This window comes from Spermophilus citellus (genome assembly GCF_964194105.1).
Source record: "Spermophilus citellus genome assembly, contig: SCAFFOLD_36, whole genome shotgun sequence".
NCBI lineage: Eukaryota > Metazoa > Chordata > Mammalia > Rodentia > Sciuridae > Spermophilus > Spermophilus citellus.
This window is the reverse complement of record NW_027673039.1, coordinates 1,251,269-1,322,920: the sequence shown is the minus strand read 5'-3', so window position 1 is coordinate 1,322,920 and position 71,652 is coordinate 1,251,269. Positions and strand designations below refer to the sequence as shown.

Genomic DNA, 71,652 nt, shown 5'->3' with positions numbered 1-71,652 from the left:
TTTGAAGGGAGGGGAGGCACCTTCAAGTGTCCTGTCTGCTTTACAGTATTTGTTCAAGCAAACAAGTTGCAGCAGCATATTTGCTCTGCCCATGGACAAGAAGACAAGGTCTATGACTGTACACAATGTCCACAGAAGTTTTTCATCCAAACAGAGCTGCAGCTTAGTGTCATCCAGAAAATGCTTTGAGATGTCAGCCCAAGCCCATGCAAACTGTTAAACATCAAAAGAAAATGCATCAGTGTCTCTAATCACATGATGACCCAACACAGCAGTTAGTGAAAGTATAGTCTCTCAAGGAGAATTACTTTTGTGGCACAAAAAGGGAACATGTTTTACTCTTTGCAAGAAACTTTCATTGTTAATGTAAATTATTCAGAACATTGTATTTTACCATAACACTTGTATTATCAAAACTGTTGGATGTTCATGTGTTTGAACTTTTGAGCACCTGATAGACTCCTTGTATATAAAGTGTTGCACATGTATTATGTCGTCTGATACTAAAGTGGTCTTATAAAGACAAGTGGACCTGGGCCCTATTCAGGAAAGATTAAAAAAAAAGTGAACAAGATGGCTTAAGAGAAAGTATTTTTAAGAAAGACAGATTAAAAACAACTGTTACACATGGGACTATGGTTAGACTTCCTTTTATATACAGTTAAGCCTAGAATTTCTCTTTTGGTATATCAACAGTTAAAATCCAAGACTATTCTTTATTGCTGAAGATTCTTGCAAACCATGAAGAGATGTTCTCACAGAACAGAACCCCAAGCTGGATACGGCCCGTATATATATTTGTAAGCCTTGCGATGTGACAGGTAGCATCACTATATATGCAATAGTTGTTATGTAGACTGTCAAAATAATTTTTTTCCTGGATACATTTGAAGCTTTGAGTGTTCAAGGTTTTCCTTAATGATTCACACAGCCAAATTCTTAAATCAGTTGAACTAACCTGTATGTTACTGTTATTAATGCTTACTCTGTGGTCTGAACCTGGAGATTACTGGATTGTTTTCCAAGAGGAAATAAATTCAGTTTACCATTAAAAAATTACAAATTAGACTTCATATCTCCCAACTTCTTTTCAGTAGAGCCTCTAGACATTTTCCTAGCCATTCCTTTCCTCAGAATCATTCTCAAATCAGGATCACTGTGTTCCTGATTTTTTCAATCAAGTTTAGATTATGAATATTCCTTTATCACTCATTATCTGTGAAAATATTGTTTTCAATGGTTGCAAACAACCATTTTAAAATAGTCATACTTTGTCCCTTCTTCATTTATTTGGACAATTAAATTGTTTCTATTTCTTTGTGATCAGAAACAAACCTGGAAAGATTTTCTGTGAGCATCTGCCCAGCACTCACAGTATGGTCAGCAGCTATGGGGGCAGGCTCTTCAACCACCCTGCCATGTGACCACTGCTCAACACCTGCCAAGGAGGCCTATGAGCCTGCCCTTCCTTTTGCAAACTTGGTTTTGACAGATGAGCAGATAAAAGTGGTATCAGAAGACTGTTTACATTCTCTTGACTTCCTGGGGGCGCTGAGCATGTGAGCAAAATTTTCTAGATGCCCACACAATTATGCTATATGTAGCTGGCTTATAATTTCTACCCACTTTTTTTGAAGAGAGAGTGAGAGAGGAGAGAGAGAGAGAGAGAGAGAGAGAGAGAGAGAGAGAGAGAGAGAGAGAGAATTTTTAATATTTATTTTTTAGTTTTCGGTGGACACAACATCTTTGTTGGTATGTGGTGCTGAGGATCGAACCCGGGCCGCATGCTTGCCAGGTGAGCACGCTACCGCTTGAGCCACATCCCCAGCCCCTTCTACCCACTTTTAAACTCAGGGTAAATTCTGCTCTTTTCTAAAAACACTTCTCTAACCTTCCATTATGTGGGCTAGAGTATGTTCTCACACATTTGTCATCTTCTTTTTCTGTGCTATGTTTGACTACTGGACAGCTGAGTTTCCATCTTGGGCTGGGCTGCAGCTCTATTGACAATACTAGTCTATGGTGCCTGAGACTCTTGGTTTTCTCCCCAGATTCATAAACAAAAAGTATCAACCTTTCCACTGAATTTCATTTATTATTCTTTTCTTAAGAGCTCAGTTACATATTTACCTTAATGTTGTCAAGAGAAAATCAACAATTTAGAGGGTGCTACAAGGAACATGGAGAGCTTCTCAAGATAGCAGAAATGTCCCATTCAAGGAGGCCTTGGGGAGTATAGAGGGTTGGCCCTGTGTTCTAAGTAGCTTGGAGGATGTTCTCAGCCTAGTGTCTTTTGTGGCCTCATTATGTTCCCCACAGCAGCACCAGCTCTTGGAACCTGAGTTCCCATATTTGTCCCCAGTCCATACTGTGGTCCAATTTCCACATTTGACCTTGAGTGGATACCTACTTTCAGCTCCTCCCAGGTGGACACTGTCATGGTAAAGAACATGAAATCCCTCAAGTAGCACTGAAACAACTCATGCTGCTGATCTCCAGTAAACTGGGCAAGAAAAATGCCCAGGGAAGTTTACTGGGAGATTAACACTAACTTCTCTGACCATCCTGCATGGAGGAAGCCAGAGTGACTTGAGACCTGTGAAGCCACAGCTGAAAGAAGCTCACTTCTTTGGAAGGGGAGCCCCAGGCTAGTGCAGCACCCTAGGGTGACTCAGAGACAAAATGCTATTGGCTGCCTTATGGGAATAGAGAATGGTGGATGTATAGACTAGGGGACACAAAAAGGAAGACAGGATCAACATTCAATTTAGGTCACAAAAGCCACACTCACCCAAAAGGAAAAAAAATTCTAAGGTAGCCTGAGTTTTGTGCTATACTTGTGCTATACTATATATATATGGGTTTCCAGGGAATCAGGACTGAGTGGGCTGCTCTTTAGGGCTGGGATCAGAGACTACACCAAGCAGAGAGATTTACCTACCAGCAGATGGGGAGTTGCTTCCTAGCTGCATATTTTGCTGAAAAAGCAGGGCCAGGAAGGGCATACCCCAGGTGAAGAAACATCCTCTCAGCAGGAAACACACTGCTTCACTTTGGTTTAGGACAAGTGGCAGAATGAAGACCCAGGAAAGTAAGTTTACTTTGAACATACTGGTTCTCTAAGGAAATGTTGATAAGATGATATCACATGTATGTGAAAGATGACTTCCAAAACATATCACTGCCACTAGCTTTTCTGGAATGACTATGTCTAAACCTCACCCCTAGAATATGATAGCAGAGCACACACTGTCTAGCTTGTGTGACTCAGGAGGGACCAACAGCTCAGTGTGGAAGAAGGGGACATGCTCTTTTCATTGCTAGCATTTTCTGAGAAAGTTTAAATGGGGTGTTTACTGGGTGTGAGCCTCAGGATGTGAATTGTCAACTTGGAGCAGATAGCAATCTCTGTCCCTGCTGGAATATGCTCCAGTCCCCAGCCTGCTGGACAGTGTGACACCAGAAATCACCTCATAGTCTCCCTTCATGGTGTAACATAAAGGCTTCTGACCTAGTGGAGATTATCACTTCTTTATTGGAAATTTCAAAATGAAGGCAGGACATGGTTTGAGCTCATTCACAGCAAAGTGTAATATCTACAAGTCCCAGAATTTACCAGGTGCTAGCTGCTGTCAGCCAACTGCTTGTCAGGCAGTGTCTTTGTGGGTAAAGGCTGCTTCACCAGGGCTGCATAAAGCCCATCTTGAGAAGGGCTCACCTTTTGTATCTGTGATGTACTGGGCATGGACCTAGAGCTCTTCCACATAGTCCCTGATTCTCCAGCTGAAGGGGACACTGTTGTAAGCACCCTCAGGAAGGCTCATATGGTTCTGCAGTGAGGTGAGGTGAACTGAAAATCAGTTCCTGATATGGTGCTCTGAACACCAGAGAACATGTGCTCAGAAGGCACTGTGGGCCAGGAGTGGCTCTGCAGTAGGGTGCTTGCCTGACATGTGTGAGGCCCTGGGTTCCATCACCTGCACCACATCAATGTTTTAAGCAGCGCAATTCACAATAGCCAAACTGTGGAAGCAACTTAAAAGCCCTTCAATAGATGAATGGATAAAGAAACTGTGGTACATATACACAAAAGAATATTACTCAGCATTAAAATAAAGTAAAATTATGGCATTTGTAGATGGATGGAGTTGGAGAATGTTATGATAAGTGAAGCAAGGTCATCCAAAAAAAATCAAAGGCTGAAAGTTCTCTCTGATAAGTGGATGCTAATCCATAATGCAGGGGCATAGGATGGGTGGAGGAACTTTGGATTGGGCAAAGGAGAAGGAGGAGAGGGAAGGGGGCCTGGTAGTAGGAAAGATGGTGGAATGATGTACTTCATTACACTAGATAAATGTATGATTACATGAATGGTTTGACCCTACATTCTGTACAACCAGAGAAGTGGAAAAAATGTGCTCCATTGTGTACAATGAATAGAAGAGTATTCTGTTGTCATGTATAACTTATTAGAACAAAGAGAAAAAGGACAAAGTCAAGGTGCTGAGGCTGCACAGTCAGCTTCTGTCTGCCTTCCTGGCTAGGGCTCCTGTGTATAAGAACTGGAGGGCCCAAAGTCTTACACAAAACCAAGTCTCCAGTGCCTGCACCTGCCCCTTATTGGCCAATGTTCCAGAATTGAAGTCCCTGCAATCTGCACAGGAAGCCTAGGGAGGCCCCCCAGAACTGGGAACAGCATCAGGGAATCTGAGAATGCTTAAGGACATGTTCTCTCCAAAAGGCAATGTTCCTACTGAACATGGAGTCCAACCTGGCTTTCTTCACTATAACAGGTGCCCTGAGAGAAGGAAATGAAGAGAAAGGAGACAGAACAAAGACCTGCCAGGATGCCATGTCCCCTAGGCAATAGAAGGAGGTGGCACAAACATTCCTTGGAAAGCAGAGAGTCTATGTTCTCAAGCACAGGAGAGTTAATAAGGGTGCCATGTGGATTTTCATTCATCTTATGTTATTCATCACAAGTGGAATGTTCAGCAACTTGGTGACATTGAAAATAAATATCGACAGGTCATGGGCCCAGGATGGTGAGTCTGGTCTGATCAGAAGCTCAATGTTGCCATCTCTATGGATGAGAGATATGATTCTGGCCAGCAGAGGGGTGACAGCACCTTTGACCTTCTTCCAAATGGTGTGCCTGAAGCAGAGGTGGGACAGGGGACAAGGGACAGTAGACAGTGGCTCAGCACCATAGCCAGTGCCCCAAAATCTCGAAACCTCTTTCCTCCATTGCAAAGAGCCTTCTAGCCTACAATCCAGGGCCGTAAATTGAAGTTTCCATCACTTTTAATACAAGAGACTCGAGGAAAGACGCCAGGCGCCCAGCCAGACCGGAGGAGGAAAGACGCCAGGCGCCCAGCCAGACCAGAGGAGGAAAGACGCCAGGCGCCCAGCCAGACGGGAGGAGGAAGACATCAGGCGCCCAGCCAGACCGGAGGAGGAAGTCCGGCCCCGCCCCAAGTGCTAGTCCAGAGGAAGCCCATCAACCCTTAAAACCCATCAAAGCGGGTGTGGCTACCAGCACAGGTACCCGGTTTCCAACTCCCCCACCCTTAGCTGCCATAACTCAAAATATATCCCACAAGCTTTTGGGGGTTGTAGCTATCAATGCAAAACAACAACTGTACAGACACCTGGTTTCTACCTCAGAGACTAGAGTAGGGAAGATACAGGTGGAAGCTCATTTCCTTTCACACTGGCTATACCCACTACCCTGAATACAGAGGCCAAGCTAGGAATAGACAACACCACCTACTGGAAGCAAGGAAAACAGTGTTCTGAGAGACTTTTTTTTTTCTCTTTCTCTCTTTTCTTCTCTCTCTTTCGTAACTTCAACATATGTGAAACCAAGAACTGTGCATGAACAACCGAATTACCAAAGTAACATAATATAGAGGAATTGCATATACCCCACCTTTCCCCTATTTTTTCTCTATTTCTATATTACTTTCCTTTTCCTTCTTTCTTATTTCTCTTTTCTTCCTTTTATTTTTTTTTCTTCATTCGTATTCCCTCTATCCCACTTTCAACCTCCTAACTTTTGCTATCTATACATAGGGTAACTATCTAAATACAGATAGGAGGTTGAGTCTATACATTCTTCCATAAATTACCAGTCTATTGGTTAGAGTTCTCCGAAATTGCTAAGTTAGTTTAAGCTCATACCCTCACTCCTTTCCCTCTAAGTATAACATATTTCATCATCTGAAATTAAGTTTTCTATATGCCACAAGATATGGTATGCCTTTTATAAAACTAATGACTATATTCTTAAATAATAATTGAAACCAATATCTATAGACTTAGAATCTAACTATAAATGTACTAATAATGAAAACTTGTGCTTAGATGATGTACTGTTGTTATTGGGAACAGTTAACATTGTCTTTCTCCGCAAAAGAGGGATTTTGGTGCTATACAAGAACAATATAAATATATAAGGGGAAAATGATTAACACACAATTTAACAACGCTAGAAAGAAACATGAGCAGTATGAAAAGACAAGGAAAGAAAGGACCACAAACAATACAGGTCAATTCAACATTAGATGAGGTAGTATCTGCAGCTGATGGAATATCAGATAAAGAGTTCAGAATATACATGCTTCAGATGATCTGGAGTCTCAAGGAAGACATTATCCAGCAAATTCAGACAATGAAAGATCACTTTGACAATGAATTACATAAACAAATCCAAGAAGCAAAAGATCAACTCTCTAGGGAGATAGAGGATATAAAAAACAAACAAGAGATCCTGGAAATGCAGGAAACAAAAAAAAAACAATTAAAAACTCAAATGAGAGTATTACCAGCAGAGTAAAACACTTAGAAGATAGAACTTCAGACATTGAAGATGAAGTTTTTCAACTTGAAAAGAACATAGACAGCTCAGCGACTATGTTAAGAAATCATGAGCAGAATATCCAAGAATTATGGGATAATATAAAGAAACCAAACTTAAAGAGTTATTGGGATACAAGAGGGTATAGAGGTACAAACCAAAGGAATGAGCAATATATTCAATGAAATAATACTAGAAAACTTCCCAGACTTAAAGGATGAAAAAGAAATCCAAATACTAGAAGCCTACAGGACACCAAATGTGCAAAATCATAAGAGATCCACACCAAGACACATAATAATGAAGATGCCCAACATACAGAATAAGGAGAGAATCTTAAAAGCCATAAGAGAGAGGAAGCAGATTACATTTATGGGTAAACCAATCAAGATAACTGCTGATCTTTCAACACAGTCTCTGAAAGCTAGAAGATCCTGGAACAACATATTTCAAATGCTTAAAGAAAAAGGGTTCTAACCAAGAATCATGTATCCAGTGAAATTAAGCTTCAGGATTGAAAATGAAATAAAATCTTCCATGATAAACAAAAGTTAAAAGACTTTGCAGCTAGAAAACCAGCTTTTCAAAACATCCTTGGCAAAACATTACAGGAAGAGGAAATGAAAAATAACAATGAAAACCAACAGCGGGATGTAGTACAGTAAAGGAAAAACTAATCATAGAGGAAAAACAAAACTTGTTAAGTAACATACATAATCAAATATGGCTGAAAGTACAAACCATATCTCAATAGTTACCCTAAATGTTAATGGCTTAAATGCACCAATCAAAAGATATAGGCTAGTAGAATGGATCTAAAAAATATCCAACAATATGCTGCCAACACGAGACTCATCTGATAGGAAAAGACATACACAGACTTAAGGTGAAATGTTGGGAAAAATCATACCACTCATATGGACCCCAGAAGCCAGCAGGGGTGTCCATACTTGTATCAAATTAAATAGACTTCATGCCAAAGTTAATCAAAAGGGATAAAAAATGACACTACATACTGCTCAAGGGAACCATACACCAACAAGATGTGATGATCATTAATATATATATGCCCCAAACCATGGTGCAGCTACGTTCATCAAACAAACTCTTCTCAAGTTCAATAGTCAAATAGACCACAACACAATAATCATGGGAGATTTTAACACACCTCTCTAACCACTGGACAGATCTTCCAAACAAAAGTTTAATAAAGAAACCATAGAGCTCAATAATACAATTAATAACTTAAGACTTAATTGATATACACAAAAAATACCACCCAACATCAAGCGGATATACTTTCTTCTCAGCAGCACATAAATCCTTCTAAACAATAGACCATATATTATGTCACAGGGAAAATCTTAGTAATTACAAAGGAGTAGAGATACTACCATGCATTTTATCTGATCATAATGGAATGAAATTGGAAATCAATAATAAAATAAGAAAGAAAAAAAATCCTACATCACATGGAGATTAAACAATATGCTACTGAATGACAAAAGGGTTACAGAAGACATCAAAGAGAAAATTAAAAACATATTAGAGGTAAATGAAAACTCAGACACAACATATCAAAATCTCTGGGACACTATAAAAGCAGTACTAAGAGGAAAATTCATTTCATGGAGTTCATTCCTTAAAAGAAGAAAAAGCCAACAAATAAATGACCTCACACTACACCTCAAAGCCTTAGAAAAAGAAGAACAAATCAGCAGCAAATACAGTAGAAGACAAGAGATAATTAAAATCAGAGCTGAAATCAATGAAATCAAAACAAAAGAAACAACCAAAAAAATTGACAAAACTAAAAGGTGGTTCTTTGAAAAGATAAATAAGATTGATAGACCACTAGCCATGCTAACAAAGTGAAGAAGAGAGAGAACCCAAATTACTAGCTATGGGATGAAAAAGGCAACATCACAACAGACAATTCAGAAATACAGAAGATAATAAGAAATTATTTTGAAAACCTATACTCTAATAAAATAGAAGATAGTGAAGGCATCGTTAAATTCCTTAAGACCAATGAGCTATCCAGATTGAGTCAGAATGATATAAACAACCAAAACAGACCAATATCAAGTGAGGAAATAGAAGAAGCCATCAAAAGACTACCAACCAAGAAAAGCCCAGGACCGGAAGGATATACAGCAGAGTTTTACAAGAACTTTAAACAAGAACTAATACCACTACTCTACAATATATTTCAGGATATAGAAAAAGAGGGAGAACTTCAAATTCATTCTATGAGGCCAATATCACCCTGATTCCCAAACCAGATAAAGACAACTCAAAGAAAGAAAACTAAAGACCAATATCCCTAATGAATTTAGATGCAAAAATCCTCAATAAAATTCTGGCAAATCGGATACAATAACATGTCAAAATGATCGTGCACCATGACCAAGTGGGATTCATCCCTGGGATGCAAGGCTGGTTCAATATACGGACATCAATAAATGTAATTCACCACATCAATAGTCTTAAAGAAAAGAATCATATGATCATCTTGATAGATGCTGAAAAAGCATTCATCAAAATACAGCATGCCTTTATGTTCAAAACTCTAGAAAAATTAGGGATAACAGGAAATTACCTCAAAATGGTAAAAGTTATATACACTAAGCCTCAGGCCAGCATCATTCTAAATAGAGAAAAATTGAAGGCATTCCCTTTAAAATCTAGAACAAGACAGGGATGCCCTCTCTCACCACTTCTATCCAACATAGTTCTTGAAACACTAGCCAGAGCAGTTAGACAGATGAAAGAAAATAAAGGCATAAATATAGGAAAAGAAGAATTTAAATTAGCACTATTTGCCGATGACATGATCCTATATCTAGCACACCCAAAAAATTCAACTAAGGAACTTCTAGAACTAGTAAATGAATTCAGCAAAGTGTGAGGATATAAAATCAATACCAATAAATCAAAGGCATTCCTGTATATCAGTGACAAATTCTCTGAAATGGAAATGAGGACAACTACTCCATTCACAATATCCTCAAAAAAAAAAAATACCTGGGAATCAACTTACCAAAGAGGTGAAAGAGCTATACAATGAAAACTACAGAACCCCGAAGAAAGAAATAGAAAAAGACCTTAGAAGAGGGAAGGATTTACCTTGTTCATGGATTGGTAGAATTAATATTATTAAGATGGCCATACTACCCAAAGCACTTTACAGATTCAATACAATTTCCATCAAAATCCCAATGACATTCCTTACAGAAAAAGAAAAATCAATCATGAAATTCATCTGGAAAAACAAGAGACCCAGAATAGCTAAAGTAATTCTATGCAGGAAGAGTGAAATTGGTGGTATCACAATTACAGATTTTAAACTATACTATAGAGCAATAGTAACAAAAACAGCATGGTACAGGCATCAAAACAGGCTGATAGACCAATGGTACAAAATAGAGGACACAGAGACAAATCCACAAAATTAGAACTACTTTATATTAGACAAAAATGCTAAAACCATGCAATGGAGAAAGGATAGCATCTTCAACAAATGGTGCTGGGAGAACTGGAAATCCATATGCAACAAAATGAAATTGAATCCCTTTCTCTCACCATGCACAAAAGTAAACTCAAAATGGATCAAGGAGATAGAAATCAGACCAGAGACTCTGCATCTAATAGAAGATAAAGTTGATCATAATCTTCATCACGTGGGTGCAGGCACCAAATTTCTTAATAAGACACCTATAGCACAAGAGTTAAAACCAAGAATCAACAATGGGATGAATTCAAACTAAAAAGTTTTTTCTCAGTAAGAGAAATAATATGCGAGGTGAATAGGGAGCCTACATCCTGGGAACAAATATTTACCCCTCAAACATCAGATGGATCTCTAATCTCTGGAATATACAAAGAACTCAAAAAGTTAAACAATTAAAAATTAAATAACCCATTCTGTTAAAGTCCTTGGCCCATTCAAATGGGCCAAGGAGTTGAACAGAAACTTCTCAGAAGAGGATATACAATCAATTAACAAATACATGAAAAAATGCTCACCATCTCTGGCAATCAGAGAAATGCAAATTAAACTACTCTAAGATACCATCTCACTTCAATAAGAATGGCAGCCATTATGAAGTCCAACAATGATAAGTGCTGGCGAGGATGCAGGATGCAGGGAAAAAGTTACACTCATACATTGTTGGTGGGACTTCAAATTGGTGCAGCCAATTTGGAAAGCAATATAGAGATTCCTTGGAAAGCTGGGAATGGAACCACCGTTTGACCCAGCTGTTCCCCTTCTCGGACTATACCCAAAAGTCCTAAGAAGAGCATACTACAGGGACATAGCCACATCAATGTTTATAGCAGCACAATTCACAATAGCTAGAATATGTAACCAACCTAGATGCCCTTCAATAGATTAATAGATTAAAAAAATGTGGCATTTATTCACAAAGGAATATTACTCAGCACTAAAAAAATAATAAAATTATGGCATTTGCAGGCAAATGGATGGCATTAGAGAAGATTATGCTAAGTGAAGTTAGCCAATCCCTAAAAAACAAATGCCAAATATATTCTCTGATATAAGGGGGGTGACTCAAAATGGGATAGGGAGGGAGAGCATGAGAAGAAGACTACCACTATATAGGGAAGAGAGGTGGGAGGGAAAAAGAGGGAGAAGGGGAGTTACACAGAAGATGGAAGGATAACCTCATTGTTATACAGAATACATATATGATGTAGTAATGAGAAAAAGAAAAAAAAGTCTGTCACATTCGATTGGATAGAGAGAAAGGATGGGAGAGGAGGGGAGGAGTAGGGAGGATAGGAAGGGCAGCAGAATAGAATAGACAATATAATTGATGTATGTACATCCCATGTTGTATTATATATCAAAATGCATTCTACTATCATTTATGACTAAAAAAAATAAATAAAAATTAAAAAAGGAGCTAAAGTAGAGGGGACTGGCACTTCCAGGTGGGAGATCCCCCCCACCTGGGTGTCAGGAGAGATTTTATACCGCCAAAACCAAGGTAGAGGGGACTTGCCAGCCCATGCAGAAGAAAACTCCCACCTGTGTGTAGTGGGGCACTTTTATACTGCCTTAGCCAGGGTAGGGAAGACTCACCACTGCAGGTGGGAGACCCCTCCCACCTCCTGGGTGTCTGAGAGACACTGTATATCTCCACAGCCAAGGTGGAGGTGACTCATTTCTCCAGAAAGGATACCCCTCCCACCTGGGTGCAGGGGAAATCCTTTACCACAGCATCCATGGTACAGGGAATTCTCCCATCCATGGGAGACACTCATCTATCCTGGGTGTCAGGGAAAGCTTGTATACCACTACAGCCAGGGTGGAGGAGATTTGTCCTTTCAGGCGGGAGACCCCTCCCATCTTGGTATGGTAGGTGAATTCCTATTTGACAGCACCAGAATAGAGGGGACTTGCCCCTCAAAGCTGGAGACTCCTCCCACCTGGGTGTCAGATGGAGCTCATATATGCCAGCAGCCAGGATAGAAGCAACTCGCACCTCCAGGCAAGAGACACCTCCCAACTGGGAGTGGGGATAATTCCTATACTGCTTTAGCCAGGTTAGAATGGACTAGCCCCTCCAGGTGAATGACCCATCCCAGGTGCATATCTGGTGAGCTCATATACCCCAACAGCCAGGGTAGAGGCAACGCGCACCTCCAGGTGAGAGACCCCTACCACTTGGGGATGGGGGTAACTCATATAATGCCTTAGCCTGGGTAGAGGGGACTGAACCCTCCAGTCTTGTGACCCCATAACCTGGGTGTCAGGGGGGCCTCCTATACCACCAGAGCCAGGGGAGAAGGGACTCGACCCTCCAGGTGGAATATCCCTTCCACTGGTTGTCAAGGGTATTCATATACTCCCACAAGCAGGGTAGAGGGGACTTGCCACTGGAGGCTGGAGACCCCTCCCACCTGGGTGTAGGGGGGACCTAATATACCACTGCAGCCAGGGTAGAGGGGACTCGCCCCTTCAGGCAGGAGACCCCTCCCATCTGGATATAGGGGGGAGCTCCTATTCCACAGCAGCCAGAATAGAGGGGACTTGCCCTTCCAAGCAGGAGACCCCTCAAACCTGATGTCTGGGAGAGCTGGTAAAACCCCACACACAGGGTAGAGGGTACTTTCCCCTTCTGGCGGGAGTCCCCTCTCACCTTGGTGTTGTGGGTGCTCCTATACACCCATAGCTGGTGTAGAGTACTCTCCCCTCCAGGCAGGAGACCCCATAACATTGGTGTCAGGGGGAGCTCCTATGCCGCCAGTGCCAGGAGACAGGGGATTCAATACTCCAGGCGGAAAATTCCGTCCACCCGGTTGCCAGGGGTGTTCATATATTGCCAGACAAAAGGTAGAGGGGACTTGCCACTCCAGGTTTGAGACCCATTTTACCTGGGTGTGGGAGGGTACTCTTATACCACTGCAGCCTAGGTAGAGGGGAATCATAACTCTACGCCAGATACCCTCCCACCTGGTTGTCAGGGGGAGATCCTTCACTGCCACAGCCAGATTAGAGGGGACTTTCCCCTTCAGGCAAGAGACTCATCCAACCTGGGTGTCAGGGAAAGCCAGTACACCACTGCAGCCAGGTCTCCCCTTCAGGCCGGAGACCTCTCCCATCTTGGTATAGCGGGGAGATAGTATACCACAACAGCCAGAATAGAGAGGACTTGCCCCTCCATGCAGGAGACCCCAATCACCTGGGTGTCTGGGAGAGCTTGTACACCACCTCACCAGGATAGAGGGGAGTCACCCCTCTAGGTGAGAGACTGCTCCAACCTGAGTCTCATGGGAGCTGGTGTACCCCAGCAGCCAGGTTAGAGGCGACTTGCTCCTCCAGGTGAGATACACCTCTCACCTGGGAATGGTGTTAACTCCTATACCGCCTTAGCCAGGATGGAGGTGACTCACCCACAGGGGTGTCTGCCATGGAGGGGTTTGTATACAGCTGCAGCTGGGGTAGCAGCGACTCTCCTCGGCAGGTGGGAGACCTCTCCCTCCTGGGGGGTAGGAGGGGGCTTCTTATACCCCTGCAACCAGGGTTGAGGCGACTTGCCCCTTCATGAAGAAGACCCTTCCACTTAGGTGTGGCGGGGAGGAGCTCCTATACTGCTGCAGTTGGCGGTAATAGAGACTCGCGCCTCCAGGCTGGAGACCCCTCCCACCTGGGTTTAGCAGGGATCTTGTATATCACTTTAGCCAGGGTAGAGGAGACTCACCCAACCAGATGAGAGACCCCTCCAACCTGGCTGTTGGCGGGAGCTCATATACCACCACAGCCAGGGTAGAAAGTACTTGCCTCTCCTGGTGGGAGAACCCTCCCACAAGGGTGTCAGTGTGAGCTCATATACCACCAAATCCAGGATAGAGAGGACTTGACCCTCCATGCGGGAGATCCCTCCCCCCTGGGTGTCTGTGGGAGCTTTTATACTTCCGCAGACAGGGTAGAGGGCACTCGCCACTTCAATCGGGAGACCCATTCTACCTGGGTGTCCATGGGAGCTTGACTACTGCAGCAGACAGGGTATAGGGGACTCACCCTTACAGGCAGGAGAACCCTCAAACCTGAATGTTGGTAGTGCTCCTATAATGCAACAGTCACGCTAGAGGAAACATACACCTACAGGCGGAAAGCCCCTCCCTGCTGGGTTCACTGGGACCTCTTATATAACAAGAGCTAAAGTAGAGGGGTGTCACCCTTCCAGGCTGGATACCCCTCCCACCTGTGTGTCGGTGGACCTTATATACCACCAAAGCCAGGGTAGAGGTGACTTTCCCGTGCATGCAGAAGACCACTTCCACCTGTGTGTACGGGTTCTCTTGTATACCGCCTTAGCCAGGGTAGAGAAAACTTGACCCTCCAGGGGGAAGACCACTCCCATCTTCGTGTCTGGGAGAGCATTTATACTGCCACTGCCAGGGTATGGGGGACTCATTGCTCCAGGTGGGAGATCCCTCCCACCTGGCTGTCAAAGGGAGCTCTTATGTACCTGAAGCCAGTGTAGAGGGAACACACCCCTCCAGTAGGGAGAGCCCATAACCTGGGTTTCATGGGGAGCTCCTATACCACCAGAGCCCGGAGAGAGGGGACTCGACCCTCCAGGTGGAAGATCCCTTCCACCTGATTGTCAGGGCTGTACATATACTGCCATAGGCAGGGTAGAGGGGACTCCCATTGAGGTGGGAGGCCCCTCCCACCTGGATGTAGAGGGGATCTCCTTTAACACTGCAGCCAGGGTAGAATGGACTCGCCTATACAGGCTGGATACCCACCCACCTGGAAGTCAGGTGTAGATCCTTTACCGCAGCAGCCAGGGTAGAGTAGACTCACCCATTCAGGCTAGGCACCCATCCGACCTGGGTGTCAAGGAAAGCTAATAAACCACTGCAGCCAGAGTAGAGGGGATTCACACCTGCAGGAGGGAGACTCCTCCTATCTGGGTATGGGTGGGTAGCTCCTATAACACAGAATCCAGAATAGAGTGGACTCACCCCTCCAAGCAGGAGACCCCTCCCACCTGCATGTCTGGAAGAGCTGGTACACACCCTCAGGTATAGGGAAGTCACCCCTGTAAGTGGGAGACCCATCCCACCTGAGTGCAGGGGGGGAGCTCCTTTACCACTGCAGCCAGGGTAGAGAGGACTAGCCCCTCCAGGCAGAAGACTCCTCCCACCTGTGTGTCAGGTGGATCTCATATACCCCAGCAGCCAGGGTAGAGGTGACTCACACCTCCAGGCAAGAAACATCTCCCACCTGGGAATGGGGGTAACTCCTATCCTGCCTTAGCCAGAGTAGAGAGGACTTGCACCTCCAGGTTGAAGACCCCTTCCACATGGGTGTCTGCAGAAGGGGGGTTCATATACAGCTTTGGCTGTGGTAGCAGCAACTCGCCTCTCCTGGGGGTAGGAGGGGGATCTTATACCACTGAAGCCAGAGTTGAGTGGACTCACCCCTTCATGTGGGAGACCCTCCCTCCTGGGTGTTCTGGGGAACTTGTATACCACCTTAGCCAGGGTAGAGGAGACTTGCCCATCCAGGTGGGAGACCCGTCCAACCCTGCTGTCAACAGGAGCTCATATACCTCCACAGCCAAGGAAAAATCTACTTGCCCCTTCTGGCGGGAGACCCCTCCATCCAGGGTGTCAGGGGATGCTCATATGGCCACAGACAGGATAGAGGGGAATAGCCCCTCCAGGCAGGAGGTCCCTCCCACCTGGGTGTCATGGGGAGTTTTTATACCACTGCAGCCATATTAGAGGGTACGTTCCATATCAGGCAGCAGAACCCTCTCACCTGGGTGTCATGGTAGATTCTATACCACTGCTGTCAGTGTAGAGGGAATGCTATCCTCCAGAACGGAGACCTTTTCCACCTGGGCAGCTCAAATACCATTGCATCAGGGTAGAGGGGACTCTAGCCTACTCTCCAGAGACTACTTCCAATTGGGTGGCAGGGGAGACCCTATATTACAGCAGCCAGGGTAGAGGGGACTCGCCCCAGCAGGTGAGAGACCCCTTTCACCTGGGTCTCGGGGTAAGCTCCTATACTTCCACAGCCAGGGTAGAGAGAACATGCCCCTGCAGGTGGAAGACCCCTCCCACCTGGGTGTACTGGGAGCTCTTGTGTGGCAACAGCTAAATTAGAGTTTACTTCCCCTTCCATGCGGGATACGCCTCCCACCTGGGGGTCTTGGAGAGCTTGTACACAGCCACAACTAGGGTAGAGGGGACTCATTGCTCCTGGTAGAAGACCCCTAATACCTGGGTGTCTGGGAACCTTGTATACCCCTGTGCCAATGTCGACAGGACTCCCCATTCCAGTCAGGAGACCCTATAACTTGTTTTTTTGGGGGGGCTCCTATGCTGCCAGAGCCAGAGGAGAGGGGACTAGACTCTCCAAATGGAAGATCTCTTCCACCTGGTTGTCACGGGAGTTCATATACTGCCATAACAGGGTAGAGGGGACTTGCCTTTTGAGGGGGTAGATCCCTCCCACCTGGGTGTAGGGGGAACCTCCTATAGCATTGCAGCCAGGGTACAGGGGAATCACCACTGGAAGCAGGAGACCTCTTCCGACTGGATGTAGGGGGAACCTCCTATACCACTGCAGCCAGAGTAGACGGGACTCACCTCTCCAAGATGGAGACCCTCCCACCTTTGGGTCAGGGGGAGATCCTTTACTTCCTCAGCCAGGGTGGAGGGGACTTGAAACTCCAGGCGAGAGACCCATCCAAACTGTGTGTCATGGAAAGCTAATAAACCACTGCAGCCAGGTAAATGGGACTCACCACTTCAGGCGGGAGACCCCTAACATCTGGGTATGGGGGGGCTATTGTGTAACAGCTGCCAGAATAGAGGGGGCTCGCCCCTCCAAGGAGGAGACCCCTCCCAAGTGGGTGTCTGGGAAAGCTGGTAAACCCTCCCAGCCAGGATAGAGAGAAGTCACCCCTCTAGGTGGGAGACCCCTCAATCCTGGGAGTCAGGGGAAACTCCTCAACCTCTGCAGCCAGGGTAGAGTGGATTCTCCCCTCCAAGCGGAAGAGCCCTTCCACCTGGGTGTCAGGTGTAGCTCATATACCCCAGCATCCAGTATAGACGCAACTCACATCTCCAGGCAAGAGATACCACCCACCTGGTAATGGGAGTAACTTCTATACTGCCTTAGCCAGGATAGAGGGGACTCACCCATCCAGTTAGGAGACACCTCCCACATGGGTGTCTAGTGAGGGAGGGTCCATATACAGCTAGAGCTGGGGTAACATCAGCCCATGCTTCCATGAGGGAGACCCCTCCCTACTGAGGGTAGAAGGTGGCTCCTATACCCCTACAGCCAGGGTTGAGGGGACTCACCCCTTCAGGTGAGAGACCACCCCACCTGGGTGTCACGGGGAGCTTGTATACCAACTTAGCTAGGATAGAAGAGACTCTCCCATCCAGGCGAGATACCCCTCCAACCTGGCTTACAGCGGGAGCTCTTATACACCATAGCCATGGAAGAAATGTACTTACCCTTCCTGGTAGGAGACCCCTCCAACCAGGGTGTCAGTTGGAGCTCATATACTTCCACAGTTAGGATAGAGGAGACTCGCCCCTCTAGGCAGGAGACCCCTCTCACCTGGGTGTCAGGAGTACCTCTTATACCACTGTAGCCATGGAAGAGGGTACTTTCCCCTTCAAGTTTGGAGAACCCTCCCACTTCAGTTTTGGGGGAGATTTTATACTGCCACATGTGGGGTAGAGGGAACTCTACCCACCAGACGGGAGTCTTCTTCCACCTGGTTGTCCTGCGGAGCTCTTATACAGCTGCAGCAGGGTACAGGTTACTCTAGCCCCTTGGCCAGAGACTCTTTTAAGTTGGGTATCAGAGGAGGTATTATACCAGAGCAGCAAAGATAGAGGGGACTAGCACCTCTAGGTGGGAGACCCCTCCCACCTGGGTGTCAGTGGGAGTTCATATACCACTGCCACCATGGTAGAGTGGACTTGCCCTTCCAATCAGGAGACCCGTCCCATCTGGGTGTCTGGGTCAGCTCCTATACATCCGTACACAGGGTAGTGGGGAATCACCCCTCCAATCAAGAGAACTCTCCCTCCTGGGTGTCTGGGAGAACTTGATTACTGCAGCAGCCAGGGTAGAGAGAATTCACCTCAACTTGCGAGAGACCCCTCCCACCTGGGTCTCAGGGGGATCTCCTATTCTGACACAGCCAGGGCAGAGGGAACATGGCCCTGCCGTTGGAAGACCCCTCCCACCTGGGTTAACTGGGAACTCTTTTATAATAAGAGCTAAAATAGAGGGGACCCACCCTTCCAGGTGGGATACTCCTCCCACCTGGTGTAGGGAAAGCGTGTATATTGCCAAAGTCAGGGTGGAGGGGAATTGCCTGTCCATGAAGAAGACCACTCCCCCCTGTGTGTAGGGGGAAACTTGTATACCACCCTAGCCAGGGTAGAGAAGACTTGCCCTTCCAGGCGGGAGATCCCTCCCACCTGTGTGTCTGAGAGAGTTTTATACTGCCACAGCCAGGGTAGAGGAGACTCATTGTTCCAGGTGGGAAATCACTCCCACCTGGGTGTCGGGAGGAGCTCATATACACCCGCAACCAGTGTAGAGGTGACTCGCAGTTCCAGTCAGGAGACCCAATAACCTGGGTGTCGTGCGGAGCTCCTATACCACCAGAGCCAGGGGAGAGAGACTCGACCCTCCAGGTGGAAGATCCCATTCACCTGTTTGTAAGGGGAATTCATATACTGCCACAGGCAGGGTAGAGGGTCTCATCACTTGAGGTGGGAGACCCCTCCCACCTGGGTGTAGTGGGGAGCTCCTATACCACTACAGCCAGGGTCAAAGGGATTTGCCTCTCCAGGCTGGAGACATTCCCACCTGGGTGTCAGGGGAAGATCTTTTACCACTGCAGCCAGGGTTGAGGGGACTTGCCCCTCCAGGTGAGAGACTCATCCAACTTGGGTGTCAGGCAAATCTAGTAAACCAGTGCAGCCAGGGTAGAGGGGACTTGCACCTTCAGGTGGGAGACCCACCCACGTGGGTTGGGGGGGTCTCGTATACCATTACAGCCAGGGTTGTGGGGACTCCTCCCTCCAGGCAGGATACCCCTCTCATCTGGGTATGGGGGGGAGCTGCTATACCACTACAGCCAGGATAGAGTGGACTTGACCTACCAGTGGAAGTCCCCTCCCACCTGGGTGTCAGGGGGAGCTCCTATACCACTGTAGTCAGGGTAGAGGGGACTTGCCCCTTCAGGCAGGAGATCCCTTCCATCTGGGTGTCAGGGGTAGCTCATATACTGCCCCAGAATGGGTAGAGGGGACTTGTCCCTAAAGGTGGGAGACCCCCCCACATGGATGTCCTGGGGAGGAGGGGGCTCATATAGAGCTGCAGGCAGGTTGCAGGGACTTGAAAGCCCTAGCAGAACACCACTTTCATCTGGTGTGTGGGGTAGTACCTATCTTGCAGCAGCCATGATAGAGGGCACCTGCCCCTCCAGACAAGAGTCCCCTCCCACCTGATGATCAGGAAGAGCTCATATACTGCCCCAGGCAGGAGAGAGGGAACTCGCCCCTCTAAGCAGGAGACCCCCTCTTACCTGGGTGTCAGGGAAACATAGTATACCACTGGAGCCAGGGAAAAGGGTACTCCCCCTTTCAGGCATAAGACCCCTCCCATCTGCTAATGGGAGTGGCTCATATACCACAGCAGCCAGGGTAGAGGGGACTTGCCCATCCATGCGGGTGACCCCTCCAACCTGGGTGTCTGGGGGGAGCTTCTAAACTGCCTTAGACAGAATGGAGGGTACTCTCTCCTCCAGGTGGGAGACCCCTCCCATCTGGCTATGTGTGGGGCAGAGTTCATGTATCAGTGCACCCTGGATAGAAGGGATTAATCCAACTAGACGAGAGACCCCTGAACCCTCACTGGCAGGGGAGTTCATATAGTGACGCAGACAGAATAGAGGGGATTCACTACAAAGGATGGGAGACCCCTTTCAACTTGGTGCAGGGGGGAGCTCCTGTACTACCAAAGCCAAGGTAGAGGGTACTCGTCCTTCCAAGTTGGAGACCCCTACCACCTGGGTGCCAAGGGGAGTTTATATACTGACCCATGCAAGAGGAAGGTGACTTGGCCCTGCTTGTGGGAGACCCATCCCACCTGTGTGTCACAGGGAGCTTATATACCACCTTAACCAGGGTAAAGGTGACTCGCAACACCAGGCGGGAAACCCCTCCCCCCTGGGAGTCTGGGAGCTTATATACTGCATTAGCCAGAGTGGAGGGTATGTTAGTATGTTATCCTTCAGGCAGGAGACCCGCCCCTTGTTATGGGGGGGGAAACTCATATACCACTGCAGCCAGGAGAGAAAGGACTTGCCCTGCTAGGTGGGAGATGCATAAACACTGGTTGTCAGGGGATCTCATATACTGGCAGAGGCAGGGAAGAGGGGACATGATATTCCAGGCCAGAGACCCCTCCTACCTCTGTGTGTGAGTTTGGGAGCACTTAAACCACTACAGCTAGAGTAGTGGGGACCCCACCTTCAGTCAGGAAACCCCTCCCACCTGGTTGTCATGTGGGAGCTTGTATACCACCTTAGAAAGCGTTGAGACTACTCACCACTCCAAGCGAGAGACCACTCCCACCAGGGTGTCAGAGGGGAGTGCCTATACCATCAATGCCAGGGTATAGGATATATGCCACTCCAGTTGGGAGATCAATCCCACCTGGCAGTTAAAGGGTGCTCTTCTACAGCTGCAGCCAGGGTACAGGGGACTTGCCCTCCAGGCTGCAGATGCCTCCCACCTGGGTGTTGGAGGGATCTAGTATACCTCTGCAGCCAGGGTAGAGGAAACTTAACCCTCCAGGGTGGAGACCCCTCCAACCTGTGTGTCCAGAGGAATTTGAATACTGCTGCAGACAGGGTATACAAGACTTGCCCTTCCAGTCAAGAGACCCCTCTAACCTGGATGTCAGGAGAAGCTCCTATAACAACTCATCCAGAATGGAGGGTACTTGACTCCATGCTGGAGACCCCTCCGACCTGGGTGTCTGGGGGACCTTATACACTTGCAAATCCAGGGTAGATGGGACTCACCACTCTAGATGGAAAACCCCTACCACCTGGGTGTCAGGGGGAGCTTCGATACTGCTGCTGCCAGGCTTCAAGGTACAGGCATTGAAGGGGACTCAGGTGATTGGCAGGGCTGTGTTTCCCATAGGGAGCATACAGGGTGCAGAGACCAGCCAATTCCACTCCTCTGCCCCAGGTGAGTAGATCCTCAGTGAGGGACCTGGACCAATGAGGTGAAAGAGGGTATTTTGAGGGGATACCTCGTGTTAGGAGATTTGGGGAGTCAGTGGGCTGCAAGACCCATTTGAGGAGCCTAGGCTATAGTGAATAGGCCTAGCTGAGGGTCTGGTCATTGCCAGGATACCATAGCACCAGTGGAACAGAGGGGAGGCACAGGACAGAGTCTATTAAAAGAGGTCTGAAACCAACGGAAGGGAAAGGTTCCTCCAGAAGGACAGTCAGGGGTTCAAACAAGGAGCCATGCCCAGTAATGGAGAGCCAAGTGCTATCACCTGGGCCTGGGTGAATGAAAAGAAACATGGAGGGGTAGCAGTGGGAGGGGAGAAAGTAGAGTGGGTGGCACAGGGGAATAAGGGCTCAAGGCCCGGGTGCACTGAAGGGTGTCAGGGGTCAGGAGCAGGGCCTGGGCTGAGGGAGGCAAAAGGGCCCAAGCAAGGGGCAGGGCTCTGTTTTCCCAAAGGAAGCTCCCAGGGCCAAGAGGCCAGGTCAAGTCACCTGGTCCAGGTGAGTATCCTGGGAAAGGGATCAGGAAAGCGGGCATGGCAGAGACAGAAATGACAGGAGGGCTGTAGGAGGGCACAAGCTGAAGGGCCACAGAACGGGTGTGGGTGGGGTGGGGGCCAGGACTCCAGCAAGGATCCCAGGCAAGGAACGTAGAGGAGGGTGCTGCCAGCCGATAGCAGAGAATGCTGGGACAGGAAGGAGGGGCTGCACTAAGGTACTGAGGTACAGGAAAGCGAAGGGGAGCAGGAAGCGGACCCAGCAAGGGGCCCTCAGAAAATGCCCAGTAAAGCAGTGAGCAAAATGGCCACCAGAGGCTCAAAAGAGGAGCCAGGCCTAGGAACAGAGAGCCAAGGGCCAGGGCTTGGGCAGGGGACACAGGACAGTTGACAATATTTGGGAGGGAAGGTAGGGGATCCAGCAGGGAGTAGTCAGGCTCTAGGCCCAGGGCCACCTCCAGGTGTCATGGTTTTTGGTGGAGGACCAAGCACCCAGGGTTATCAAGGAGCTCGGGTGAAGGGCAGAGTTCTGTTTCCTGTAAGGCGCCCTGGCTCATATTTGAATCCAGGGCCAGGGACCTGACAAAGGAGGCCAGACAAGGGAAGGGGGCCAAGAGGAGAGCGAAGGGAGGGCTCAACGGAGGGTCATGGTGGGTGCACGATAGGGTGAGATCCATGACCCAAGAACAGCCCTCAGACAAGGGACCCACCCAACCAATTGTGATGAGGGACACCAGGAGCAGGAGACCTGCAAGTGCCAGGAAAAAGCACAAAGGGAATGGAGGTAGGGGCTGCATGAAGACTAGGAGACAGAGGGAAGTGCAAGGGGCACCTAGAGGAGCCATCTGTGGGACCTAAGCAAGTGGCTCCCAGGTCAGTCCCAACACGTAGAGACTCAATGCTCTGCCAAGGTACATGAAGAACACCATCAGGGGCTCAGGAGAGTGTCCAGGCCTGGAGACTGGAGCAAAAAGTGTCAGGGTTAGGGAGGGCTGTGTTTGGGTATGGGTAGCATGAAGGCCAGAGGGCAGGGGAGGGAAGGGAGGAGATTGCTCATGGCTGGCTGGAGAAAGTCCCATGTTAACTGCCAGGCCTCAAGGTATAGGTGGTGAATGGGATTTAGGTGACTGGAAGGGCTGTGTTTCTCATAGCAGGCATATAGGGTGCAGAGACCAGCCAATTCTGCTACTCTGCCCCAGGTGAGTAAATCCTCAGAGAGGCACCTGGATCAATGGGGGGCAAAAGAGGGTACTGTGAGGGTATACCTAGTGTTAGGAGGTTTGGGGGGGTCGGAGGGCTGCAGGACCCTTTGAGGAGCCTAGGCTAGAGTGAATAGGGGTAGTTGAGGGTACAGACAGTACCAGGATACCACAGCATGATGGGAACAGAGGGGAGGCACAGGAGAAGGCTGGCAAAAGGGGCTTAAAACAAAGGGATAGAAACTGTGTCCTTGAGAAGCCTGGCCAGGGGCTCAAGCAAGAAGCTGGGCCAAGTAATGGAAAGCCCAGTGCTTGCACCTGTGCTTGGGTAAATGATAAAACAAATGGATAGGGAGGGTAGAAGGGGAGAAATGGGAGGGGCTAAAACAGGGAGAGGAGGGTTCAAGTCCCAGGTCCACAGCAGGGTGTCAGAGTTCAGGAGTAGGGCTCAGGCTGAGGGAGGCAAAAGTGCCCAGGCAAGGGTCAAGGCTACATTTTCCCAAAGGTCAAATCCTCTGGCTACTAGGGGCTTAAGACAGGAGTGGGGCCCAGTAATAGAGAGTGAAATTCTAGCACCTGGGCCTGGGTGAATGAAAAGAAACATGGATAGGGAGGGGAGGGAGGAGAGAAAGTGGAGTGGCTGGCATAGGAAGAGGAGGGCTCAAGGCCCAGGTCCACTATAGGGTGTCCAGGTTCAGGAGCAGGGCCCAGGCTGGGGGAGGCTAAAGCACCCAGGCAAGGGGAAGAGTTACATTTTCCCAAAGGTCATATCCTCTGGCCCAGATAAGCATACTGGGAAAGGGATCAGGAAAGCGGGCATGGCAGAGACAGAAAGGACAGGAGGGCTGAAGGAAGGCTGAAGGAACACAGGATGGGTGTGGTATGGGTGGATGCCAGGACCCCAGCAAAGAGTCTAGGCAAGGGACCTAGAGGAGGGCCCAGGCCAGGGAGAGCAGAGAACGCTGGGCCAGGAAGCCGGGTCTGCTCTAGGGTATTGCAGTACTTGGAAACAAGGGGATCAGGGAAGCAGACCCAGCAAGGGACCCTCAGACAAGAAAAGCAGTGAGCAAGAACAGCCACCAGAGGCTCAATCAAGGAGGCAAGCCAGGGAACTGAGAGCCAAGGGCCAGGGCTTGGGCAGGGGCTCAGGACAGTGAAGAAGATGTGGGAGGGAAGGCAGGGGATCCAGCAGGGTGTAGTCAGGCTCCAGGCCCAGGGCCATTTACAGGTTTTAGGCTTCCTGGTGCTGGACCAAGCATGCAGGGAGAGCAAGGGGCCATTGGGAAGGGCAGGGCATTGTTTCCCATAATGTGCCAAGGATCAGATGAGAACTTAAGGCCAGGGTCCTGGCAAAGGAGGTCTGGAAAAGAAGGGGCCAAGAAGGAGGGTGATGGGAAGGCATGGCTTGGGGTCAGAGTGGGTGTGTGGAAGGGCGAGAGCCAGGACCCAAGTCAGGTACCCAGGCAAGTGACCCACTCAATCAATGGTGATGAGGGACCCAAAGACCGGAGACCCACTAGCGCCAGAAAAAAGGACAAGGGGAAGAGGAGAAATGGCCTCCAATAAAGACTAGGAGAAGCCAAGCGGCACCTCGGGGAATCAGCTGGTGAGCCCAAGCAAGTGGCCCTCAGGTCAGACCCATTATGAGGAGACTACATGCTATGTCAAGGGCCATGAGGAATGCATTCAGGGGCTCAGGTGATTGCCCAGGCCCAGGGACTGGAGTGTAAAAGTTCCGGGTTTGGGAGGGCTGGGTTGCAGTAGGGGCAGCATGCAAGGTTAGAGGGCAGGGGAGGGAAGGGAGGGGATCGCTCAGGGCTGGGTTGGAGCAAGTCCATGTTAACTGCCAGGCCTCAAGGTTGAGGGAGTGAAGGGGACTCAGGGGAGTGGCAGGGCTGTGTTTCCCATAGGGAGCATTCAGGGTGCAAAGCCCAGCCAATTCCACTTCTTTGCCCCAGGTGAGTAATCCTCAGAGAGGGACCTGTACCAAAGGAGGGGCCAAAGAGGGTACTGTTTGAGGATACCTGGTTAGCGGATGTGGCGGGGGTGAGGCTCCCAGGACCCATTGAGGACCCGAGGGCCAAAGGAGGGCACAATCTGAAGGGCTGCAGGTCGGGTGTGAGTGTGTTGGGGACCAGGATCCCAGAAAAGAGCCCTGGCAAGGAACCTAGATGAAGGTCCAGTCCAGGGAAGAGTAGGGAATGCTGGCCCGGGAAGGTGGGCCTGCACAAGGGTACTGTAGTACAGGGAAGCCAAGGGGAGCAGGGAAGCGGCCCCAGAAAGGGTCCTGAAGTACTGCTAAAGGAATTAAAGGAATGCCAAAGGAGGGCACTGTGAATGGGTACTTTTTGTCCAGAATTGGGGGTTCAGTGGAGAGGCAGGGCCCATTCTTGGATCCCAGCCTAGGGAGAAGCAGTGGGAGGGGAGAGTCCCTGCAATGCCAGGATAGCACAGTACTGTTGTAGGGTCAAATGAGGCAAGGCAACAAATATAAAAGGAAACAGTTTTATTTGGCTGCAGCCAGTCTCAGAGGACATAGCTTTTGCTGTAATCAATCCCCTGAACCCCAATTTCAGGAAGGTTCAGAATATTATACCCAGCATGTAAGAGGAGGGGCTAAGGAATCCACAGAATGCAGAAGTTCACATAAAAGCAGCCTTTTCTGTCACTGTTTTCAGCAAGTTAACTCTTCAAGGACAACACCTGAGTAGGGAGAACTTCTTTTTCCCATTTTTTCTCTCCCTGCCAGTTGTTACCATGGAGCCCAGTTGGTAACATATCTTAAAACATTTAGACATCTCTGTGAGGCCCAGCTCAAGGCCAGAGGCCTTCTTTGCACATTTCTACAAACTACTGTACAGGATAAGTTTGTTAAAAACTAGTAAAGGGGTGCCTTTACTAGTACATTATCTTTACATGTACATTATCTTATAAAAAGAGAATCCAGTCCTCCTAGTGGGAGTGGACCTAATCCTTAATAGTGTAGTAAAAAGAAGTTCATCACAGTGGAAGTGGGTTTCATGAAACAGCTTACCCAATTCGGGCTTAAAGTCATGCTCATCCTTTGAACTTTACCAGAACTCCACAGCCTATAGGCGATATGTAAATTCCATGTGATGTTTAAATCCTTGGTCAGTAATCATATCACCTCTGCCCAAAAGCTGACCCAGTGTCTGAGCCAATAGTTATTGGGATAAAAAATCTGGAATCATTTCCCAGAGAAGCATCCTGGTTATCTCACTAGCTTTTTCAGGGCAGGTGGGAAAGGCTTCCACCAAGTCAGAGTAGGAACATACAAAAACCAAAAGTTACTTATAGCCCCATGAGCTTGGTAGTTCAGTGAAGTCTGCTTGCAAGTCTTCAAAAGGTACTCTTCCTATAGTTTGGATTTCGGTGGGAGCTTGGCCCCTGACAAGGATTGTTGTGAGTACAAACCTCACAGTGTTTTCAGAATATCCAGGTGATATTTCTGAGCCTGGGGACATAAGAATGTTGACTCAGAACTGTCTAACATGCTGTATGTCCAATGTGTTCTTCTGTAGAACTGTTTGATAAAGGCTGGGGCAAGAATCTTTGGGATGGCTATGCCAGTGATCACAATATCTCCATCATACTCCTGGGGAAAAATTTTTCTTTTTCAGTCTTAAACCATTTATGTTCATGTTAGGAGTATATTGGCTCAAACTCTGTTAAATATTTGGCCAGGCAGAAGGGCAGCCTTTAGACCTGGGACTGGATTTTTTTCTCATTCCTTGCAGACAGCTAACCTGGCCTCTCTGTCAGCTTTATGGTCCTCCTGAGAAACCACATTGTTTCGCTTTCCAAGACCTTGGCAATATATAATCACAGCTTTCCTGGGAGTCCACAGTGCATCCAAAAGTTTAAGAATTTCTTGCCTGCACATCATGCATTTTTTTTTCTGCCTGAGTTAATGAGCCCCTTTTCCTTACATAAGGCCCTATGAACATGAAGGGTAATAAACACATATTTTGAGTCTATGTAAGTATCCACACAGAATCCTACTGTCAACTGAGATGCTTGAATCATAGCAATAAGTTTTCCTTTTTGTGCTGAGGTTCCTTGAGGCAGAGATTCTGCCTTGACAATGTAGTCCCGAGTGACCACTGCATATCAACCAAAACATATACCATCTTTTATAAAACTTCTTCCTTCTGTGAAGTACTGCACATCAGGGTCCCTGAGGACTCTTCTCCTAGGTGTGGTCTGCTGGAGAACATTTCATCCATGACTTCAATAAAGTTGTGATCAGGTTGCCCAGGTCCAATGGACAGCAAGTTTGCTGGGCTCAGAGTCTGGATGACTTCCTAATAGAATCATGTGTTTTCACAAAACATGCACTAGTATTGACCATTCGTCAACCAATGTTGTCCTTTGTATTCTACCAATGTCAACACTGAAGGAGGAACCCTGAAAACCAATTTTTGTCCCATAGCCAGTTTATCAGCTTCCAACACCAGAAGGTCTGTGGCTGCAAGTGCCTGTAAACAAGGTAGACAGTCCTGGTCTACAGATCCCAGCTCTTCGGACAGATGTCCGTGTCAAGACTCCTACAGCCATTCCACACTGATCATGGTCATAAAGAAAGTAAAGATTTGTGATGTCAGGAAGCCCTAGTCCGGATGCACTGGGAGTGCTTGTTTAATGTCCTCAAAGGTTTTTTGCTTAGTTGGCCTACATATTAGAGAATCCCATTCTTCTTCCTTTGTGGCTTCACAGAGGGATTTGCTATAACTGAAAGTTGGGGATCCATTTTGGCTGAATCTTGTAGCACCCCAAAATTCTCTAGTCTCATGGCAGGTTGAAAGGAATGCCACATTGATGTTCATAGCAGCACAATTCACAATAGCTAGACTGTGGAACCAACCCAGATGCCCTTCAATAGATGAATGGATAAAAAAATGTGGCATTTATACACCCTGGAGTATTACGCAGCACTAAAAAATGACAAAATCATGGAATTTGCAGGGAAATGGAAGGCACTAGAGCAGATTATGCTTAGTGAAGCTAGCCAATCCCTAAAAAACAAATACCAAATGTCTTCATTGATATAATGAGAGCAACTATGAACAGAGCAGGGAGGAAGAGCAGGAAGAAAAGATTAACATTAAACAGAGACATGAGATGGAAGGGAAAGGGAGAGAAAAGGGAAATTGCATGGAAATGAAGGGAGACCCTCATTGCTATACAAAATTACATATAAGAGGTTGTGAGGGGAATGGGAAAATAAACAAGGAGAGAAATGAATTACAGTAGATGGGGTAGAGAGAGAAGATGGGAGGGAAGGGGAGGGGGGATAGTAGAGGATAGGAAAAGTATCAGAATACAACAGTTACTAATAGGGCATTATGTAAAATTGTGGATGCGTAACCGACATGATTCTGCAAGCTGCATTTGGGGTAAAAATTGGGAGTTTATAACCCACTTGAATCTAATGTATGGAATATGATATGTCAAGAGCTTTGCAATGTTGTGAACAACCAATAAAAAAATGAAAGGAATGGAATTGAGCAGATTTCCTGTTTCTTTTGAGGCCTAGTGGCCATTGTCTGTTCTGTTGCTGAGTCAGATGGCAACCAAAGTATTTGAAATTTTTCTTATAGATATGGGCTTTTAAGTCAGAGTCCAGTACTATTCCAAAGATGGTGTCCTCAAGCCTCTGAAAAACTGTTATTTAGGGAAGAAGAGCATACATAGATCCTCTGGCCCTTTAAGATGCAGAGGTTTTTTGGTATCTTCCAGTGTAGAATCTTGGCTGCTGGGATTCTTCAACTCTCAAATCTAATGTAAATCTTAGCAGAGATTGATGACCTGGGACATCATTTCTATAAAAGGCACCTATGTCAATCTCAGCGTGGGCCATCTGCCAAGTTGAGGGCAGATTCCTGCAGGTCCTGGTGTGGCAGACACATTGTGCTCACCTAGGTGTTGCTCTTTCTCTGCATGGCTTTCTCCTCTTGACAGGTGAGAGCCTGCTCTAATTGTATATATTAGCTGCCCTGCTTGTGTTTTTGTTTGCTATGCCTTGGTACATGGGGCTCTGTGTCCCTTTCTGATGGCGGCTCACAACGTGTTGCTTGGAGCCAGGGTGACATGTCCTTTTGGAGTGTGCACCCTATGCCCCCCTATTGGGTATTAACATGAATATATTTCTGGTTTATTTTGGGGTTTGCAAAGGCTGAGCACTCCTGAGTAGCTGGGACCCATGCATCAGATATAGTTGTGTGTGTTTATTGGACCCCTACCATATTTGTCAATCATCAACTTCTGAACAAGTGGGAAGAAACTGAAAGGAGGGTTTGGGGCCAAAGGCTGGGGAAAAACATTAATTCCTTCTCTGTTCAAGGCTTAGCATTTGAGCATGGAAGTGGGTGCATTCTCACTGGGGCTACTGGAGCCTTCCCCTTTTGTCTGGCCATGCTTTTTTTCCCTTATAAACAATTGGGCCATTGGCTTTGTCTAGTGAGACCCCCCTTTGAGTGACCTCTAGGTTTGTGGTGAGGGAAGCTGTAAGGAGACCCATCCTCCTCTTTATCTTTTTGGTCTGCCTATCTTTGAGCCTCTGGGTCTCCATTGAGGAAAATTTTGGTGGTCATATTTGTCAGCTCTCTGGCACATTTCTCAATAAAGCTTTTTGTAATTTTTGGCAAATGTCACTCTGAGCCAGTTCCACAAAGACTGCATTGGGCACCTGTTGCTTGAGCCTCTGCATCTCTTCTATGACAAACTTGCATTGTGACAGCTATGTTTGTATGTTGCCCCTCCTCTCCCAGGAACCTCTGAGCAAGGAGAGGGGCAGCAGCAGCAGTGGCCTGGACACTCAGCTCTGAGTCAGTTGGGCACACCTCTTTTGATCATTAGTGCTAGTTTCATAAGGCACAGGGGTCTTAGGCAGACATGGGGTCTAGATAATTGTTCAGGGCTATCACAGGTGCAAGAGGGGAGATCTTGGAGCAGTGGGAGTCTTTGCTCAGCTCTGTTTGTCTGCAGATGCCTTCTGGTTTAGGCTAGGGCTTAGGGCTGGCACTGATTTCATCTAAATCTTTGGCAAAGTTTTTTTTTCTTATTTTTTTTCTCTTAGAATTCCTATGATGGCTCCTTGATATCTCTTTATTTTTAGCCCTTCTTCTTTGTCGTGGCCCAATTCTAGGTCTGGATAATGGACACCATCAGATCAGTCATGGCCCAGGATTTCTCCATGTAGGAGGAAGTATGATTTTTCCAGCTTATGAGTGCAATGATAGTGAAAGGCTGGCACATAAAAGTGCCTTGTCTCCCTTAGGTGTTTCTCTCTGGGCAATATGGTCAGGTCCTTTAGTCCCTTGCAGGAGCATCTGGAGTGTTCTTATCTGAGTTGTGGCTGTGGTCTTGGGGCAAAGCTCCCAACTTAGTCTTGGGAGGTGAAAGAATCTTTCGTTCTAGGAAGCCTTTGACTCTGAGGACACCAAAAAGGAAGAAATAGCCAGTATTGGGGGCCATCATTTGTTGCTTCTGAGGATTATGGGGCTGAGGGGACAGTTTGCTGTCCCAGTGGTCTTGGCAATGTTGGATGAAGTGGCATATAAGGTAGTGGGTTCCCTTTTGGCTTATGAGGAAAACTGTTTCCCTTCCTGATTTTCCTCCATCAGGTATTCTGGTTAGTTGCTTTCCACTGGGTCTTAGAGACCATTAGGCTCTTGGCTAACATCAGCTTGTACTGTCCATCTATAAAGGCTCTCAACCAAGAGGGGTCTTTCTGTACTATCACTTGACAGCAATCAATATAAGAGAAATGGTTCAGGGACTCCAACAACCATCAAAAAGACCTGAGCAATACTCTCTCATCTAAAGAGCCTTTTGGTGTCTAGCCCACATCTTGAGTGGGCTATTCTAATTCAGAGGGTATGCTACCTTTGTGGAGTGAGATTCACCCCACAGTTACCAGGAAAATCTTCCTAAATGTTTCTACAAAAACATTTCAGAAGGTGTGCCCCCCCCCATGTTCTGTCCTTCGGACATTTAGGACAAGGTTCACTTTGTCCATCTCATGCTATTCCCCTTGTGGGAACTTAGGGCCCTCTTAGCCTTGTGGATTGGCATCAGCCTCGGACCTGGAGCTTTCACCTAGACATTGGTTGGTGAATTTTCTCCATAGACTGTATGAGGTGCCATGGAACATCAAATCAGGACTCCACACTCGATTTGGCCATGGGGTTCAGTAGGAAACCTTCCCTTTGTCCATCTCATTCACATAATTTTCCCACAGATATTGTCAGAAAAAAATTTTATACTGCCCAAATTCCAACATTTCCAAACCAAACAAAAAGGACATTACAGTTTCCCCTCTGCGAAGACAAAGGCCAGGGAAGGGCTGAGGGATCAGTACATTGGACATGGCAGGGGAGAAAAGGCAGGAGATATGGCAGTGAGGAGGCAGGCGCTATGCCCAGGGCCACTGCCAGGACTCAGGTTTTCAAGAGTAGGACCAAGGACCCCAGGAGAACCAGAGGCCCAGGCTAGGGACAGCGTTCTCTCTCCCATGAGGTGGCTTGCATAGACAGAGGCCTGGCAAGGGATGGGGGCCATGAGGAGGATTATGGGAGAGCAGGGTGGGGGGTCACAGTTGGTACGGAGAGAGGCAAGAGCCAGGACCCAAGCCAGGATCCCAGGTAAGGGACCAATCCCACTAACAATGCATTATAAATCCAGTAAGCAGGAGGCCAGCACTCTAGGGGAAATTGCAAGTCGAAGGAGTGGAAGGGTTGGTGCAAGGATGTGGAAACAGAGAGCAGTGGACTGCACTAAGGGGCACAAGCAAGGGACCCCAGGTAATTCCCAATGTGTAGTCACACCTTGCAAAGCCACACAACATGAGGAACATGGTCTGGGGCTCAGGTAAGCAGCCGGGTCCAGAAACTGAAGCTCAAAATGAAAAGGTTAGAGAGGGCTGGGTTGGGGTAGGGGCATCATGCAAGGCTATATAGTAGAGGACAGAAGGGAGATGATTGTGCAGGGCAAGGTCAACAGAAGGCCCATGTCCATTGTAAGGTGTCAAGGTTTGGAAGGCTAAGGGGGCACAGGTGAGGGGCAGGGCTGGGTTTCTTACAGGGAGCCTTCAGGGCCCAGAGGCCAGCCAATTTCACTCCGCTGCTCCAGGTGAGAAGAACCTCACAGAGAGATCAGGATCAAAGGAGGACCATAGAGGGCACTGTGAGGGGATACCTTGTGTCTGGAAATGGGGGTGGGGTTGGTGGGTAGCCAGAATCCCTTCAAGGATCCCAGGCTAGAGAGAAACAGTGAGAGGGGAGGGTCCGTGCAGTGCCAGGATACCTCAGTACAAAGGGAACAGAGGGGTGGCCCAGGAGGGGGCTGGAAAAATGGACCTGAAATCACAGGGCAGGTGCAGGATCTTCCAGAAAGTCACCCAGGGGTTCAAATAAGGGATGAGGACAAGGAATGGAGAGCCAAGTGGCAGGACCTAGGCTAGTGTCATATGGAAATGGATTGTGCTGGGGTTGGGAGGCAGAATAAAAATGGGATCAGGTGGTGCAGGCAGAGGACAGCTCACAGATCAGGTCCACAGTTGGGAGTAGGGCCCGGGCAATAGGAGGCCTAACGACCCAGGCAAGGAACAGGGCTACATTTCCCCAAGGGGAGCTGGAACGGCCAAAAGGCCAGGTCAAGTCCCTGGCCCTGGTGTGCATTCTAGTAAAGGTATCAGGAAAATGTGAGAGGAAGGGACAGGGACAACAGGAAGTCCAAAGAAGGCCACAGCAGAATAGGCCAGAGAATGTGTGTTGTTGAGTTGGGGGCCAGGAACCCAGCTAGGAGACCAGGTGACAACATATATGTGGTCCCATGTCAGGGCGGGGCTGGGAAGGGCAGGACCGGGAAGGTGGGAATCACTAGGGTTCTGCAAGGAAGGAAGCCAAGGGAAACAGAAAATCAGCCTAAGTGAGGAGTGCAATGTCAAAGTCCAGGGACGCTGGGAGCAAGAAGAGGCACAAGAGGCTCCAGGGAGGACCCAGGCCAGGGAATTGAGAGCCGAGGACCAAGGCTGGTGCTGGGGGCTCAGGACTGTATACAGGGCTGGGGAAGAATGGCAGGAGATCCGAGAGGCAACAGGCAGGCTCGAGGCCCAGGGCCTCTGCCAGATGTCCAAATTCCATGTTCAGGACCAAGAGCAAAAGGAGAGCAAGGGGCCCAGGCAAGGGGAAGGGCTCAGTTCCCATAAGGTGCCCTGGCCCAGAGGAGAATCAATGGACATTGAACAGGCAAAGGGTGCCTGGCAAGGGACGGGACCCAGGAAGAGGGCAACGGAGGACATGGTGTGGGGTTGCAGTGGGTGCAGGGAGGGCCAAGTGCCAGCACCCAAGCAAGGAGCCCAGGCAAATTTCTCACCCTCAGACCAAAAATGAGGGACCCAAAGAGCAGGAGGCTCCTGGGTGCACCCACGTAAAACACAAGAGGATTCATAAAGGGCTGACGGGAGAAGGAGGAGTCAGCTGGAAGCACAGGGCAAACCAAGATAAGCACCTAGGGGGCCCAAATCAGAATGACACCAGGTGAATCCACATGATGCCATGCAACTCAGGCATGCGGTCAGGTGCTCAGTTGAAGGTTCAGAATCAGGGAGGGCTGGGTTGGGGTTGTGGCAGCATTGAAGGCCATATGGAAGGTGAGGGAAGGGAGAGAATGCCACACATAATGTCTAACACAAAGCACAATTCCACTGCCAGGTGTCAGGTTTCTGGCAGTGAGGGGAATCAGCAAGGGGCAGGGCTGTGTTTCCATAGGAAGATTTCAGGAAGTAGAGGCCAGTCATCTGTCCTGGGTGAGTACATCCTCAGAGAGGGACCAGAAGCAAAGGAGGGGCAAAGGAGGGGACTGTAAGGACATATTTTTCATCTGGATGTTATGGGGGTGGCTAGGGACCAAGGACCTAATCAATGAGTCTAGTCTAGGCAGAACCAGTGGAGGGAAGGGTTCAAAAAGTGCCAGAATACCACAACACAAGAAAAAACAAAGGGAGGATTAACAGGGCCTGAGTAAGGGGCCTGAAATCAAGGTATATGAACAAGGTCCTCAAGCAGGGCAGCCAGGGTCTCAAGCAAGGAGCCAGGCCTAGGAACAGAGAGCCAAGTGCAAGGGCCATGGCCAGTGCAGCCCGAAATTGGACAGGGCTGGTGAGGGGACAGATGCAAAGGAGGGAGCTGGTGGCACAAAGGAGGTAGGATCAAAATCCAGGTCCACTGCAGGGTGTCAGTGTCCAGGAGCACGGCCCGGACTGAGGGAGGACAAATAGCCTATGCAAGGGGAAGGGCGACTTTAAAAAAAATGGAGCCTACAGAGGCAAGAGGCCAGGTCCAGTCTCCTGGCCTGGGTGAGTATCCTGCAAAGGGATCAGGAAAAGGGGCCTGGCAGTGAAAGGGCCTACAGGAGGGTCAAAGAAGGGCACAGCCTGAAGGGCCAAAGGAACAGTGTGGGTTGAAAATTTGGGCCAGAATACAAGCAAGAATCCCAGGTTAGGGACATATAGGAGTGTCCGGGCCAGGGGATAACAGGGAAGGGCGGGGCCTGTAAGGTGGGGCTGCACTAGGGTACTCCAGTACAGGAACTCTAAGGGGAGCAGGGAAGCAGCCCTAGAAAGGGGCCTGCACACCAAGCACAGGGAAACACTGATCAAGAAGGACCACCAGAGTCTCAAGTAAGGAGCCAGGGAAGGGAATGAAGAGCCAAGGGCTAGGGAAGGGATCTTAGGTAAGTGGACAAGCCTGGGTAGAGAAGGCTGGGGATCCAACAGGGCAGAGGCAGGCTCCAAGCCCAGGGCTACTGCCAGCTTTCAGGGTTCTGGGGATAGAACCAAGGACCCAAGGAGAGCAAATGGACCAGGCCAGTGGCAGGGCTCTGTTTCCTATAAGGTGCACTGGCACAGATGAGAATCCAGGGCCAGGGACTGGGCAAAGGTGGCTGGGAAGGGAAGGAGGCCAAGAGGAGGACGACAGGAGGGTTCCACCTGAGGTCACAGTGGGTGTGAAGAGGAGCAAGATCCAGGAACCAAGCAAGGAGTACATGCAAGGGACCCACTCAACCCAAGATAAGGAGAGACCCAAGAAGTAGGGGATTGCCCAAGGGGAAAGCAGTGAAGTGGAGGAAGGGGCAATGGGAGGATGAGGAGACAGTGGGAGGGTGGGCGGCACAAGGGGAACTTAGGGGAGCGAGGTAGGGGGTACAAGAATGCGGCCCCCGCGTCTGACACAACATGAAGAGACACCACGCGAAGCCACGTGACACTGTGGCACACGATGAACGAACACAGTTGGGCCCAGGCTAGAAGCCAGGGCCGAAGACTGGAGCACAATGGGTCAGGGTTCTGGTATGCTGGGTTGGGGTAGGCACAGCATGCAAGGGGAAAGGACAGAGGCTGAAGGGAGGGGATCTAGCAGGGCAAGGTCTGCACAAGGCCCACATCCACCTGGTGGGTGGAGCTCGTATACCCCTATAGCCAGAGTATTGGGTACTTGCCCCTCCAGGGAGGAGACTTCTCCCACCTGGGTGTAAGGGGGAGCTCTTATACCACAGCAGCCATGGTAGAGGGTACTTTCTCCTTCAGGGGGGAGACCCCTCTCACCTGGGTAGAGCTCATATATGGCAACAGCCAGGAAATACTGGACTCCTCCTTCCAGGCTGGTGACCCCTCCTATCTGGGTGTCACAGAAGCTCCAATACTGCTACAGGTGTTGTAGAGGGAAATCTAACCTCTAGATGGGAGACCCCTTCCTCCTGGGTGTCCTGGTGAGCTCTTGTACTGCTACAGCAAGGTAGAGAGGACTCTAGCCTCCTGGAAGGAGACTCCTCCCAATGGAGTATCAGGGGAGTTCCTATAATGAGGCAGCCAGTAAAGAGGGGACTCCCACATATAGGCCAGAGACCCCCTCCTATCTGCCAGTCAGGGGGAGTTTCTCTACCACTGCAGCAAGGGTAGAGAAGACTTGCCCTTCCAAGGGGTGAGCCCTCCCCCTTGGGAATCTGGGTGAGCTCCTATACCTCCACAGCCAGGGCAGATGAGACTCGTCCCTTCAGTCCGGAGACCACTCCCACCTAGGTGTCCAGGGGAGCTTGATTACTGCAGCAGCCAGGGAAGAAGGGAATCACCCCTACAGGCGGGAGACCCCTCCCACCTGGTTGTTTGTGGGGAGCTCCTATACTGCCACAGCAGGTTTGAGGGAACACAACCCTCCACGTGGAAGTCCTTCCCACCTTGTGTACTGGTACCTCTTATATGGCGGGAGCTAAAGTACAGGGGACTTGCCCATCCAGGCGGGATACCCCTCCTACATGGGTGTCAGGTTGAGCTCATATACCCCATCAGCCAGGTTAGAGGTGACTTTCACAGCAGGCAAGAGACCCCTCCCACCTGGGAATGGGAAACTCCTATACCACCTTAGCCAGGTTAGAGTGGACTTGCCCCTCCAGGCGGAACACCCCTCCCACCTGGGTGTCAGGTGGAGCTCATATACCCCAGAAGCCAGGGTATAGTTTCCTCGCACCTCCAGGTGACAGACACCTTCCGCCTGATAATGTGGGTAACTCCTATGTCACCTTAGCCAACATAGAGGGGACTCACCCCTCTAGGAGGAAGACCCATCCCACATGAGTTTCTGGTGGTGTGGGTTTCCTATACAACTGCAGATGTGATAGCAGCAACTTGCCCCTCTGGGAGGGAGACCACTCCCTTCTGGGGGTAAGAAGGGACTCTTATAACCTCTCAGCCAGTGTTGAGGGGACTCGTCCCTGCAGGCAAGAGAACCTCCCACCTGATTGTTGGGGGGCAGCTCGTATACTGCTGCAGGCAGGATAGTGGGGATTTGCCCCTCCATGCAGGAGACTCATCCTACCTGGGTGTCTGGGAGAGCTTGTGTGCCACCACAGCCAGGGTAGAGGGGACTCATTTCTCCAGGCAGGACACCTCTCCCACCTGAGTGTAGGGGGGAGCTCCTATACCACTGCAGCCAGGGCAGAGGGGACTCTCCTCTCCAGGCTGGAGACCCTCCCACCAGGGTGTCATGGGTAGATCCTTTACTGTCGCATCCAGGATAGAAGGGGCTCGCCATCCAGGTGAGAGCCCCATCCAAAATTGGTGGCAGAGAAAGCTAGTGTACTACTGCAACCAGCATAGAGAGGACTCGCCATTCAGGCCAGAGACCCTGCCCATCTGGGTATGGTGGGGGGAATCTCTTATATCACAGCAGCGAGAATACATAGGACAAGCCCCTCCAGGCAAGAGACCCCTCTCACCTGGGTTTCATGGGTAGATGGTACACACTCTCATCCAGGGTAGAGGGGACTCATTGCTCCAGGCAGAGGACCCTTCCCATCTGGGTGGTAGGGGAGCTGCTATATCACTGCTGTCAGGGATAGGTGACTCGCTCCTCCATGGGGGAAACCCCTCTCACCTGTGTGTCCAGAGGAACTCAAATACTGCAGCAGACAGAGTGTATGGGACTCACCCTTACAGTCATGAGACTCCTCTAACCTGGGTGTCAGGAGGAGCTCCTATACCACCTCATTCACAATAGAGGGTACTGGCCCCTCCATGCTGGAGACCCCTCCCACATGGGTGTCTGGGGGAGCTTATACACTGCCAATGCCAGGGTAGAGCAGACTCACCACTCTAGGTGGGAGATCCCTCCCACCTGGGTGACGGGGGGAGCTCCCATACTGCTACTGCCAGGGTAGAGTGGACTCGTTCCTCCAGTGGGAAGACCCCTCCCACGTGGATCTCTTTTGGAGCTTATATGCAGCTTGAGCCATGGTAGAGGGGACATGCCCCATCAGGCAAGGGACACCTCCCACCTGGGTGTCCAGGTAGCTCATAACCCAACAGCCATGGTAGAGGCAAGTCACCCATCCAGGCAGCAGACCCCTCCCACCTGGGAATCAGAGGGTACTAGTGTACCACTGCAGCTAGGGTAGTGGGGACTCTCCCTTCCAGGCGGGAGACCCCTCCCACCTAGGTTTCCTGGGGTGGGGGTGCCTATACAGCTCCAGGCATGGTAGCAGGGATTCGCCCCTCCATGGGAGAGACCCCTCCCTCTTGTGTTCGGGGGAGCTCCTATACCTTTGCAGCCTGGATAGAGGGGAATTGCCCCTACGGTGGGAGACCCCTCCATCCAGGGAGTTGGGGGGAAGCTGCTATACTACCAGAGACAGGGTAGAGGGGTTCGCCACTGCAGGTGGGAACCTCTTCCACCTGGGTGTCAAGGGGAGATTGTATACCACCACAACCAGGGTAGAGGGGACTTGCCCCTCCATGTGGGAGACTCTTCCCACTGGGAGAGTTCCTATACCGCTGCAGCCACCATAGAGGGGACTTGCCTGTCCAGGAAGGAGAGCCCTCCCAGCTGCAGTGTTGGTGGAAGCTTGAATTTGGCCAAACCAGGGTAGAGAGGACTCGCCCCTCCAGTCAAGATACCCCTCCAACCTGGGTGTCCTGTGGAGCTCATATACCACCATAGCCAGGATATAGGGGACTTGCCCCTCCAGTCAGGAAACCCCTCCCACATGGGTGTCCAGTGAGAGCTTGTACACCACTGCAGCCAAAGTAGAGTGGACTTGCCTCTCCAGGCTGGAGACCCTTCCCACCTGGTGTCAGAGGGAGCTCTTATACTGACAAAGCCATGGTAGAGGGGATTGATTCTCCCATCTAGGCGGGAGACCCCTTCCACCTGGGTGTCCTGAGGAGCTCCTATACTGTGCCGCAGTCTGGCTGAGCACAAATCACGAGCCACTGAAGCAGGAACAAACTATTTCTGAACTCCAACAAAAACCTTCACACACGCTCCCGGGGAATTATTCTGAATCCACGGGGCTCCTCCAGGAACCAGCCACTGGAAATATCTCCTCCGGAAAATCCCTCCTCCTGCACTTCCCCAACCAATGGGAACTCTCGGGAATCTCCGGGAATCCCCACGAGAACTCCAAAGTAGCGCGAGAACTCAAAAGTAGCGGCCGAGGCGGAGAGTAATGCCTCGCCTGTCAACCAAAACTGTTGGCAAAAATGCCAACATACCGACTTGGCTGTGCCTCTCAGCAATACTGCTGAAGCCAAGGTATTGGGGACTCGCCTTTCCAGACAGGAGACCCATCCCAACTGAGTGTCAGGGGTAGTTCTTATATCTACAAAGCCAGGTTATAGGGGACTAGCCCCTCCAGGCCAGATACCCTCACACCTGGGTATGGGGGGAGAGGTCCCATATAGCTGCAGCCAAGGTAGAAGGTACTTGCCCCTCCAGGTGAGACACCCACCTGGGTGTCTGGGTGAGCTCCTATACCTCCCCAGACAGCTTAGGTAGGATTCACCAGTCTAGGTGGGAGACCCCTCCCACCTGGATGTCAGAGGAGGCTTGTATACCACAGCAGCCAAGGTAGCAGGTACTGTCCCCTCCAGAGGAGAGAACCTTCCCCTCCTGGGTGTCTGGGGAAGCTCATATACCACCACATCCAGGGTAAAGGGGAATCACCATGGAAGGCAGGCGACCCCTATCACCTGCATTTCAGGGGAAGCTTTTATACTGCTGCAGCCAGGGTAGAGCATACTCACCCCTCCAGGTGGAAGACCCCTTTCACATGCGTGTGATGTGGAGCTCATATACCGCTAAAGCATGTAGAGCGAACTTGCCACATGAGGCGGGGGACCCATCCCACATGAGAGTCATGGGAGGTCATATATCCCAGCAGCCATTATAGAGGCAACTCGCCTCTCCAAGCGGGAGAATGCTCCCACCTGCGTGTGTGTGTGTGTGGGGGGACTCCTATACTGCTGCAGCCAGGGTAGCAGGGACTCCCGCCTCCAGTAGAGACACCCCTCCCTCCTGGGTGTTGGGGGAGCTCCTGTACCTCAGCAGCCAGGGTAGAGGGGGTCTTGTCCCTTCAGTCAGGAGACCCGTCCCACCTGGTTGACAAGGCGAGCTCCAATTCTGCAGCAGCCAGGATAGAGAAAAATCACCAGCTCCAATACTGCAGCAGCCAGGATAGAGAAAAATCACCTCAATAGGGGCGAGACCCCTCCCAGCAGGGTGTCTGGGGGAGCTCCTATAGTGCAACAACCAGAATAAAGGGGTTTGCCCCCGAAGGGCCGAATACCCCTCCCACCTGGGTGTCCAGGGAGCCCTCATAGGGCAATAACTAAAGTAGAGGGGATTCCTCCTTCCAGGTTGGAGATCCCCTCCCACCTGGGTATCAGGGGAAGCTCCAATACTGCTGCAGCCAGGGTAGAGGGGACTCGCCCCTTCAATCAAGAGAATCCTCTAACTTTGGTGTGGGGGAAGCTCCTATACCTTGCAGCCAGGGTAGAGGGGATTCGCCCATGCAGGTGAGACTCCTCCCACCTGTGCTTTGGGGAGTTGCAAGCTTGTATACAGCCTTAGTTAAGGTAGAGGGGACTTGCCTTCCATGCAGGAAACTGCTCCCACCTGGGTGTCAGGGGGAGCTCGTATACTTCCACAGCCAGGGTAGAGGGGTTCACCTCTTTAGGCAGGAGACTCCTCCCACCTGGGTGCTCCTGGTGCTTTTATAGAGCACCAGCCAGGGTAGAGGGGACTTGCGACTCCAGTGGGAGACCCCTCACACCTTATTGTAGGGGTGGGGCTTACATACCACCTTAGCCAGGGTAGAGGTGACTTGTACCTCCAGGTGAAAGACCCCTCCTACCAGGGTATCTATCTGGGAGAGCATTACAAAGCAGCAGCCAGGGTAGAGGGAACTCTCCTCTCCAGCTGGGACACCCCTCCCACTGGAGAGTTAGCCATAGCTATGGAAGAGTAGCTTCACCCCTCCAAGCAGGAGACCTCTCCCACCTAGGTGTAGGATGAGGGGGCTAATATCCCACCAAAGCCAGGGTAGAAGGGAATCACCCCTCCATGAGGAACACCTCTCAGACTTGCCTGTCTGGGGGTAGCTTCTCCACCCCGAAACCCAGGGTAGAGGGGACTCGCCCCACTAGGGGGGAAACGCCTCCCAACTGGGTGTTGGGGGAGCTCATATACCATTGCAGTCAGGGTAGAGTGGACTTGCCTGTCCAAGCGGGAGACCCCTCCCACCTGAGTGTCTGGGGGAACTCCTATACTGCAGCAACCATGGTAAAGGTGCTCACCCCTCCAGGCAAGAGACATCTCCCACCTGGGTATGGGGGGTCTCATATACCACTGCTTCCAGGGTAGAGTGGACTCGCCCCTGCAGTAGGGAGACCCCTCCCACCTGAGTGTCTGGGGAGAGCTCTTACACTGCTGAAACCAAGATAAAGTGGACTCACCCCTCCAGGCGGGAGACCCCTCCCACTTGGGTATAAAGGGGAGCTTGAATACCACCTTAGCCAGGGTAGAGCAGGCTTGCCCCTCCAGATGGGAGATCTCTCCAGCCAGGTTGTCAGGGAAAGCTCCTATACCAAAGTAGCCAGGGTACCAGGGACTCGCCCATCCAGGCGGAGACACCTCCCACCTTTGTGGAAGCTCATAAAATGAACAGGCCATGGGAGGGGGGATTCGCCCCTCAAGGCTAGAGACCCGCCCCTCAAGGCAAGAGACCCCTCCCACCCCTCCAATAATGTTGCAGCAGGGTAGAGAAAATTCTAGCCACCTGTTGTGAGACTCCTCCCATTTGGGTGTCAAGGGAACTCCTATACCACCAAAGCCAGGGTATACGGGACTTGCTCTTCAAGGCAGGAGAAATACCTTTCATGGGGAGCTCTTCTACCATTCCGCAAGGGTGGAGGGGACATGTGCATCCAGAAGCTAGATCCTTCCCATATAGGTGTCGGTTGGGGGTTCTGGTAAACCTCAGCAGCCAGGGTAGACGGGACTCACTCCTCCAGGCCAGAGTCCCTCCCACTTGGGTGTTTTGGGAAACTCCTTTATTGCCACAGCCAGTGTAGAGGGAACTCATGCCTCCAGGTGGGTAACCCTCCCACCTGGCTGTCAGGGAATGCTAGTATACCACTTCACCAGGGAAAAGTGGACTTGCCCCTTCATTCAGGGGACCCCTCCCACCTGCATGTCAGAGGGAGCTTGTAGACCGCCTTAGCTAGGGTAGAAGTGAATTTGCACCTCCAGTCGGTAGATCCTTCCCTCATTGGTATCCAGGAACTTGTATACTTCATTAGACAGTGTGAAAGGTACTAACTCCTCCAGGAAGGAGTCTCCTCCAATCTTGTTATGAGGGGAATCTTGTGTACTACTGCAGCCAGGAAAGAGGGGACATGCTCCACTAGGTGGGAGACCCCTAAACCCGGTTGTCAAGGGAGCTCATATACTGCAGGAAAAAGGGGACTTGCTACTCCAGGAGGGAGAACCCTCCCACCTATATGTATGTGGGGGAGGTCAAATACCACAACAGCCAGGGTAGTGGGAACTCACCCTTCCAGAAAGGAAACCCCTCTCACCTGGGTGTCATTGGGAGCTTGTATACCACCTTAGCCAAGATACAGAATCCTCGGCATTCCAAGCAGGAGACCCCTCCCACCAGGGTGTCAGTGGGGATCTCCTATACCTTGGAAGACAGGGTATAGGGTATATGCCACTCCAAGCGGGAGATCCATCCCACCTTGGTGTTAAAGTGAGCTCTAATAAAGATTCAGCCAGGGTACAGGGACTCACCCCTCCAAGCTGGAGACACCTCCCACCTGGGTGTCAGGGTGGGGGAGCTCCTATACCACTGCAGCCAGGGTAGTAGGGACTGGAACCTCCAGACAGGAAACCCCTCCCACCTGCGGGGAGCTTGTATACCACCTTAACCAGGGTAGAGAAGACTCACCCCTCCAAGCAGGAGACACCTCCCTCCAGGGTGTCAGGGAGAGCTCTTATACCACAGCAGCCAGGGTAGAGAAGAATCGCCTCTCCAGGTGGAAGAACACTCCCAACTTGGTGTCCGGTTTGTGGGGGAGAGGCTCCTATATACCCCTTGCCAGGGTCGAGGGGACCTGTCCCTCCAGGAAGGAGACCCCTCCAACCTTGGTGTTTCAGGGAGCTTGTATACCAAGTTAGCCAGGGTAGAAGGAACTGGAGGTGTGAATCCCCTCTACCCTTGCAGTGGTGGTATATAAGCTCCCCCCAAACCCAGGTGGGTGGGGTCTCCCGCCTGGAGTGGTGAGTCAACTCTACCCTGGCTGTGGCTGTTTCAAGGGTCTCCCACCTACAGGGGCAAGTGCTCTCTATCCTGGCTGCAACAATGTAGGATCTCCCCCCAAAACCCAGGTGGGAGGGGTCAACCGCATAGAGGAGGCAATCCCTCTACCCTGGCTACTGGGCTATAGGTGCTTCCCCAAAACCCAGGTGGGAGTTGTCTTCTATCTGGAAGGGTGAGTCCGCTCTCTCCTGGCCGTGGCTGTATATGGGGAGAAAGGGGAGTAAAGGGGAATGGGTGGTGCAGGAAGAGGAGGGATCTTGGTCCAGATTTACTGCAGGGTGTCAGAATTGAGGAGCAGGACCTAGGCTGAATGAGGCCAAAGCCCCCAGGCAAAGGGCACTGCTAACATTTGCAAAGGAAGACAGCTGGGCCAAACATCCCAGTTCCGTCCTCTAGCTCTGGTGAGCATTCTGGGAAAGGGATCTGGAAAAGGAGTCTAGCAGGGACAAGGACAACAGTAGGGACAAAGAAGGGCACAGCGTGAAGTGCTGGAAGAAGGGTGTTTGTGGTGTGCGGGTCAGGACCACAGAAAGTAGCCCAGGCTAGGGACCTAGAGGAGAGCCTATGCTACGGGAAAGCAGGTAAGGGTGGGGTCAGGCAGGCAGGGCTGCACTAGGGTTGTGAGATGCAGGGAAGACAAAGTTAGCAGGAAAGTGGCCCCAGCAGGCCCACAGTTCAAGCACAGGGAAGCACTGAACAAAAGGACCACCAAAGGCTCAAGAGAGGAGCCAGTCCAGGGAATGGAGAGTGAAGGGCCAGCACTGTGGCAGGGGGCTCAGGACAGTGGACAGGGCTGGGGAGTGAAGGCAGGGAATCCTGCAGGGAGGTGGCAGGTTTGAGGCCCAGCACCACTTCCAGGTGTCAGGGTTCCTGGTGCTGCCCCAAGGGCCTATGGAGAGCAAGTAGCCCTAATGAGGGTCAGGGTTCTATTCCCCATAAGGCGCCCTGGCCCAGATGAAGAACAAAAGCCAGGAACCAGGCCAAAGGGCCTGGCAACAGACAGGGGCCAGGAGGAATTCGATGTGAGGGCACAGTATGGGGTCGCGGTGGGTGCAGAGAAGGGCAAGTACCAGGACCTAATCAAGAAGCCGAGTTAAGGGACCAACCCCACCAAAATGTACTAGGGACTCAATGAGCGGGAGGTCCCTGCTTCAAGAAAAACACTAGGGGAAGGAGATGTAGGATCGGCGCTAGGATGAGGAGACCGAGGGCTGCAAAAGGGCACACAGGGGAGTGAACTTGGGGGCTGAAACTTGGGGCACCCAGGTCAGAAGCAACAGGAAGAGACACCAGAAAGAGCAACACAACCTGAGTAATGCAATAAGGAACTCACGCAGGCAGCCAGGCAAGGGGATTGTAGGGCAAAGAGTCAGGTTAAGGAAGGGCTGGATGGCTTAGTGGAAGCTTTCAAGGTTAGAGGGCAGGAGAGGGATGAGAGGGGATCACCAGGAAAAGGCCATCACTAGGCCTAAGTCCACTGCCAGTTGTCAAGTTTGGGTGGCAAAGGAAGTCCAGGGATGAGAAGGGCTATGTTGCCCATAGAGATCCTTCAGGGCCCAGAGGTCACCCAATTTCACTCCTCTGCTCCAGGTGAGTTGATCCTCAGAGAGAGACCAGAACCAAAGGAGGGCAATGTGAGGGATACCTTTGGTCTGGGATTGGGGGGGGTGTCAGTGGGGATTCAACAACCATTGGAGATCAGGCTAGGGGGAAGCAGGGGGAGGGCAGAGTCCTGGCAATGACAAAATATCACAGTACAAGGGGAACAGAGGTGAGGAGGAAGAGGGGGGGCAAGCATGGGGCCTGAAATCAAGTGACAGGGACAGGGTTCTCAAGAAGGACACCCGGGGGCTCCAGCAAGAAGTCAGGCCCAAGAATGGGGAGCCAAGTGCCAGGACCTGGTCCTGGGTCCTATGAAAACCGACAGGGCTGGGGAGGGGATAAAGGGGAGCAAGGGTAGTGGGTGGCACAGGGAGAGGAGGGCTAAAGGCTCAGGTTCACTGCTGGGTGTCAGGATTGAGGAGCAAGGCCTGGGCAGAAAGAGTCCAAAGTGCCAGGCAAGGGGCACAACTACATTTTCCCTAAGGGAGCCCACAGGGCCTAACACCCAGTTCCAGTCCCCTGGACCTGGTGAGCATCCTGGGAAAGGGATCTTGGAAAGAGGCCCAGCAAGGACAGGCACAACAGGAGAGATGAACGAGTTTACAGCATGAAAGACCAGAGGAATGGTGTTGATGGGGTGAAGGCCAAGACACCAAAAAGGATCCCAGGCTAGGCAGCAACAGGAGAGCCCAGGCCAGGAAAATGCAGGTAAGTGCAGGGCTGGGCAGGCTGGTGATATTAGGGTTCTGAGGTTCAAGGAAGCCAAGTGGAGTAGGATACTGGCTCCAATGAAGCCTGTCGCCCATGCCCAGGGAAGCATGGAACAAGAAGGGCCCCCAGAGTCTCAAGTGAAGAAGCTGGCTAGAGAACAGAGAGCCAAGGGCCAGGCCTTGGGAAGTGGGCTCAGGATAGTGGACAAGGTTTAGGAAAGAAGGCAGGGATCCAGCAGGGGCAGTCAGGCTCCAGGCCCAGGGCCACCTCCAGGTTTCAGGGTTCCTGGTGCAGGACCAAGCACTCAGAGAAAGAAAGGGGCCCAGGCGAGGGGCAGTACATTGTTTTCCATAGGCACCCTGGATCAGATGAGAATCTACAGCCAGGGTCCTGGCCAAGGGGGCCAGAAAAAGGAAGGGTTCCAGAAGGAGGGCGACAGGAGGGAATGACAGGTGGTCAGGGTCGTGTGCATATGGGCGAGACCCAGGACCCAAGCTAGGAGCCTAAGCAAGGGACCCACCTGATCAATGGTGATGGGTGACCCAAGGAGCAGGAGACCTATGAATGCCAGAAAAAAGCAAGAGGCCAAGTGGCAGAAGGGGCTGTGTGTGGACAAGGAGAAGCCAAGCGGCACACAGGGGAGCCCACAGGTGAGCCAAGCAAAGGGCCCCTAGGTTAGACCTAACATGAAGAGACTCCTTGCTATGTCAAGGGCCATGAGAAACATGGTCAGGGGCTCATGGAACGGCCAGACCCAGAGACCGAGCACACAGCGTCAGGGTTAGGGAGTGCTGGGATGCAGTAGTGGCAGCATACCAGGCCAGAGGGCATGGAAAAGAAGGGAGGGGATCGCTCAGGGCTGGATTGGAGCAAGTCCATGTTAACTGCCAGACTTCAACGTTCAGGCAGTGAAGAGGACTCAGGGGAGTGGCAGGGCTGTTTCCCATAGGGAGCATTCAGGGCACTGAGTCGAGCCAATTCCGCTCATTTGTCCCAGGTGAGTAGATCCTCAATGAGGGACCTGGACCAAAGCAGAGGCCAAAGAGGGTACTGTGAGAGAATATCTGGTGTGTGAAATTGGTGGGCAGGTCAGACTGCCAGGACCCATTGGAGCAGCATAGGCTAGGGAGAAGCTGGAGGAGAGGAATTTCTGTGCAGTGCCAGGATACCACAGCATGAGGGGATCAGAGCGAAGGTGAGGAGGGGCCAGCAAGAGGGGCCTGTAACCAAGGGACAGGTAAAGGGGTCCTGAAAATGGGTGGTTGGGTCTCAAGCAATGTGCTGGATCCTGTAATGGAGAGCCAAATGCTAGCACCTGGGCCTGGGTGAATGAAAAGAAACATGGAGGGGGAAGAGCGAGAGGGTACAAAGTTGACTGGGTAGCACAGAGGGAGAAGGATCCCAAGGAAGTTAAACTGCAGGGTGTCAGGGGTAAGGAGCAGGGCCCAGGGTGAGGGAGGCCAAAGGCTCCAGGCACAGGGCAGGGCTACGTTTTCCAAAGGGAGCCCCCAGGGCCAAGAGAACTGGTCAAGTCTCCTGGCCCCGGTGGTGAGCATCCTGGAAAGGGGATCAGGAAAACGGGCATGGCAGAGACAGAAAGGATAGGAGGGCACAGACTGAAGGGCCACAGGAAGAGGGTGGGTGGTGTGGGGCCCACGACCTCATCAAGGAGCCGAGGCAGGGGCACTATAGGAGGGCCCAGGCCAGGGGAGAGCAGGGAATGCTGGCACTGGAAGGTGGGCCTGCACTAGGGTTCTGTAGTACAGAGAAGCCAAGGAGAGCAGGGAAGTGGCCCCAGTGAAGGGCCTTTAGACAATGCCAAGAAAAGCAGTGAACAAGAAGGGCCACCAGAGGCTCAAGGCAGGAGTAAGGCCACGGAACTGAGAGCCAATTGCCAGGGCTTAAGCAGGGGTATCAGGACAGTGAACAAGATTTGGAAGGGAAGGAAGGGGATACAGCAGTGGGCACTCAAGCTCCAGGCCTACGGCCACCTCCAGTTTTCAGGGTTCCTGGTGCAGGACCAAGCACTCAGGGAGAAAAAGGGGCCCAAGCAAGGGACAGGACATTGTTTCCCGTTAGGTGTGCTGGATCAGATAAGAATCTATGGCCAGTGTCCCAGCAAAGGAGTCCATGAATAGGAATGTGGCTGGAAGGAGGGTGAAGGGAGGACACAGCAGACGGTCGGGGTGGGTGCCCACAGGAGCAAACACAGGACCCAAGCCAGTTGCCCAGGCAAGGGACCCACCCAATCAATAGTGATGTGAGACCCAAGGAGCAGATGAACAAGTGCCAGAAAAAAGCAACAGGTGAAGGGGAGGAAAGGGTTGCATGAGGACCAGGAAAAGACAAGGGGCACCTAGGGGAGACCACTGGCAGGCCCAAGCTAGGGGCCCCCAGTTCAGACACAACACAAAGAGACTGCTTGATTTGCCAAGGGCCATGAAGAACATAGTCAGGGGCTCAGGTGAATGCCCAGGCCCAGCGACTGGAGAGCAAAGGATCAGGATAATGGAGGGCTTGGTTGCTGTTGGGGCAGCATGCAAGGCCAGAAAGCATGGAAGGGAAAGGAGGGGATAGCTCAGGGCTGGGTTGGATCAAGTCCATGTTAACTTGCAGGCCTCCAGGTTCACACAGTGAACAGGCCTCAGGCAAGTGGCAAGGCTGTGTTTCTCATAGGGAGCATTCAGGGCACAGAGGAGAGCAAATTTGCTCCTCTGCCACAGGTAAGGAGACCCTCAGAGAGAGAACTGGACCAAAGGAGGGGCCAAAGAACGTACTGTGAGGGGAAACCTGGTATGTGGAAGTTGGGGGGGGGGGTGTCTGGCTGCCAGGACCCATTTGAGCAGCATAGGCTAGGGAGAAGCAAGGGGAGCAGTGGGTCTGGGCAGTGCCAGTATACCACAGCCTGAGGGAATCAGAGGGGAGGCACAGGAACCAGCCAGTAAATGGGGATTGAAATCAAGGGACAGGGACTGGGTCCTTGAGACAGGCAGCTAGGGGCACAAGAATGGAGCCTGGCCCATTAATGGAAAGCCAAGTGCTTGCACCTGGGCCTGGGTGAATGAAAAAGGACATGGTTGTCTGAGGGAGCTCTTATAACTCTGAAGCCTGTGTAGATTGGACTGGCTCCTCCAGGAAAGAGACCCCTCCCACTTTGCTGTCCAGGCTACATTGCATTCTGCCTTAGCCCATATAGAGGGGCCTCACCACTACATTCATGAGATCCCTTCCACCTTGGTGCCCAGTTGTGGGGCAAAGTCACGTACAGCTACAGCCAGGATATCAGGGACTCTCTCCTCCAAGTAGGATATGACTTTCACCTGGGTGTCAGGGGGAGATCATATCTGGGTGCAGCCAGAGTAGCAGGGACTTGCTTCTCTAAGCACAAGACTCCTCACAGTTGCGTTTGTACAGCTGACCCTAACCCTAACCCTGTACAGCTGCAGCCAGGGTATCAGGGACTCACCCCTCCAGGAGGGAAACACCTTTCACCTGGGTGTCGGGGGAACTTGTATACCTCTGCAGGCAGGGTAGAGGGGACTCAGCTTCCAGGCAGGAGACATCTCCCAACTAGGTTTTTTGGGAGCTAATACACTGCCCCAAACAGGGTAGAGGGGACTCATGCCTCCAGGCGGGAGACCCCTCCCACCTGATTGTTGCGGGGATCTTGTATACTGCTGCAGCGAGGCTAGAGGGGACTCACCTCTCCAGGCAAAGACCCTTCCAACCAGGGTGTCAAGGGGAGCTCATATACCAGTTCACCAGGTTAGAGGGCACTCTCGCTGCCAAGCTGGAAACCCCTACCACCTGGGTGCCTGGGGGGGGGGCTCTTATACTGCCTATTCAGGGTAGCATGATCTTGCCACTCCAGGCGAGAGACCCCTCCCACCTGGGTGTCAGGGGAGCTCCTATAGCACTGCAGCCAGGTTAGAGGAGCCTTGAATCTCCAGTTGGGAAACCCCTCCCACCAAGGTGACTGGGGGAGCTCCTATACCTTCCAGCCAGGTTAGAGGGGACTTGCTCCTCTGGTTGGGAGACGCCTCCCACGTAAGTGTCCTTGGAGCTCTTATATGGCACCAGCCAAATTAGAGGTGACTGGCCCCTGTTGGTGGGAGATCCCTCCAACCTGGGTGTTACAGTCTTGTATAACTTGTATGCCACCAAAGCCAGGATAGAGGGGACTCGCCCCTCCAGGCGGGATACCCCACCCAACTGAGTGTCTTGGGAAGCTTGTATACCTGCACAACAAGGGTAGAGGGGATTCCCTGCTCTAAGCGGGATACCCTTCCTACCAGGGTGTCAGGGATACTCTTATCCTGCCACAGCCCTGGTATAGGGGAATCGCCTTTCCAGCATCCAGAATACAAGGGACTCGCCCCACCAAGCAGAAGACCCCTCCCCCCAGGTGTGGCGGGGAGCTGCTATATCTCCAAAGCCAGGGTGGAGGGGACATGCCCCTCCAGTCCGGAGACATCTAAAACCTGGATGTCAGTGGGAGCTCCTATACCACCACAGGAAATGTCCAGGGGAATCTACCCTCATGGTGGGAGACTCCTCCCAAATGGGTGTCAGGAGAGCTCCTGTACTGCAGGAGCCAGAGTAGAGAGGATTCAACCCTCCAGGCGGAAGACCTCTTCAACCTGGGTGTCTCAGGGTAGAGGCGACTTGCCCCTGCAGACGAGAGACCTCTCCCACCATCAAGCAAGACAACTACCACTTGAGAATGGGGATAACTCTTATACCGCCTTTTCCCGGGTAGAGGGGACTCGCCCCTCCAGGAGGGAGACCCCATAACCTGGGTATCGGGGAGCTCCTATACCACCAGAGCCAGGGGAGAGGGGACTCGACCCTACAGGTGGAATATCCCATCCACCTGGTTGTCACGGGACTTCATATACTCCCACAAGCAGGGTAGAGTGGACTCTCCACTGGAGGCGGGAGACTCCTCCCACCTGGGTGTACAGGGAACCACCATACCACTGCAGCCAGGATAGAGGGGACTCGCCTCTCCAGGCTGGAGATGCTCCCACCTGGGTGTCAGGGGGAGATCCTTTACCGCCGCACCTAGTGTTGAGGGGTCTCGCCCCACCAGGTGAGAGACCCATCAAACTCGAGTGTCTAGCACAGCCAGGGTAGAGGGAATTCAACCCTCTAGGTGGGAGACCCCTCCCACCTGGGTGTCAGCAGGGTAGAGGGGACTCTAGCCTCCTGTCTGGAAACTTCTCCCAATTGGGTGTCAGGGGAGCTCCTATACTGCAGCAGAGAGAGTAGAGAGGATTCCCAGCTCTAGGTGGGAGAGCCCTCCCACCTGGGTGTCAGGGGGATTTCCAATACAGCTACAGCCAAGTAAGAGCTGACTTTCCCTTCCAGTAGCGGGACCCCTCCCAGCTCTGTGTCTGGGTGAGCTCCTATACCTCCGCAGCCCTGGTAATGGGGGCTCACCCCTCCAATCAGGAAACTGCTCCCTCCTGGGTTACCTGCAGAGCTTGATTACTTCATCAGCCAGTGTAGAGCGGACTCACCCTACAGGGGGGAGACCCATATCCCCTGGGTGTCGTGGGGAACCCCTATACTGCAATAGCCAGTACACCCCTGCAGGCGGCAGAACCCTCCAACCTGGGTGTACTGTGAGCTCTTATATGGCAAGAACTAAAGTAGAGGTGACTCAACTTCCAGGCGGGATACCCCTCCCACTTTTGTGTCTGGAAGGGCTTGTATACAGCCACAGACAGAGTAATGGGGACTCACTGCTCGAGGCGGGAGACCCCTAACACCTGGGTGTCTGCAGGAGCTCAGATACCCCACAGCCCGTGTAGAGGGGACTCTTCCCTAGAGGCAGAAGATCCCTTACACCTGGGTGTCAGGTGGATCTCATATACCCCAGCAGCCAGGGTAGAGGCAACTCACAAATATGTGCGACAGACACCTCCCACTTGGGAATGGAGGTAACTTCTATACCACCTTAGCCAGGGTAGAGGGGACACACCCCTTCAAGTGAAAGACCCATCCCAAAGGGTGTCTGCCTGGGTGGGGGATCATATACAGCTGCAGCTGGGATAGCAGCTACTCGCCCTTCCAGGTAGGAGACCCCACCCTACTGATGGTAGGAGAGGGCTCTTATATCTCCACAGCCAGGGTGAGCAGAATTGCCCCTTTAGGCGGGAGACACTCCCACCTGGGTATCACAGGGAACTTGTTTACCACCTGGGCCAGGATAGAGGAGACTTGCCCATCCATGCGAGAGACCCCTCCAACCTGGCTTTCAGCAGGAACTTATATACCACCATAGCCAGGGTAAAAAGTACTTTCCCCTTCTGGTGGGAGACCCCACCCACCAGGGTGTCAGGTTGTCAGAGGGTACTTATATATCATCACAGCCAGGATAGAGGGGACTCACCCCTCCATGCGGAGATGCCTCCACCTGGGTGTCTCGGGGAGTTTGTATACCTTCGCAGCCAGGGTAGAGGGGACTCCCCCTTCCAAGCGGAAGACCCCTCCCACCTGGGTGTCAGGGAGAGTTCCTACACCCCTGCAGCCAGGGTAGAGAGGACTTGCCCTTCCACTTGGGAGACCCATCACACCTAGATGTCTGCGTGAGCTCCTATAAGTCTACAGCCAGGATAGAGGGGATTAGCCCCTCCAATCAGGAGACTACTCCCACCTGGGTGTCCAGGAGAGCTCCTATACTGCCACAGCCAGCGTAGAAGGAACACTCTCCTTCAGGCAGAAGCCCCCTCTCACCTGGTTGTAATGGGAGCTCTTATATGGCAAGAGCTAAACTAAAGTAGACTCGCTACTCCAGTCGAGAGACCCCTTCCCACCTGTGTGTCAGGGGGAGCTTTTCTACTTCCAAAGCCAGGGTAGAGGGGAATTGCCCCTCCAGGTGTGAGATCTCTCCCGCATGGGATGTGTGTGTGTGTGTGTGGGAAATCTAATAACGCAAAAGCCAGGGTAGAGGGGACTCCCACCTGGATTTCAGGGGGAGTTTTTATACCGCTGTAGCCTGGGTAGAGGGGACTCGCCCCTCCAGGAGGGAGACCCCTTTTACTTGGTTGTCCTGGGAATCTCCTGTACCACTGAAGATAGGGTAGGGGGGACTCGCACCACTAGGAGGGAGACCTCTCCCACCTGGGTGTCAGAGGGAGTTCCTATACATCTGCAGCCAGTGTAGAGCAGACTTCTTAACCTTCCAGTTGGGAGACCCCCTCCTATATGGGTGTCTGGGTGAGCTCCTATACCTCTGCAGCCAGGGTAGAAGGGACTCACCCCTCCAATCGGGAGACCCCTCACACATGGGTCTCCCTGGAGGCTTGATTACTGCAACAGCCAGGGTAGAGGGGACGTGCCCCTACAGGCGGGAGACCCCTCCCACCTGGGTTTCAGTGGGACCTCTTCTACCCCTGCAGCCAGGGTGGAGCAGACCTGCCCTTCCAGTCGGGATACCCCTCCACATGGGTGTCTAGGTGAGCTCCTATACCACTGCAGCCAGAGTAGAGGGGACTCCCCCTTCCAATCGGGAGACTCCTCCCACCTGGGTGTCAGGCGGAGCTCCTATACTGCCACCGCCAAGGTAGAGGAAACACACCCCTGCAGGCCGAAGCCCCCTGCCACCGTGGTGTACTGGGAACTCTTATGTAGCAATAGCTAAAGTAGAGGGGACTCGACCTTCCAGGACGGATACCCCTCCCACCTGGGTGGCGGGGGAGCTTGTATACTGCCAAAACCAGGATAGAGGGGACTCACCCATCCATGCAGAAGACGACTCCCACCTGTTTAGGGAGGCCCTGGAATAACGCCTTAGCAGTGTAGAAAAGACTTGCCCCTCCAAGCAGAGGACTCCTCCCACCTCGTTGTCTGGGGGAGCTTGTATACCTCCACAGTCAGGGTAGAAGAGACTCATTGCTCCATCAGGAGACCCTTCCCACCTGTTGTCAGGGGGATATCATATACCTCCACATCTAGGGTAGAGGGGACTTGCCCCTCCAGGCTGGAGACCCCTCCCACCTGGGACGTGGGGGAGATCCTTTACGCCATAGCCAGGATAGAGGGGATTCGCTGCTCCAGGGGGGATACTCCTCTCACCTGAGTTTCAGGGGGAGCTCCTATACCACTCCAGTAATGGTAGAGGGTACTCGCTCCTCCAAGATGGAGTCCTCTTCTACCGGGGTTTCTGGGGAGCACCTATATCGCTGAAGCCAGTCTAGATGGGACTCACACCACTAGGCAGGAGACCCCTTCCACCTGGATGTTGGGGGAGCTCTTTTACCACAGGAGCCATTGTAGAGGGGACTCACCCCTCAAGTCAGGAGACCTTATAACTTGTGTGTCACGGGGAGCTCCTATACTGCCATAGCCAGAGAAAGGGGACTCAACTCTCCAGGCTGAAGATCCTTTCCACCTGGTTGTCAGAGGAGTTCACATACTGCAAAAGCCAGGGTAGAGAGGACTCCCAACTTGAGGCAGGAGACCCCTCCCACCTGGTTGTAGGGGGGACTTCCTATACCACTGCAGCCAGTTAGAGGGGACTTGCCTCTCCAGGCGGGATACCCTCCCACCTAGGTGTCAGGGGGAGATGCTTTACTTCCGCAGCCAGGGTAGAGGGGATTCGCCCCTCCTGGCAAGAGACCCATCCATCCTGGGGGTCAGGGAAAGCTAGTGAACCACTGCAGCCAAAGTAGAGAGGACTCGCCCCTTCCCATCTGGGAAGGGGGGGGGTCTCCTATACCACAGCAGCCAATGTAGAAGGGATACGCCCCTCAAAGCAGGAGATACCTCCAACCTAGGTTTCTGGGAGATCTGGTATACCCTCAGCCAGGGTAGAGGGGTCTAGCCCCTCCAGGTGAGAGACCTCTTCCACTTGAGTGTCTAGCGGAGGTCCTATACTGCTGAAGCCAGGGTAGAGGAGACATGCACCTCTAGGGGGGAGACCCCTCCCACCTGGGTGTCAGGGCGAGTTCCTATACTATTGCAGCCAGGGTGGAGAAGACTCGTTCTTCCAATTGGGAGACCCCTCTCACTTGGGTGTCTGGGTGACCTCCTATACCTCTGCAGCCAGGGTAGAGGGGAGTGAACCCTCCAATCTGGGATACCTTCCACCTGTGTGTCTGGAGGAGCTTGATTACTTCAGCAACCACGGTAGAGGGGACTCGCCCCTACAGGTGGGAGACCCTCCCCACCTGGGTGTGTGTGGGGGCAGCTGATATAGTGCCACAGCCAGCATAGCAGGAATTCCGTGCTCCAAGCGGGAGACTCCTCCAAACTGGGTGGCTGGGGGAGCTTGTATACCTCAGCAGTCAGGATAAAGGGGGCACACTATTCCAGTCCGGAGACCCTTCCTATCTGTGTGTCAGGAGGATCTTATATACGACCGTAGCCAGGGTATAGCAGACTTGCCCATCCAGACGGGAGACCCTTCCCACCTGGATGTGTGGGGGGATCCTATACCACCACTGCCAGAGTAGAGGGGACTAGCCTTTCCAGGTGACAGACTCCTCCCACTTGTGTTTCAGAGGTAGCTCTTATACTGCTGCATCCAGGGTAGAGGGGACTCGCCCTCAACATGGAAGACCCCTCCCATCTCTGTGTTGGGGGGAGCTCATATACTGCCACAGGCTGGGTAGAGGGAACTCGACCCTCCAGAAGGGGGACCCCTTCCACCTGGATGTCCTGGGGAGCTCCTATACCACTGTAGTAGGTTAGAGGGGATTTTAGCCTCCTGGTGGGAGACTCTTCCCACCTGGGTGTCAGAGGGAGTTCCAGTCCAGAGACCCCTCGCACCTGAGTGTGTGGGTGAGCTCCTATACCTCTGCAGACAGGGTAGAGGGGACCTGCCCCTCTAGAGGAGAGACTCATCCAATTGGGTGTTAGGGAAAGCTAGTAAACACTACAGCCAGGGTAGAGGGGGCTCACCCCTTCAGGTGAGAGACCCCTCCCATCTGGTATGGGGAGGAACTCCTATACCATAGCAGCCAGAATAGAGGGGATTTGCCCCTCCAAGCAGAAGGACCCTCCCACTTGTGTGTCTGCATGAGCTCCTACACCTCCGACGCCAGGCTAGAGGGGATTTTCCCCTCCAGGTGGAAGACCCCTCCCACTTGTATGTCGGGGGTAAGGTGACACCACTGCAGCCAGGGTAGAGTGGACTTGCCCATCCAGGCTGGAGACCCGTTCCAACTGGGTGTCAAGGAAATCTAGTGTACCAAGGCAGCCAGGGTAGAGAGGACTCGCCCCTTCAGGCAGAAGACCCTCCCATCTGAGTATGGGAAGGAGCTTTTATACTGCCACAGCCAGGGTAGAGTAGACTCTTTCCTCCTTTCGGGAGACCCCTCCCACCTGGGTGTCTGGGGTAGCTTGTACACCTCCTCAGCCAGGGTAGAGTGGACTCGCCCCTGCAGGCGAGCTTCCCCTCCCAACTGGGTGTAAGGTGAGCTCCATTACTGCTGCAGCAAGGTTATAGGGGAATCACCCCTAAAAGCGAGAGACCCCTCCCTGGGTGTCTAAGGGAACTCATACACATCTGTAGCCAGGGTTGAGGGGACTTGCCCCTTCAGGCCTCACACCCCTCTCACCTGGGTGACTGGGGGAATTCATACTTACACAGCCAGGGTAGAGGGGACTCACCTCTCCAGGCTGGTTATCATAGCACTTGGATTTCTGGGGTTGCTTATTATGGCTGCATCCAGTGTACAGGGGATTAGACCCTCCAGGCAGGAGATGGCTCTAACCTGGGTGTTGGAGGGGAGCTCCTATTCTGCCTCAGCCAGGGTAGAGGTGACTTGCACTCCAGGCGGAAGACTCATCCAACCTGGGTGTCAGGGGGAGCTCTTACACTGCCACAGCCAAGGTAGAGGGAACTTGCTCCCTTAGGTGGTAGACCCATCCCACCTGGGTTTCAGAGGGAGCACTTATACTGAGTCAGACAGGATAGAGGGGACTCTCCCCTCCAGTCGGTAGACTCCTCCCACCTGTGTGTCAGGGGAGCTGCTATACCACAGCAGCCAGGGTAGACGGGAATTCACTCTCCAGGTGAGAGACAACTCCCACCTGGACGTGTAGGGAAGGCTTCTATACCAACCTAGCCAGGGTAGAGGGGACTACCTGAGTGTTAGGGGAGCTCATATATTGCCACAGCAATGGAAGAGGGGTCTTGCCCCTCCAGGGGGGAGACCTCTGCCACCTGGGTGTCAGAAGAGGTCTCATGCAGCCTCAGCCATAGTAGAGGGGATTCGTCCCTTTAACTTGGGGATCCCTCTCATATTGGTGTCTGGGAGAGCATGTATTCTGCTGCATCAAGGATACAGGGGACTCGCCCCTCCAGGCTGGAGACCCCATCCCACCTGTGTTTAGAGGAGACCTTCTCTACCCCCACTGCCAGGGTACAGGTTACTCACCTTTTCAGGCAGGAGAACCCTCCCGCCAAGGTGTCAAGGAAAGGTAGTTTTCCATTGCAGCCAGGGTAGAGGGGACTTTCCCCCTTCAGGCGGGAGACTCTTCTCATCTCATCATGGGGGGGGAGTTCCTACACTGTAGCTGCCTCAGTAGAGGGGACTCACCCCTCTATGGTGGCACCCCTCCCACCTGGGCACCTTAGGGAGCTTGTACACTCTGCTTCCAAGGTAGAGGGGACTCCCCCCTCTAGGCGGGCAACCACCCCCCACATTGGTGTCAGGGCGAGCTTGTATTTCACCTTAGCCAGGGTAGAGGGGACTCGCTGTCCCAGGTGGGATAACCCTCTCACCTGTGTGTGTGTGTGTAGGCGGGACGTTCTTATACAACTGCAGCAGGGTAGCAGGGACTGGCCCCTAAATGCGGGTGAACACTTTCACCTGGGTGTCAGGGGGAGCTCATATCCTGCCACAACAAGGGTAGACGGGACTCACCCCTGCAGGGGGGAGAGCCCTCACACCTGGGTGTCCCAAGAACCTTTATAAAGCACCAGCCAAAGTAGAGCGGACTCGCCCCTCCAAGCGAGAGACCCCTCTCAACTGGGTGTCGGTGGAGCTTGTCTTCCTCTGAAGCCAAGGAAGAGGGGACTTGCACAGCCAGTCGGAAGACCCCTCCCACCTGTGTTTTGGAGAAGCTTTTTTTTTTAACATTTGAATCAAATGGGGTATGATTTCTCATTTTTCTGATTGTACAGGTTGCAGAATCACATTGGTCATACAGTCACCTATATACATCCAGCAATAATAATTTCTATTTTATTCTGCTGCCCTTATTATCCCCTCTCCCCCCATCACTTCTCTCTACCCAATCTAATGTGACACATTTTATTTTCTCCTCACAACATCATGCATGTATTCTGTATAATGATTGGGTCTTCTTCCATCTTCCATGCAATTCCCCTTCTCCCTTCTTTTCCCTCCCACCTTTCTTCCCTATTTAGTGGTAATCTTCTTCTCATGCTCTTCCTCCCTATCCCATTTTGAGTCACCCCCCCCTTATATCAGAGAAGACATTTGACATTTGGTTTTAGGGATTGGCTAACTTCAATTAGCATATCTTGCTCTAATGCCATCCATTTCCCTACAAATGCCATGAACTTGTTATTTTTTAGTGCTAAGTAATATTCCATTGCATATAAATGCCACATTTTTTATCCACTCATCTATTGAAGGGCATCTAGGTTGGTTCCAAAGTCTAACTATTGTGAATTGTGCTGCTATAAACATTGATGTGGCTGTGTCCCTTTAGTATGGTCTTTTTAGGTCTTTTGGGTATAGTCCCAGAAGGGGAATAGCTGGGTCAAATGGTGGTTCCTTTCCCAACTTTCCAATGAATCTATATACTGCTTTACAAATGGGCTGCAACAATTTGGAGTCCCACCAGCAATGTATGAGTGTACCTTTTCCCTGACATCCTTGCAAGCACTTATTGTTGTTTGACCTCATAATGGCTTCCATTCTTATTGGAGTGAGATGGTATCTTAGAGTAGTTTTAATTTGTATTTCTCTGATTGCTAGAAGTGATGAGCAATTTTTCATGTATTGGTTGATTTTTTTGTATATCCTCTTCTGAGAAGTGTCTGTTCAGGTCCTGGGCCCATTTGTTTATTGGGTTATTTGATTTTTTGTTTTTTAACTTTTTGAGTTCTTTATATACTCTAGAGATTAGAGGTCTATCTGATGTTCGAGGGGTAAAAATTTGTTCCCAGAATGTAGGCTCCCTATTCACCTCACATATTATTTCTCTTGCTGAGAAAAAACTTTTTAGTTTGAATTAATCCCATTTGTTGATTGTTGGTTTTAACTCTTGTGCTATAGGTTTCTTATTAAGGAATTTGTGGCCTGCCCCCATGTAATGAAGATTAGGGCCAACTTTATCTTCTATTAGATGCAAAGTCTCTGGTTTGATTCTTAGCTCCTTGATCCATTTTGAGTTGACTTTTGTGCATAGTGAGATAAAGGGATTCAAGAGTAGCTTGTATACTGCCTTAGCCAGGATAGTGGGGACTCGAACCTTTAGAAGGGAGACCCCTCACACATGGTTGTCAGGGGAGCTCATATGCCACCTCTGGCAGGGTAGAGGGGACTCACCACTACAAGAGGGAGACACCACCCACCTGGGTGTACAGGGAAGCTTATATGCTGTCACAGCCAGAGTAGAGGGGTATCCCCCCCAAGCACATGACCCCTCACACCTGGGTGTCAGGGGGAGCTCATATAACCCCACAGCCAGGAGAGTGGGGACTCGCCCCTACAGGGTGGTGACACCTCCCACCTGGGTGTTGGGGGAATCTCGAATAACTTCTCAGTCAGGATATATTGGACTTGCCCCTACAGGTGGGAGACTCCTCCTAGCTGGGTGTCATGAGAAGCTCTTATACTGCCACAGCTAGGGTACAGGGGTTTGCCTCTTTAGGCAGGTGAGCCCTCCAAACTGAGTGTTCCTGCCGCTGGAGACCCTCTCACCTGATTGGGGGGGGGGCTTGCATATAACGTTAGCCAGGGTAGAGATGACTTTTCCCTCTAGGTGAAAGTCTCCTCCCACCTGGGTGTCTGGGAGAGCATGTATATAGAAGCAGCCAGTGTAGAGAGGACTCTCCCCTCCAATCGGAACACCCATCCCACTGGGGTGTCATGGGAGCTCCTTTACTGCCACAGGAAGGGTAGAGTGGATTCTCCTCTCCAAGCCAGAGACCTCTCCCACCTAGGTGTAGGGTGGGGAGTCTTGTATATCGCCCAAGCCAAGGTAGAAGGGACTCACCCCTCTATGCGGGAGACCTATCCTTGGGTGTCTGGGGGAGCTCATATACCACTGCAGGCAGGTTAGAGTGGACTTGCCAATCCAGGTGGAGACCCCTCCTGCCTGAGTGTCGGGGGGAGCTCCTATACCGCAGCAACCATGATAAAGGTGCTCACCCCTCCAGGCAAGAGACCCCTCCCACCTGTGTATTGGGGAAGAGCTCTTATACCACTGCAGCCAGGGAAGTGGTGACTCACCCATCCATGCGGGTGACCCCTCCAACCTGGCGACCCCTCCAACCTGGCTTTCAGCGGGAACTTATATATCACCACAGCCAGGGTAAAAAGAACTTTCCCCTTCTGGTGGGAGACCCCTCCCTCCAGGGTGTCAGGGGGAGCTGATATACTGCCACAGCCAGGAGAGAGGGGACTCATCCCTCCATGTGGGAGACACCTCCACCTGGGTGTCTGGGGGAGTTTGTATACCTCCCCAGCCAGGATAGATGGGACTGGCTGCTCCCCCTGGAGACCCCTCTCACCTGGGTTTTGGGGGAGCTCCTATACCACCACAGAAAGGGTAAATGAGACTCGCCCCTCCAGGTGGAAGAACCCTCCCACCTGGGTGTCAGGGGGAGTTCCTATACCGCTGCAGCCAGGGTAGAGAGGACTTTGCCCTTCCGCTCAGGAGACCCCTCACACTTGGATGTCTGCATGAGCTCCTATACCTCTATAGCCAGGGTAGAACAGACTTGACCCTCCAGGCGGAAGACCCCTTCCACATGGGTGTCAGGGGGAGCTCCAGGGGTAGCAAGGGTAGAGGGGACTCCCCACTTCAAGCAGGAGACCCTCCCACCTGGGTTTCGAGGGGAGCTCGTATACCACCCCAGAAAAGATAGAGGGGTCTCCCCCTAAAGGTGGGAGACTCTTCCCACATTGTGTCCTGGGGAGGGGGGGATCGTATACAGCTGCAGACAGGTAGCAGGGACTGGAAACATGAGCTGGAAGACCACTTTCACCTCCGTATCCGAGGGATTGCCTAGACTACAGCATCCAAGGTAGAGCGGACTCACTCCTCCAGACAAGAGTCCCCTCCCACAAAATTGTCAGGGGTAGCTCAAATACTGCACCAGCCAGGAGAGAGGGGACACACTACTCCAGGTAGGAGACCACTCCCACCTGGGTATCAGGGAAAGCTAGTATATCACTGGAGCCAGGGAAAAGGGTACTTGCCCCTTTGGGCAGGAGACACCTCACATATGGGTATGGGGGGCTTGTATAACAAGGCAGCCAGGTTAGAGGTGACTCACCCCTCCAGGCAGAAGACCCTTCCAACCTGGGTGTTTGGGGGAGCTCCTATACCACCGCAGCCATGGTAGAGGGTACTTTCCTCTTTAGGCGGGAGACCCCTCTGACCTGTGTGTTGGGGAGAGCTCATATACCGCTGCAGCCAGGGAGGAGGGGACTCACCCCTCAAGGTGGGAGAACCCTCCCACCTGTGTGTTGGAGGAGCTCCTATACTGCCGCAAGCTGGGTAAACAGAACTCTCCTCCAGACTAGAGACTCCTTCCACCTGGGTGTCCTGGGGAGCTCCTATACTGCTGCAGCAGAGTCGATGGGACTCCACCCTCCTGGTGGGATACTCCTCCCAATTGGATAGTGGGAGGTGTCTCTGGCTTTGAAGAGCCCCTTCCCTCTACCCTGGATGCTGGGGTATATGACCTCCACTTGACACCCAGGTAGGAGGGTTCTTTCGCAAAGAGAAGCGAGTCACCTCTAATCTGGCTGTGGTGGTATACAGTTCCCCCAGACACCCAGGTGCGAGGGGTCTCCGGCATAAAGGGGCGAGTCTCCTTTATCCTGGCTGCTGTTATAGGAGCTCCCCTGACACTGAGGCGGGAGGAGTCTTCAGCCTGGAAGGGGGAGTCCCTCATACATTTCCTGCAGCATTATAGGAGCTCATCAGGACACCAAGGTGAAAGAGGTCACCCACCTGGAGGGGAGAGTGCCGTCTACTCTTGCTGTGGTGGAGTATGAGCTCCCACAGACACCCAGGTGGGATGGGTCCCTGCCTGGAGGGGCGAGTTCTATTTATCCTGGCTGTGGCAGCATATGAGCTCCCCTAACACCTAGGTGGGAGCAGTCATCCAAGTGGAGGGGCAAGTACCCTCTACCTAGATATGGCGGTATATGAGCCTCCCCACCATACCCACGTAGGAGGGGTCTCCAATATAGAGAGGTGAGTTCCCTCTACCCTGGCTACTGTGGTATATGATCTCCCCTTGACACCCTGGTGGGAGGGGTCTCCCGCCTGGAGAGGCAAGAACCCTCTACCCTGGATGCTGTAGTATATGAGCTCCCCTGACACCCAGGTGGGAGGTGTCTCCCTCCTAGAGGGGCAAATCCCCTCTACCCTGGCTAAGGTGTTCTACAAGCTCCGAGCTACAGCCAGGTGGGAGGAGTCTCCTTCCTGGAGGGGGGAGTCCTCACTACCCTGTCTGGCACACTATACTAGCTCCACCTGACACCAGGTGGGAAGGGTCTTAAACCTGGAGTGGCGAGTTTCCCCTACACTTCCTGTTGCAGTATAGGAGCTCCCAAGGACACCCAGGTGAAGGGGGTCTCCCACCTGGAGGGGCGCGTCCCATCTACTCTGGCTGTGGGATATAAGAGCTCCCCCTGAAACCCAGGTGGGAGGGGTATTTGCCTGGAAGGTTGATTCCCCTCTACCAGGGCTGTGGCAGGGTAAGAGTTCCCCCTTACATTCTAGTGGAAAGGTTATCCCACCTAGAGCAGGGAATCCCCTCTACCCTATCTGTGTAGGTTTACAAGCTTCCCCAGACACCTAATTGGGTGAGGTATCCCGCCTGGGGGAGCAATACAAGACTGCAGCACCCAGGTGGGAAGGGGTCTCCCACCTAGAGGGTGAGTTGTCTCTACTTTGGCTGGAACCATATAAGAGCTCCAAGGATACCAAGTGGGAGGTGTCTCCCACATGGAGGAGTGAGTCCCCTCTACCCTGGCTGGGAGGTATAGGAGCTACACAGTCATCCAGGTGGGAGGGGTTTCCCGAATGGAGGTTCGAGGCTCCTCTAACCTGGCTGTAGTGGTATAGGAGCTCCCCTGACACACAGGTGGGAGGGAGTCTCTAGCCTAGAGGGGAGAAATCCTGCTACCCTGAATCAGAGGCATGAGCCCCCCACCTAGACACCTAAGTGATAGGGGTCTCCAGCCTGGCAGGGCGAGTGCCCTCTACCCTGGCTGCAGTGGTATATGAGCTCCCCTCCACACCCTGGTTGGAGGGGTCTTTGCCTGGAAAGGTGAGTCCCCTCTAGCCTGGCTGCAGTGGTATATAAGATCCCGCAACACTCAGGTGGGAGGGGTATACCACCTGGAGGCACGAGTCCCCTCTACCCTGTTTGGGGCAGTGTACTAGTTCCCAGACACCCAGGTGGGAGGCATCTCTTGCCTGGAGGGTTGAGTCCCCTATACCCTGCCTGTGGAGGTATATGAGTTCCCCTAGACACCCAGGTGAAAGGGGTCTCCTGCCTGGAGGGGCGAGTCCCTGATACCCTGGCTGAAGCTGCATAGGAGCCCCCCGTACAAACCCTTGCTTAGAGGGGTGAGTCCCTCCTACTCTGCCTGCACCAAATATGAGCTACCCCTGAAACCCTGGTGAAAGGAGTATCCTGCCTGGAGGGGCAAGTCCCTGATATCCCAGCTGCAGCTATACATGACCCCACCCCCGCACTGGGCACCCAGGTGGAAGGGATCTAATGACTATATTGTTGAGGCCCCTCTCCATGGGTTGAGGCAGAATGCAAGCTAGCGTGGACACCAAGGTGGGAGGTGTCTCTTGACTGGAGGAGACAGTCCTCTCTACCCAGGCTACAGAGGTATAAGAGCTACCACTGACAACCATGTCCTTTTTCATTCACCCAGGCTGAGGTGCAAGCATGTGGCTCTCCATTACTGGGCCTGGCTCCATTCTTGAGCCTCTGGCTGCCTGTCTCAAGGACCCAGTCCCTGACCCTTGATTTCAGGCCTTTTTTACCGGCCACCTCCTGTGCCTCCCCTCTAATTCCCTCAGGCTGTGGTATACTGGAACTGACCATAGGCTCCACTCCCCCAGCTTCTCCCTAGCCTATGCTGCGGGATGGGTCCTAGTAGCCCACACCCCACCCCCGCCACTTCTGCACACCAGGTTTCGCCTCACAGTACCGTCTTTGTCCCCTGATTTCTCTTCACTGCATGAACCTGGAGGCCTGCCAGTTAAAATGAACTTGCTCCAAACCAGCCCTGAGCGATCCCCTCCCTTCTTTCTCCTGTCCTCTCGCCTTGTATGCTGCCACAATTGCATCCCAGCCATCCCTAACCCTGACCCTTTGTGTTCGGGTCTCTAGGCCAAGGCGTTTGCCTGAGCCCTGATCACATTCCTCGTGGCCCTTGGCATAGCAAGGAGCCTCTTCATGTTGGGTGTGACCTGGGGGCCCCTTTCTTGGGCTCACCTGAGGGCTTTCCTAGGTGCCCCCTAGCTTCTCCTGGTCCTCACACAGCCCCTTTCTCCTCTTCCTCTCATGCTTTTTTCTGGCACTCGTAGGTCTCCTGATCCTTGGGTCACCCATCACCATTGATCGGGTGTGTCCTTAGGCTGGGCACCTGGCTTGGCTCCTGGGCCTCACCCCTATGTGCAACCACCCTGAGGCCCTGTCATTATCTTCCATCGCCCTCCTTTTGGCCACTTTCTCTTTCCTGGCGTCCTTTGCCAGGACCCTGGCTGTAGATTCTCATCTGATAAAGGGTGCCTATGGGAAACAATGCACTGCCCCATGCCTGGGCCCCTTTTTCTCCCTGGGTGCTTAGCCCTGCACCAGGAACCCTGAAACCTTCAGGTGGCCCTGGGACTGGAGCCTGACTGCCCTCTGCTGGATCCCTGTCTTCTTTCCTAAAACTTGTCCACTGTCCTGAGCCCAGCGCTCAAGGCCTGGCCCTTGGCTCTGCATTCCCTCACTTGCTTCCTTGCTTGAGACTCTGGGGGCCCCTCTTGTATGAGGCTTCCCTTGGCTTGGACTATGGGCTTTGCTGTGGCCAGTATCCCACTCCCCTTGGCTTCCTTGAATCTCAGAACCCTACTGTCACCAGCCTGTCCAGCCCCACCCTTAACTGCCCTTTCCTGGCCTGGGCCCTCCTGTTGGTGCCTAGACTGGGCTTCTTTCTGGAGTTCTAGCATGCACCAAATTAACACCCTTCCTTTGGCCTTTCACGCTGTACCCTCCTTCATCTCTCCTGTTGCCCCTGTCCCTGCTGGGCCCCTTTTCAAGATCCCTTTCCCATGATGCTCACCAGGTCCAGAGGACTGGAACTGGGTGTTTGGCCCTGTGGGCTCCCTTTGGGAAAACATAGTGTGCCCCTTGCCTGGGACTTTGGACTCTCTCTGCCCAGGCCTTGTACCTCGATCCTGACATCCAGCAGTGAACCTGGGCCTTGATCACTCCTCTTCCTGTGCCACCAACTACCCTTGATCCCCTTTCTTCCCTCCCCAGCCCTGTCTGTTTTCATAGGACCCAGGACCAGTTCCTGGCACTTTGCTCCCCATTCTTGGGCCTGGCTTCTTGCTGGAGCCCCCAGTCACCTTTTGTAAGGACTCTCTCCCTGTCCCTTGATTTCAGGTCCCCTGCTTGGACCTCCTCCTGTTCCTCCCCTCTGTTTCCTTGTACTGAGGTATTTTGTCATTGCCAGGACACTGTCCTCCCGCTGCTTCCACCTAGCCTGGTCTCCAATGGTTGTTGGCTCCCAACCAACACCGCCCCCCCAAAAAAAAAAAACTGAATCAAATATATCCCTCATATTGTCCTCCTTTGGTTCTGTACTCCCTCTGAGGATCTATTCACCTGGGGCAGAGGAGTGAAACTGGCTGGCCTCTGGGCCCAGAAGGATCCCTATGGGCAACACAGTCCTGCCTCTGGCCTATGCTCTCTTTGCCGCCCAAACTTGACAACTGACAGTGAATTTAGGCCTAGTGATGACCTTGTCCTGGACAATTCCCTTCCATCCCTCTCCTGCCCACTAACCTTGAAAGCTGCCCAAAGCCAACCCAGCCCTTCCTCACCCTGACTCTTCACCTTGCATTCCCCTGGCCTGGTTGCCAGCCTGTGTTCCTTACTGCATTACTCAGGTTGTGTTGCTTTCTGTGGTGTCTCTTCCTGTCATTTCTGACCTGGGTGCCCCCAGTTTTGGTCCCCAAGTTCGTTACCCTCTGTGCCCTTTGTGCAGTCCTTGGTCTCCTCATCCTAGCGCAGATCCTACCTCTCCCTCCCCTAGTGCTTTTTTTCTGGAGCATGGACCTCTTACTCATTGTGTCCCTAATACATTTTGGTGGGGTTGCTCCCTTAACTGGGCTCCTTGATTGAGTCCTGGATCTTGCCCCTCTCTGCACCCACCATGACCCCCCACTGTGCCGTATATTGGACTCCTCCTGGACTCTGTCCATTGCCAGCCCCTTTGGCCTTCTCCCTGGCCCTTGATCCTCATCTAGGCTGAACCTCGACTGGGCTACTTGCTCTCTGTCGGCCCTTGGGGGCAGCACCAGGAACCTAAAATCAGGCAGTGGTGCTGGGCCTCGAACCTGCCTCTCCCCTGCTTTATCCCCTGAAATCCCTGCCCAGCCCTGTCCACTGTCCTGAGCCCCCTGCCCCAGTCCTGGTCCTTGGCTCTCCATTCCCTGGACTGGCTTCTCTCTTGAGACTCTTAGTGTCCTTCTTGCTCTGTGCTTCCCTGTGCTTGAACTGCAGGCCTCACTGGGGCCACTTCCCGGCTACCCTTGTTTTCCCTGAATCTCACAATACTAGTGCAGCTTCTGCCTGCCTGACCCCACCCTTACCTGCTTTCCCTTAGCCTGGGCCCTCCTCTAGGTCCCTAGTCTGGGCTCTTTTCTTCAGTCCTGGCCCGCACCCCACAAACACCCTTCTTCCAGTACTTCATGCTGTGCCCTTCTGTAGCCCTCCTGTTGTCCTTGTCCCTGCTGGGATCCTTTTCCAGATCCCCTTCCCAGGATGCTCACCAGAGCCAGGAGATGGAATTGGGATGTTTGGCCCAGCTGTCTTCCTTTGGGAAAAGTTAGCAGTGCCCCTTGTTTGGGGGCTTTAACCTCCTTCAGCCTGGGCCCTTCTCTTCAATCTTGACACCCTGCAGTGAATCTGGACCATGATCCCTCCTCTTCCTTCACCACCCATTCCCCTTTACTCCCCTTTCTCCCCATATACAGCCACGGCCAGGAGAGAGGGGCCTCTCCCTTCCAGATGGAAGACCACTCCCACCTGGATTTTGGGGGAGCTCCTATAACCCAGTAGCTAGGGTTAAGGAACTCCCTCATATTTTTGGGAGACCCCTCACACCTGGGTTTTGGGGGTAGACCCTACACTGCTGCAGCCAGGATAGAGAGCACTTGCCCCTATAGGCAGGAGACCCTTCACACCAGGATGTTGGGGGGAACTCAAAACAGCACAGTCAGGGTAGAAGTGACTCACCCCTCCATGCAGAAGACCCCACTCACCTGGATTTCGGGGAAAGCTCATTGCCACCAGAGGCAGGGTAGAGGGTATTCTCACCTCCAGTCCCCTCTACCCTGGCTAACTTGGTATACAAGCTCCCTTAAACACCCAGGTGGGAGGGGTCTTCTTCCTGGAGGGGTGAGTCCCTTCTACCCTGGTAGGGCTGTATATGAGCCCCTCATCAATGGACACCTAGTTGGGAGTGGTCTTCCACCTGGAGGGGTGATTCCTCTCTACCCTGGCTGCTGTGGTATAAGAGTTCTCCCTGACACCCTGGAGGGAGGTGTCTCCTGCCTGGAGTGGTGAGTCTTCTCTACCCTAGCTAAGGTGCTTTAGTAGCTCCCTGTAGGTGGGAGGGATTTCCTATCTAGAGGGGTGAGTCCCCACTATCATATCTGCTGTGATATAAGAGCTCTCCCACTGTGACACCCTGGTTGGAGTGGTTTCTAGCCTGTAGGGGAGAGTTCCCTCTACCCTGGCTGCTGGGGTATACTAGTCCCGTCCAACACCCAGGTGGGAGGAATCTCTAGCTTGGAGGGGTGAGTCCCTGTACCCTTGCTGCAGCTTTATAAGAGCTCCCTTTAACACCCAGGTGGGATAGAACTCCCTCCTGGAGTGGCATATACTCTATACCCTGGCTTCCATAGTATAGGAGCTCCCACCTGACACCCTGGTGGGAGGGGTCTCCCGCCTGGAGTGGCCAGTCCTCTGTATTCTAGCTAAGATGGTATACAAGCTCCCAAGGACACACAGGTGAGAGGTGTTTCCTTTCTGGAGGGGCGGGTCCCCACTACCCTGGCTATAGTAGTATAATAGCTCTTATATAATAGCTCTTATACTGCTGAAGCCAAGATAGAGTGGCCTTGCCCCTCCAGGCGGGAGACCCTTCCCACCTGGTTGTCGTGGGGAACTTGTATACCACCTTAGCCAGGGTAGAGCTGGCTTGCCTCTCCAGATGGGAGATTTCTCCCACCTGGGTGTTAGGGAAAGCTCCTATAATGCAGCAGCCAGGGTAACAGGAATGCGCATCTCCAGGTGGACACCCCTCCCACCGGGGTGTCACAGGGAGCTCATATATCGCCCCAGCCAGGGGAGGGCAGACTCACCGCTCAAGCCAGGAGACCCGCCCCGCAAGGCAGGAGAAACCTCCCACCTGGGTGTCCTGGGGAGCTCCAATACTGCTGCAGCAGGGTAGAGAAGACTGTAGCCACCTGGCGGGAGACCCCTCCCAATTGGTGTCAGGGGAGCTCCTTTACCACCGAAGCCAGGGTATCGGGGACTCACCCCTCCAGGCAGGAGACACATCTCCCCAGTTTTTCAGGGGGAGCTCTTCTGCTAAGGCATGGTAGAGGGGACATGTCCCTCCAGACGGCAGACCCCTCCTATCTAGGTGTTGGTTGGGGGTTCTCATATGCCTCCGCAGCCAAGATAGACAGGACTCGTCCCTCCAGGCCAGACACCCTCCATCCTGGGTGTTGTGGGGAGCTCCTTTACTGCCACAGCCAGTGTAGAGGGAACTCATGCCTCTAGGCTGGAGATCACTCCCACTTGACTGTCAGAGAAAACTAGTATACCACTTCAGCAAGGGAAAAGGGGACTCACCGCTTCAGTCAGGAGACCCCTCCCATCTGCATGACACAGGGAGCTTGTAGAATACCTTAACCCAGGGTAGAGGTGAATTTGCACCTCCAGGAGGGAGATCCCTCCCTCATGGGTGTCAAGGAGGTTGTATACTGCATTAGCCCGGGTGGAGGGTATTAGTTCCTCAAGGCAGGAGACCCCTCCCATCTTGCTATGGGGGGGGGAGCTCGTAAACTGCTGCAGCCAGGAGAGAGGGGACTCTCCCCAATAGGTTGGAGACCCCTAAGCCCTGGTTGTCAGGGGAGCTTATATACCACAAAGGCAGGAAAAAATGGACACCCAGGTGGAAGGGGTCTCCCACCTGGATGGGAGAGTCCCCTCTATCATGGCTTTGTCAGTATAAGAGCTCCCTCTGACACCCAAGTGAGAAGGGTCTCCTGCCTGGAGAAACAAGTCCACTCTAATTTGGCTGCAGTGGTGTACAAACTCCCACTGGACACCCAGGTGGGAGGGATTTCCCCACTGGAGGGGCGAGTCCCCTCTACCCTGGATTGGCCAAATTCAAGCTTCCCCAGACACCCATCTGGGAGGGCTCTCCTACCTGGACAGGCAAGATACCTCTATGCTGGCTGCAGCAGTATAGGACCTCTACCGGACATCCTTGTTGGAGGAGTCTCCCATATGGAGGGGAAAAACCCTCTACCCTGGGTATATAAGGGTATACAAGCTGTGGTGATATACAAGCTCCTCCTGACACCCAGGTGGGAGGGGTCTCCCAGCTGGAGGGTATACCCCCTCTACTTTTGCTGGTGCCCTATTAGAGCTCCCTGGACACCCAGGATGGAGGTGTCCCCCACCTGCAGTGGTGAACCCTCTACCCTTTCTCTGATAGTATAGGAACTTCCCCCAACACCCTGGTGGGAGGGTTCTGCCTCTTTAGGGGCGATTTCCCATCTATCCTGGCTTCAAATGTATAGGAGCTCCCCCAAACCCAAGTGAGAGTTATCTCTCCCATGGAGGGGTGAAACCCTGCTACCCTCGTTGGAGCAGAATAGGTGCCCCCACCCCAGGATACTCATCTGCGAGATTTCTCCGGCCTGAAAGGGCGAGTTTCCTCTACCCTGGCTGCAATGGTACACCAGTTCCCTCCAATTACCAGGTAGGAGGGGTCTGCCGCATAGATGAGTGACTCAGCTCTACCATGGCTGTTGGGGTATATGAGCTTCCTTGACACCCAGGTGGTAGGTGTCCCCTATACCATGGCTCAAGCTGCATATAAGCTCCAAAGAGACCCACGTGGGAGGGGTCTTCCCACTGTAGGAACAAGTCCACCCTACCCTGGCAGCAGCAGTACAGGAGCTCCCTCTGACACCCAGGTGGGAGGGGTCTCCAGAATGGAGGGTCGAGTACCCTCTTTTCTGGATGAAGTGGTATAGAAGCTCCTCCTGACCAAGGTTAGTGGGGTCTCTTGACTGGAAGGGCGTGTCCCATATACCCTCTCTGCTGCAGTATTTGAGTTCCTCTGGACATAAAGGTGGGAGCGGTCTCCCCCCTAGATGGGCGAGTCACCTCTCCCTGACTGTAGTGATATAGAAGCTCCCCAACACCCAGGTGGGAAGGGTCCTTTGCCTGCAGTGAGGAGTCCCCTCTACACTGGCTGAGAGGGTGTACCAGCTACCCATGAAACCCATGTGGGAGGGGTCTCCTACCTGGAGGGTGAGTCCTCTCTATTCTTGCTGCTGTGATATAAGAGATTCCCACCCCCATACCCAGATGGGAATGGTCTACTTCCTGAATGGCGAGTTCCCTCTACCCTGGCTGCAGTAGTATACTAGCTTTCCCTGACACCCAGGTTGGATGGGGCTTCTTGCCTGGAGGGGCAAGTCCCCTCTACCCTGGCTGCAGCAATAAAGGATCACCCCCTGACACCCAGGTGGTAGGATCTCCAGCATGAAGAGGGAAGTCCCCTCTACCCTGCTGCAGTGGTATAGGAGCTCCCTCCTACACCCAGGTGGGAGGGGACTCCCGCCTGGAGTAATGAGTTTCCTCTACCCTGGCTGTGGCTGTATACAAGCTCTCCCAGAAACTCAGGTTGGATGGGTCTCTCGAATGGAGGGGCAAATCCCCACTATCCTGGCTGCAGTGGTATATGAGCTGCCCCACAACACTCAAGTGGGAGGGTCTCCTGCCTAAAGGGGTGAGTTCCCTCGACCCTGGATGCAAGGGCATAAGAGCCCCCTTTTAACCCAAAGAGGGAGGGGTCTCCTTCCTGGAGGGTTGAGATGCTGCTACCACATCTGCAGCTGTATATTAAACCCACTTTGTCAGATACCCATGTGGGATAGGTCTTCCTCCTGGAGGGGCAAGTCACCACTACCCTGTCTAAGGTTATATAGGAGTTACCCCCATTATCAGGTTGAAGGTGTTTGTCACCAGAGGTGTGAAACGACTCTAC

At 52.0% G+C, this 71,652-nt stretch overlaps 1 pseudogene across 1 annotated transcript in view; it reads left to right on the top strand.

The window, feature by feature from the left end:
• LOC308640204 (zinc finger protein 521-like) overlaps positions 1-189 on the top strand; it is a 3,282-nt pseudogene extending 3,093 nt beyond the window's left edge. Inside the window, exon 1 of the transcript in view lies at positions 1-189. This exon is cut by the window's left edge and continues 3,093 nt beyond it. The product of the transcript in view is annotated as a zinc finger protein 521-like (transcript).
• The last annotated feature ends 71,463 nt before the right edge of the window (positions 190-71,652 follow it).